At 34.8% G+C, this 57,307-nt stretch overlaps 2 long non-coding RNA genes across 2 annotated transcripts; one reads left to right on the top strand and one right to left on the bottom strand.

Moving 5' to 3' along the window:
- The first annotated feature begins 36,949 nt into the window (after window positions 1-36,949).
- On the top strand, window positions 36,950-41,636 carry LOC125494067 (uncharacterized). The gene is made up of 4 exons (XR_007270467.2): window positions 36,950-37,220; window positions 38,791-38,868; window positions 39,399-39,944; window positions 41,399-41,636. It is a non-coding gene; the product is annotated as an uncharacterized LOC125494067 (long non-coding RNA).
- On the bottom strand, window positions 37,743-38,264 carry LOC125494068 (uncharacterized). The gene is made up of 2 exons (XR_007270468.2): window positions 38,154-38,264; window positions 37,743-38,029 (listed from the first exon to the last, which is right to left on the bottom strand). It is a non-coding gene; the product is annotated as an uncharacterized LOC125494068 (long non-coding RNA).
- Window positions 41,637-57,307: the final 15,671 nt, after the last annotated feature.

Raw genomic sequence — 57,307 nt, 5'->3', positions numbered from 1 at the left:
CCACCATGTACTCCAACCCTTAGTGTCCAACTCTAGACGTGCACCAGTCTAAAGTCTATAACCTATTCTCGTTTCACTTTACGTTGAATATATTTTATTACTTGTTTGACACCAACCAAGCAAATAACACATAACTAATAATCACACAATCATAGAATTCCTTTTTTCTTTGGATTAACAAGTGTTACAACTTATCAATCAAGACTCTTTTAACTTCTTTTTATACTTTACAACTTACTTGTTTAACTCAGCAACAATAATTTACCTTATATAGGTATAACTTGTACTTACCAAATAAGATCCACGGTTCTTATAAGATAATAATAATAATAATACTCAAGAATCCATGTAAAACATGATTCAATCTTACTTACATTAATTCACTCACGAATTAATACATAAACTGACTTATCTGCTTGCATCAAACTTCCATACAAACATTTATACTCATAAATACTTCTAGTTTACATGTAGCACACAGGCAAATAACATGTAAAACAATTCCAGTAAATCATATATATGAACAAATAGAGTCCTATACATGATACTAATAAATAAAACATTCTTAGATGTTTAAATCATATAGCACGTAGACAATGTACGTACCTTGTATAAACAAATCTGTAGGCCACTTTTACGCTCTAAAAGTCTCCTATACGAAATCTCCGCCTAGAAATAAAATAATGAAATAAATATCTCGTACTAAAAATTTACAGCAACTTTAAAACGATCAAAACCCCTTAAACGTGTTTTAAAATCGTTTTTACGTACCAAACTTTCGTTATTTTTAATCCCTAGTATAGTACAACTATTCTAGTGATTAAAAATCATTTAAAACCTTCAAAATACGTATTTTCTGAAATTACAGCATTTATAAATTTTAATAAATCTTCTGAAAATATATTTAATACATATAAAATTATGTTCTAACCAAATCTCATGATTTATACTTTATAAATATAGTTTCTAGTGATTAAAAATCCTAAAAACTATAAATTTCATAATAAAAACTAAAATAATCTTAACATATAAAATCTGGAATTTTATTTATAATAATAATGGCCGAAATATTTTAGGCATGTATAAACAGTAATTTAAATCATAAACATGCTAATAATAATAAAATAATATAAAAACTATTACTTTAATGGAATCTTGAAGAGAAAGAAAGAAAAACAACCACAACAATGGAGAAGGAAGGAAGGAAGGTCGGCGGCGGCGGTTTCTTGGCTCAATCAAAGTTTTGTGACGTTTCTTGTTCAACAAGAAACGTTACTTGAAGAAGAAGAAACAATTTTTGAGAGAAAATCAAAGATGGCGCACAAAGGAGAAGAGAGAGGAAGAAAAGCGCCGGGTGAGAGAGAAAGAAAAGAGAGTCACGTGGAAGAGGAGAGAGAAATAAAGTGTGTAGGGTAAAATTTGGGTTTTTTGGATATTTAAATAGGGGCTTTTCCTTTTGGGCTTAGGAAAAGAGATTTTAATAAATAAAACTTTGATGACTAATAAGATGGGCTCATTAGGACTTTAGTCATCAAATAACCCTTTCCCTTTTATCACTTTTGGGCTTTGATTCCATTAAGCTTCCTTTTCAAATATGCTTTTAATAATTAAACTCTTATTAAAACATGCTTAATTAAAACATTACAAATTTTATTAAGCTATGAAAATATTTTTAGTTGACTTTTAAAATAGTCAACCCTTTTTAAAAGTCAAATCATTTTCCAAACTCATTTGGATTTAAATAAAACTACATAAATACTTTAATATATTTAAGAAAATTCTTTAAAATTGTGGAAAATTACAGTCTAAGTATTTAGATGTTCGAGTTTAAAAATATAAGTTACATCACATAGTTGATTTTTACAATAAACATAACGCAGCGGCAAAACATATAACACGAACATTCCAGACTAAGCTAATCTTTGACCTTCAGTTAAATCCTGCAAAACAGCTGAATCTGCCCCACCAGGACAGGTTCAAAAGAATAAAACAGTTAGCTTACGTTGGTACACAAGTCCCACCAGTTCATAAATGTTAAGGTGGCTGCAAATAGATTTCCGTATTGAAGTAGTATCATAATCAATGAATCTCAAACATTCTATTTGCTTAAATATCATACTACTCCTCCTTTGAAAATAAAGTAGCATAATAGCATCCACACCATATAACAAATAACTTTTCATGAACAAGGCTTATACTCTTTCCAATACTCACTTACATATATGAGTACAAAACTCAAAATATTTCTGCTTTGGGAAGAAACACGAATGAAGGCCAAAGCCAATCTCCAAACTTTTTGAGGGACGTCTCCCTACCTTTCTTAACTTCTGGTTGCAAGACTTTCTAGGTCATGACCCTATATAACAGAGCAATACCCGCTCCGGAGCAATACCCGCTCTAATGACTCAAAGAGCAAACCCGCTCTACGAATGTTGTTCATCACTGCTAATGCAACTACTTCCCTTCTAAAAATAGTCTTTAACTTATACTCAAATATATCCACAAACTTTATTTTCCAATACTTGATCAACCAACTTAATAATCAACTTAACTTATCAAAACAAGTTTCGAAAAACACGCTTGCTATGTCAAGTTCCACTATATTTGGAAAGGTGACTTAACAACCATGTTTCGAAAGAGTGCGATGATTAATAAAGGTGATTAAAGGCTGGGTTAACAAGATATGGTAGTAGGTAAAGGGTTCATAGAGTGGACTTAACATATAGAAGATTACTTCACACAAAGAGAGCATAGGTCAATTTAGATAGTTCTCGGTTTGGTGTTAAAGACAATGGTTTTATGCAATGATTACTAGTACTTCTTTGGTTTAGCCAAAGTTTAGGTTTCAAACTTAATATATATATAAAGGACAGTAGGTATTCATCATGAGAAAAACATTGAAAGGATCAAAGGCACAAAGGTTTACAAGTTCAGAAGTAATTAAGTGAAAAGTCGAGTTTTTAGGTGTTGTTTACTTCTCAAATAGAGGTTATATTTAATCTAAGAGGAAGATGTGATACAAGGTTGATCAACAACAATATAATTACTTTACAGTAGTTTATCATAAAAGGCAACAACAATGAAGGCATTCAATACCAAAGCACAATCGAAGTAAAAGGATGGTTTGATTGGTTTTAGAGGAACTTGACATGCAACGATTTTTAATTCGAAAATCATCAACCACGAATCATAATTAACACATTGAAATCACATACTTATAACTTATTAACAAAACATTAAGTTTCCCCACACAAAACATATTCGTAGCTTTCATAAATTTTATAAACAAGTGTTATTATAAAAATTAAGAAAGTAAAGCTTCAAAAGGTGATTTTTGTGTACCTTAACTTGGTGTCTAGAAAATCAAATCTTACTTAGTTAATTTTACCACTTCTCCAGCAACCTCTTAGGAACTTAGGCAAACATTCATCACCTTAAAGTTAGTTATTAACCCAAAGAAATCAAGTTTCAAACTAATATACCTCATGCATGCTGAAATTCAGCCACAACTCACCTTCCTTGGTTTTTCTTAGGGTTAATAAAACTTCAAAATTAACGCTTGCCCAGTATATAGTACACCTTGGTGAACCTAGGGAAGTGTTTGCATGCAAGAATCAAAGCAAGGAGCAAAGAGGAGCAAGCTGCCAAAAACAGTTCTGCTGCTCGCCAGAACAGGCGTGAGAAAGAGAAGAGGAGAGATGTGTGTTTCTTGTGTTTCTTGTGAAATGATTCTGGTGAAAATGAATGAGGACCTTCCTCTCACATATATGGAGAATGGGTAAGGATGAAATCGTAATTTTTTGTTTAGTATTAGGGGTAGAATCGTCATTTCCCATGCTTATGTGTTAACTAGAATTTCCAAGGCTTCAACTTGGATTCTCTTCTCAATTCCTTCCTAATCCTTAATTATTCTTAACTAAATTTCTCCCAAGTATACCATATACCTCAATGAAGGTATCTTGACCTAATCAATCCTTAATCTCACTTCCTCGAATAACAAAACGATATCAATAACTAATACAAATCCCATAACACTGAGACGATACTCAACGTTCTTAACATAATTCATGAATTACTCAATTATCACATAGCTCATGTTATTAGTTAGCTAATAACACATAATATCCACGCCAGCAACAAATTTCACATAACATTCGTTTACACTTTTAGATTTTGGAGCATAACGATCACAATTTAAATTAATCGTCATTAGCATAATTGATTGTGGATTATCAATTCTAATCTTAGCTTAATAAGTCAGGCTATTACAACAATAATGCAATCTTCAAAAAGCTGATTCAGTACAAGTGTACATGTCTTCTATGGCAAGAACACATGCTGGAGATGGGATTTCCAATGCCCTTGAATGAAGATTATTCGGATGATGATGATCCTGATGTGGATGAACATAAAGAACCACAAATCATCATTAGCTTTGCTCATCTTAAGATGAATTAAATGTTAGGATGAGTTGCGTAGTATCATTTATTAATTGTCATGTTTATCATATGTAGTATCCCTTTAGGAGACTATGTAGTGACTTTTGATAATTAATAAAATTATGTGTTATAGATATTATGTTTACTAAAATTTATTTTCATAAAATAAATATGTTCAGATTATTACTCCTATCAATGTACCGAATTACGTATATAAGTTCAAATGTTCAATTATAAACCCAAATGTTTAAAAGTGAATGATGAACCAAGGAAGTAAAAATCTAGGCCTTAAGGTCTAAAACATGATATCATCATGCGGCTTGCGATCAAATTGGTAAAAAGTCTTCTAAACTTCTCGAGGTCCAAATACTTAATTATTTACTGACACTATCAGTTATAATAAAAGTGATCGTTAAGAAAATAAACCTGTTATATATTTAAAGAAGTCGTTTCAACAAAGCCTTCTCCACCATTTCATTCTCATCTTACAAAACACTCAAAAAAGATGGATTTTGATGCATATGGAAATCGGGCGGCTGAATTTGATGATGATTGTTTTAATCATCATCATGCGCTTAATGTCATTAATGCAGACAAGGAAGCCTTCATAATGATCAAAACACAACAATGGGGGGAAAAGATGGAAAGGATCTTTGGCGCTAACCCCATAGTAAAGCCTGAAGATTTAGTGCTGGCAGAATCAAGCGCCACCAAGATCGGTGCCAGTATGGATTTATTGACCACTTACATATGGCCAAAATTAGCAGAGAGATCATAAGATCAACTGCTCACGATCTGCAAGAAATGGGGGAAAGAGGGAACAAATACCTTTGCTTTTCCAAGACCCCAGACTTTGAATTGGGCATATGCAAAATGCCTAGTTCTTACTTGTACCCGAACATCTATTGAAGTGGTAAGGGTGGAAGAATGTCAAGATGAAATCAAAGGAAGAACAGTACATTTAATGTGTATGCCAACTTTGGGAGCTATGTGCCTCAGCGGGTTTCTTCCCATGGATGTACTTGGTCCTGCTCAATAGGAGATACGCCTGGGATAACATCTATCATGGGATGATCTTCAAGGCTAGATTCAATTACTCTCCTGAAGATGGCCATTATTTCGCGGTCATAAGATATGCAGCAGGACGAGAAATTGAAGATGAAGACTATCATGCTATGGTAGGACTTGTTTGTAGGGAGCATGTCCAGATGTAATCCATTAATGCATTCAATTAAAAATGTAATTTGTCGACAAATATATAAACTTCAATTTTAATGTTTATGAAATTACTTCTAAAAGTAATTTTCTTGAATGTGTTGTTAGATTTAGAATTACTACTAAACGATTAAATTTTATTTCATCAAAATGAAATAAGTTATTACGTGTCTATTAATGCTTATCTTTCTCTATAAAAAAAATGCACCCATAACTAAGCAGTTAATAAAATAAGTGGATGAAAAACTCGAATCCTTATATATAGATATATATACATAATATATTTACTCAGTCTCTAAAAGATTTGAAATTTAAGGATGGATTTTACTCGCCTATCCATGATTTGCCAAACTACTGCTCCAGCATATGTATCATATCCCTTAAAATGCCCAAATAATCATAAGGTATTGGATATCATATCTGGAGATAAGGATGAATTCATGAAGAACGAATCCATTAAATGGAATGCCTCTATCAATAAATGTTTTGGCAATAATTCTATTATACAAAAGGATCCGAAACATATAGATAGATCTAAGGCCTTTCAAATAGGGTCAGACTTAGATTTAATGCAAGAATGGATATTTCCAAAACCTAATAAAAATGATCAAGTCACTTCCTTATTGGTATGCAAAGCATGGGGTAAAACCTTAATGGAAGAAATTTGGCAACCTGATATGCCTTGGAAATATCTAAAAAGGGTTTTTGTTAAAGGAAGTACAAAAAGCATAAAAGTATTTAGAATGGTGGATGGATCATCTTCAAGAGATTTGGTACAATATACTTGTGCATGTAAAATAGGCATAATCTCATGATTCATGATGTAGATCCTCATTGGATATTACGCAATAATTCTATAGGAGCACGTCCTAAACAAACCTTCTTGATGGACTTTACAATGGCTAGAAGAAAAGGGGAAGGAATACAGGATATGTTGTTCTTTTCAACTAAATTTAGTCATCCTAAAGAAAGGTATGTTGATCACCTTAGAATAATGAAAGAAGCCACCTTCAAAATATTATTAAATAATATTGGTTATGACCATTAAGCGTGACTTTTTTAATTTTTGGGCTATGAGCACATCACCTCACAAATCAGGGGGGCAACTTGTTACTACCATTTTTAGATGATGGTTAACATTTATTATGGTACATTGCTTTATGCCCCAAAAGGGTTTAATGTTTAAGTTAAAATGGCAGCCCAATCACATTAGGAGGCCCATGAAACAAAGTCAACATAAGTCAAAGACCAGAATTCCATAAAAGATAGTCAACAAAAGTCAAGAATCCAATGGAAGGTTCAGGATATGGAGGTCAAACCACTACAAAGAGGTGGGGAATAAACAATCAGATCATGGGGTTACGTGGGCATAAGGGCATGGCCATTTTCAGTGCCAAAAAAGGCAGTTATGATTTGAATCATAGATGATTCAAATCATTTCCCTCCAAAGATGCATGAAAGTTACGTATAATGATGAAATATAAATACAAGTAGAAGGATCAATTGAACGACAACAAACACAACACACAACAACGTGCAATTTACTTTCTTCCTAGCGTAGCCTTAGCCTAGCCTTGCCAACCCCCTTCTGGGGTTATAGTTTAGTCTTAGACCTAGAGCATGTACTAAGTGACAAAGTTTGTTCATCTCCAGTTTTAGCAGGATCTCATGGAGGTAATTATCTTCGATTTTTCCTTTAATTGTCCAGCCTAGTTTATCTTCATGTGTATTATAAAAAGTCTTTCTAGAAGTTTGTGATTTAAGTGGGAATGTTCAGCTTTAATTAATAAATTAATTATTGCGTCTTTTGTTCTATATAATACTTATCGCCTAAATTCATTAGGCATTGTAATCTAATTAATTAGATTATATTACAACAAAGTATGTTAGCAAGGTTTTATCAAATTAAAACCGGTAACCCCTAGGGACTAAGACTCCTGTGGCGCTCAGTATCTAACTATTGGGTGTGCATTGACTTGTTTGCAAAGTCAACAAATTGATTTTGCACGAACAACAACTTTACTTGAATTTTTTATGAAAATATTTTTTGGTGATGAATAACAACTTCATTAAAGAAAATCATATAATCACATTGTTTCCTAAGAGTCACTCCATTAGAGGTGGCTATTCTAGGTGGGGTGATTTAAGATTGAGAACCTATTAGGACTTCCTCATACCTAAATCACTCCAAAAGAAACAAGAAGAAAGTTAGTAGATGGTCGAGGAGATATTAAATAAATAAAAAAACCTTCAACTTTACCTTGCTAGCTCAATGATGCACTTCCTTTTGTAAATTTTTCTACCTTTTTTGTGATTTTCTTAATTTTTCAGTGAGTTTCTAAGTTTACTTAATTAATGACTTAAACTCTTTTTTGTGCTTTTTTTCTTTTGTTGAACTTCTTTGCTTACTAATGACTTTCCTACGTTTTTCTTTCTTTTTCTTAAGTGTGATTTTTAGAGGAGATGAGTTAAGAAGATGAGAGAAGTATTAAGTTGATTTTTGTTCAACTTGGTTTTGAAGTGAAAGAAGGAGGGTATTTCTAGAGAAATGAAGGGGATGAACTAGGATTTCAAAGAGGTAGAAAATCATATTTTAGGACCCAAAAGAAATATGATTTTCTTTATCCTTAATCACCCTAATGACATCACTCTAATGACCTCATCACATCTCTTTGAAAACACAAATATTCTTATTCTTTATTGGATTTTCTCATCAATGAGGCAAAATCAGATTTTCAGAAAATATTCTCCTCTAAACATCCCAATACGCAAGAAAAAAGCATCGAAAAACATGCAAAACAAAACTGATTAAGACGCTGCACCAAACGCAGGAGCCTGCGCTAGGCACTTCCTTTTGTAAATTTTTCTACCTTTTTTGTGATTTTCTTAATTTTTCAGTGAGTTTCTAAGTTTACTTAATTAATGACTTAAACTCTTTTTTGTGTTTTTTTTTCTTTTGTTGAACTTCTTTACTTACTAATGACTTTCCTACGTTTTTCTTTCTTTTTCTTAAGTGTGATTTTTAGAGAAGATGAGTTAAGAAGATGAGAGAAGTATTAAGTTGATTTTTGTTCAACTTGGTTTTGAAGTGAAAGAAGGAGGGTATTTCTAGAGAAATGAAGGGGATGAACTAGGATTTCAAAGAGGTAGAAAATCAGATTTTAAGACCCAAAAGAAATATGATTTTCTTTATCCTTAATCACCCTAATGACATCACTCTAATGACCTCACTCTAAGGACATCATCACATCTCTTTGAAAACACAAATATTCTTATTCTTTTTTGGATTTTCTCATCAATGAGGCAAAATCAGATTTTCAGAAAATATTCTCCTCTATACATCCCAATACGCAAGAAAAAAGCATCGAAAAACATGCAAAACAAAACTGATTAAGACGCTGCACCAAATGCAAGAGCCTGTGCTAGGCACAGCATCGTGCACTAGGTGCAAGGCACTACGTCTGGCGCGGGGCATGGTTGTGCGTTTGGCGCACACTCGATTTTTACGGAAAAAATCTGAATTCCCCCCCCCCCCATCTTACACATGGGATTTGATTCTTATTGTCACATCTTTTCATGATTCTTATTCTCAAACTAATGGATAAAGAATGTGATTAGTGGATAAAGAATATATTTTTATTCTTATTCAATGAATAATGACTTGACCATCAAGAAAACTGATCACTTGGTTTTGGAAATAAGACGATTAAAATTTCGACGCCCAATCACGACTCGTTTTTCAGATTTTCGCAAAACTAACTTCAAATAATTGACGAATATTTATCAGATTATTAATGACGAACATGATTCGTCAACAAATCATTTTATTAAAATTGGTGGTGGTAGTCGTTGACTACAATTTTTGAAAAATATATTTCTAAACCAGGATCGTGTGATGAACACGTAAAAAATGGAAAAGCACACGACGGAAAGAAACTCATGTTTCGAGACATAACGTGCATTTGACGAGGCGGACTCCATGATGTATGGCGATTTTCGTTATTTTTTATTTCTTTTAAAAATATTTATTTATCCGAAAAGGGGTTCAAAATTTGGTGTCTACAAAATGCCCCACATTGATCGAATTTCGGAGGAAATGATGGCCAATGTTTGAAAAGACAAAAAAATTTGACAGAAAATTTATTTTGATATTAACATATTCTCCATAGAACATAGTTATCATTAGTGTTATAATTCGCGTTGCTTTATGTAGAAAATCCCAATCAATTTTCTAAAACTAAAAATGCGACTTTATCGTCGTCTTAGATAGAAAATCCCAATTAATTTTCTAAACATTTGAAAATGTGACTTTATCCTCATCTTAAATAGAAAGTAATAATTTTCTAAACATTTGAAAATGCGACTTTATCGTCGTCTTAAATAGAAAATTCCAATTAATTTTCTAAGATTTTGAAAATGCGACTTTATTATCTTCTTATATAGACAATCCCAATTAATTTTTTGAATTTTGAAAATGCAACTTTAACGTTGTCTTAGATAGAAAATCGCAATTAATTTTATGAATTTTGAAAATGCGACTTCAACGTCGTCTTTTGTTAATGTAAGAAACTTCCACAATTAAAAGGTTAACTCTAGTTTAATAGTTTTTCATGGCCTTGATGACAAGCAAATTGTCAAATCACCATCACTCACTTTTTATGACTCCATGAGTTATCATTTCACCTTAAATTAGGACATTATCAGGTCATGTCATATTAAAGTGATGCATGGTTAAATCATATCACCTAAAAGGGTTGACCGAAGGTTAGTACCCTCGAGATGAGCCATGGTGGACCAACCATCATATGACAAGATTTTATTTGTTTTTTTTCGAAAATCTTTTAGGTAATTTTTCATGCATAATGCTTATTTGCTTTATCGGAAAAATGATGATCACTAAATAGATTGATCAAGGTCATTATTTTGGATGATCATTAGGAAAAGGGGTTGTATCAATGTTCTTGATCCATTATTGACACGGTCTTTTTTATGTTCGGCTTCACCAAAAATTGCCATACCAATAATGTTTGGTCATTAGCCATGGTGAAGGATGCTCCTTATTACCCCATGGACAATACTCAAACTTATTATCCATGGCATGAATCATGGATGATAATTTTCCCTTCTATAAAAAAGGGATGATTTTTCATTTTCAAGTGCACCATCTTCACTACTCCAATCTTCTCTCTAATGTTCTTCTTTCACAAAATGACTCTTAATGTTGTATTCACTGTCTTCATGATGACAAATAATATATTATTAAGTCTAGAATTAACTATTTTACTTAGGATTATTATAGACTTAGATTATCTTTATGTTTTCATCTTTCCATATAAATTAGTTTATTTTCTTTTGTAAATAATTAATTTAATCATAACTTGTGAAGAAATGGTTATGAGCTTATTCTAGTCAAGTTATTTAAATTAATTATTGCATGCACTCGAATTTTATATGTAATATATTACTTTGAAATAACCTAATAACATGGAATATTGTTTTGAATAAAATTAAACTCCGTGATATTAGTTGGAATATGTGTTTGTTATTGGTATATAGGTTGAACGGTTTAAATTGAGGAAACAACAAGCAATAACAAATCAAGCTATCATGAAGGAAGCTGATGAATTGTAATAGCGGTTCCTATATTCTAGGGAGACTAGAAACTGGCTGGTAGTCAGTTCCTAGAATCTAGGAGAATTAACTAACCACCTAAGAAAATAGCACTCAACAAAACTCCACGCTGAATCTATGGAGTGATGGGTGATTGTACGTGGACTTAGTGGGAGAACTTCATGGAGATAATTGCTACATCAACGGATTGATCATGGGCCACTTCTAACACCCATGTCTATGTAATGGAGCAAAAATAGGAGTCACTGAAGTCTTCTATATATAGCTCAACCAAAAACAGAATAAACTAACAACTTTCCAGATTTACATATCTTATTTATTAAAAAGTTTATTTCGGTTTTTATGCTCTCTAATGTCGGGGTGTTACATCTAAAGCAATAATTATTGTATTATTTCTGAGTGTTGGGTGAGTGAGATTTAGTGAACAAAATCTTTGTAATCAGAGTGAGAAAGAGAAAGAGAAGACTTTGAGTAAAGTCGAGTGAAGAAAGTCACGTGTTCAGTGGGAACAAGGTGAATAGGAAATGGTTCTTTGAGGAACAGAGTGAGGATTGATTTATAATAAGTTGTAATAATTTTTTTAAATAAAAGAGCAAGGTTTCTTTCTAAAGAATTGTGGAAGAAAATCTTGTTAAAAGTATCCTCTTGTGATCTCCTTTACTATCTATTCTCTTTATTAGCTTTCAAGTTTTTATTATCCGCAAAAAGTTAGAAAATCTCCACAACAACAATTCACACCCCTCTTGTAGTTGATCTAGTGTTTGTACTAGACTAACAATTGGTATCGGAGCCCGATTCCTCCAAGATCAGTTAACAATTAGGAGCTAGTACCTGGTAGATAGGAACACTATGGGAGAAAAGTTGGACGAAGGTTACTCAACCCAATGCCCACCCATGTTCAATGCGAAGCCCTATCCACACTGGAAAAATCGTATGGAGATTTTTATAAAAGCATAAAACAATCAAGTATGGAGAGTAATCGAGATTGGTGATTTCAAAGTTACTAAGAATATTGATAAAGGGGAGCTACTCCCAAAACACCTAGAAGAATTTGATAAAAAAGACTTCGACAAAATAGAGATAAACAACTTAGCTAAAAAGCTACTCCGATGTGGCCTTGGTCCTTAAGACCACAACATAATCATGGGGCAAGATTGTAAGGCAGATGTGAAACTTCTTCAAATTATGCATGAAGGAACAAGTGAGGTGAAAAGATCCAAGATCGACATGCTCATGCATAAGTATGAATTGTTTCAAATGAAACAAAAAGAGCCTATTCAAGAAATGTTAACTCGCTTCTCCAACATCATAAATGAACTTGAGTCTCTTGGAAAAATCATTACTTCTGAGGAACATGTTCGAAAGGTTCTAAGGAGTCTTCCCCAAGATGAGAAGTGAATGGCAAAAGTAACAGCTTTGTTAGAAACCAAAGATTTCACTACATTTAATGTTAAGCAGTTGCCAGGTTCCTTGATGACCCATGAATTGCATCTAAGAACTCATGAAACAGATGCGGTAAGACCAAACACTCAGGCTCTCAAAATAGATGATCAAGAAGAGTTAGAGATAGATGACGAAGAAACTCCTATGATAGTACGAAGATTTAAGAAGTTCTTTAACAAGAACTATAAAGGGAAGGTCACAAGGAAGCGTACCAAATTAAGTTGTCACAAATGTGGAAGTTCAGACTACTTTATCAAAGAGTGTCCTCAATGGGATACCGAGTAGGGTAAAGGCAAATTCAAAGAAAGGAGTAACGATCAGCCAAAAAAGAGAAATGAAGAGAGCCATGGTTGCAGCACAGGGAAAATCTGATTTTGAGGGGGAACAAGAACAGGCAGAAGAAGCTGCTCAACTACATCTCATGGCCAAAACTGACGATGAAGGAGAGTCATCTAACACCAAGGTATGTCCTAACAATATAGAAGAAGAGCTTAGAGAACATAACAAAAGCCAACTTATGAAACTACTTCTCGAAAGCTTAGATGATTTTAAGGCTATGTGTGTTAAAAAGGATCAAGTAGAGAATGCCCAAAAAGTCACCAAGAAACATTCAAATTGGCTTTATTCTTTAAAAACCGGTACTGAAAGCCGGTTCTTTGACCATTTTGATAAAAATCGAATTATACAACAAGCTTTCGAAAAGGTTAATAATGAGAATTATTTTTTAAACATGGAACTGGAAGAATTGAGACTCTTTGTTCCTGAAGGATTAGTTCCTTCAACTAATACCAGGACAACAGATTTTGAAAAACTAAAGTCTTATTATGAAAATGTTTCGAGTGAAAATCTGGTACTAAAAAAGGAACTGGGTTTCTCTAGGAACAAATTGCCTGATCATGTAAGTTGGATACAAAAGTATCAGAACAAAGGACGGGATGGACTAGGCTTTAATCACAAGAAGAAAAAATATGTTGATTTGCCTAGTAGCAAGATATGTTCCTATTATGAGAATAGTGGACACATAGTTTCTGATTGTTCCACCAGGGAGGAATGTATAGAGAAAAATACATTACTAGTGAAACAGGTATGGAAAGCAAAGGATGATTTGAGTCCACAAAAGGAACCCAAGAAAGACTAGGTTCCTACCATTGACTAGTTTCTCTAGGTACAGGCTGAAGTAAGGAGGGAACAACCTGTGGTTCTTCGATATCAGGTGTTCCAAGCATATGACTGATGATCACTCCAAGTTTCTCTCACTTTCAGCATACCATGGAGGAACGTATTTTTGGTCGAGGGCGTTTACTTAGTATTTCATAGTTTTGTGATAAAGGGAATATAGTGAAGTTCACTAATGAGTCTTGTGTTGTTAGCAATAAAAGTACAGGAACCAAGATACTTGAAGGAACAAGGAAAGGTAACACCTACATTGTTGATCTCAACCATGTTCCTAGGAACAATCTCACATGTCTAAGCGTGATTGAAGAACATCCCCTATTGTGGCACAAGCGTTGCTCCCAAGCCAGCTTGTCCCTACTGAACAAACTAAATGGGAAAGACTTAGTGGTTGATTTACCAACGATTAAGTTCACTATCCATGGTGTTTGTGATCCATGTGCAAAAGGACAAAACTCAAGATCCTCGTTCAAATCAAAGAAAATTGTAAGCACACAAAGTCCACTTGAATTGATTCATATGGACTTATGTAACCCTGTACATGTCCAAAGCAGATCAGGTAAGAGATATGTTTTACTCGTAGTTGATGATTTTTCAAGATACACTTGGGTTATTTTCTTCATAGCAAAGACGAAACATTTGATGAATTTGTGACCTTTGCTAAGAGAATTCAAAGGATAAGTGGTTTTAAATTAAAGCATTTAAGATATGACCATGGTAAGGAGTTTGAAAACTCCAAGTTTGATGATTTTTGCAGCAATGAAGGACTATATCACAACTTCTCTACTCCTAGGACCCAACAACATAATGTTGTGGTGGAGAGGAAAAATTGAACTCTAGAGGAAATGGCTAGACAATGCTTATAGCCAGTAATCTTCCAAAGAATTTTTGGGCAGAGGCAGCAAATTGCTAGATCATCAATAGGGTCATGTTGAGACCTATTACCTTGAAAACCCCTTATGAGCTTCTGAAAGGAAGAAAACCCAACATCTCTTACTTTCGAGTCTTTGTGTGTAGATGTTTTGTACACAACAATGGTAAAGATAACTTAGGAAAATTTGATGCTAGAAGTGATGAAGCTGTTTTCATTGAATATGCTACAAACAGTAAAGCTTATAGAGTGTATAACAAAAGGCCAATGTGTGTTAAGGAAAGTGTCCATATTATCTTTGACGAAACTAACTTTGATGAGGAACTAACTCCTACAAGTACTAATAGAAAGCATATTCTTGAAGATGAGATGACTGTTCCTGATCCTGATCCTTAGGGGGAACAGGTAGATGAAGGAACTCCTGATGGAGGAACACATGAAGAAGAATTGCATCCGGAGAACGAAACAACAGAAGAACCTCAAACAGAAGGAACAAGAACAAGGAGATTTGAACCAAGGCCTTGGAAGCACCAAAACTTCCATCCATTGGAGTTGATCATAAGTGACACTGAGAATGGAACTCAGACAAGATCCCAGCTCAAAAACTTCTGTGCATTCCAAGCTTTTCTGTCCATGACAAAACCTCGAGATTATAATGAAGCCTTACCAAAGTCTGACTGGATAAATGTCATGCAAGAGGAACTGAATGAGTTCCAGAAGAACAAGGTCTGGCATATTGAGGCCAAGCCTAAGAACCAAAAGGTATTGGGATGAAATGGGTCTTCAGGAACAAATTAGATGAACATGGAACAATCATAAGGAACAAAGCCAAACTTGTGGAAAAAAGGTATAATCAACAAGAAGGTATTGATTTCGATGAAACCTCTGCTCCTGTTGCTAGAATAGAAGCCATTAGTACTTTGGTTGCATTTGCTGCATTTATGGGTTTTAGGTTATACCAAATGGACGTCAAATGTGCTTTATTAAATGGATATTTAGTGGAAGACATCTATGTGGAACAACCTTCTAGATTTAAAAATCCTGATCTTCCAAACTAAGTTTATAAGCTAGATAAAGCTCTTTATGGACTGAAACAAGCTCCGAGATCTTGGTATGAAAGACTTTCAAAATTCTTACTTTCACATGAATTTATTAGAGGTAAAGTCGATAGGACCCTGTTCCTTCGATCTAAAGGAACATACATTCTTGTAGTACAAATTTATGTTGATGACATAATATTTGGTGCTACTAATGAATCTATATGTAAGGAATTTGCTGATCTAATGAGTAGTGAAATTGAAATGAGCATGATGGGAGAATTGCACTTCTTTGTTGGAGTGCAAATCAAGCAAACTGAAAGAGGAATAATGATCCATCAACAAAATATATGTAACGGAACTATTGAAGAAGTATGGACTGGAACACGCAAAGACCAACCACACTCCAATAGGAGCAGAAACAAGGTTGGACGAGGATCCAAGTGAAAATTTGTAGATCAGAAAAAATACAGATAGAGGTATGATTGGATCTTTACTTTATCTAACTGCTAGTAGACCTGACATTTCTTTTAGTGTTGGATTATGTGCTATATTCCAGTAACATTCGAAGGAATCTCATTTGACAACAGTCAAAAGAATTCTTAGGTATTTGAAAGGAAGTGATGATCTTTGATTGTTCTATCCTCGAAGTGACATCTTTGACCTAGTTAGTTATTCTAATGCTGACTATGTTGGGGACTTGGTAAACCGCAAAAACACTTTTGAAATTGCTTATTTTCCTAGGAACAAGCTTAGTTTCTCGGAGTTTAAAGAAACAAAACATTGTTGCTTTATCAATAGTTTAAGTTAAGTATGTAGCAGCTGCTTATTGTTCCCGGGTATTGTGGATCAAACAACAGGTTCGTGACTTTGGTAATAAGTACAAATGCATTCCTATTCTCTGTGATAATACAAGTGCTATATGTATTTCCAAGGATCCAGTGCATCATTCCAGGGTCAAGCATATTCATACTAGACATCATTTCTTGAAGAACTATGTTGAGAAAGGCTTAGTTAAAGTTGAGTTTGTCCTACTGGAAATCAAATTGCAGATATCTTGACCGAACATCTCTCTAGAGAAAGATTTGAAAATATTCGCTTGGAACTAGGGATGATCAGAATAATATGATAATGTCTTTATAATCAACCCCCTTAGGAAAATTCATTACTAAGTATGCCCTGCAACTTTCATGAATTTTTTCATACACCTTAGTCAAGTATAAGGACTCACATTTGTCTTATAATATTCCCCTTATTGTCCTCACTAGTATAATGAGTAAATAAAAATGGTAGTTGTACAACTTAGCTTAAAGTGTATCATATACATGAGTAAAAATATTTTTTCCCTCTTTCTTTTATCTTCCTTTGTATTTTTTATTTCTTTATTTTTCCGACTTCTTATTTTCATTCACTTCATTCGTTGCATTGGTTCAAAATATTTTAAATGCATGCCCATTGAAATTGAATATTAAATGTCTAAGAAAAGGGGAAAGCATCACATTTAACGAAAATAAACTGAGTGACTGGTTCAATGTACCTGTTGTTGGGTACAAAGAATATGTAAAGGCAAAGGCGAAATTAAATGCGGAAGGGGTAACAAATGGTAAAATTCTACATTTTTTTGGTGGCCATCCCTCTGATCTTTCCATGGATCAAAAAGACTCTCAACCCATTTCACAAGTTCCTCTTTCAGTTGGTTTAGCGGTTCCTTGTTCCCCATATTTCCAAAAGAACCCAAGCAAATCTTCTTGATCTCTCTCTCATGTATTATCTCGCACACAACATTCACATCAACCTTCCTGCTTTAATCATAACTCACCTGACCCACTGCATTATTACACACAAAAACCAAATTGGCTATGGAAATCTCATTTCCATAATGCTAAGAAAATGCAAGATTGAACTCCCTCCTCAACCATCCTTTGAAATGGAACCCGAGAATTATTTAACAAAGGATACACTCTCAAGACTTAACTTGAGAGTCCAAGGGGGTGTGCTAGGTTATGATGTTGAGGAAGTAAAAGTGAAGGTAGAGAAGGATGTGGAAACTGTTGGAAAAAGGAAAAGAAAAGAGGAACTAGGTTATGGGGTCAAGCAAACTGTAAGGAAGAGTCAAAGACCGATAGAGCCCAGGAGGAACCAGGTTAGTGGCATTATGATTGACCTGGATGAGGATCCGGTTCCTCAAGGAGCAGCTTCTCAAGCTGTAGATTTTCCTCTCCTATCCATTATGGTCTTCATGGACTATTGAAGGAGATACACGCTTCCATTACACTGCTGGGAACAAGGGTGCAAAACTTAGAGGCTTAGATTGCTCATCAAGATGTTCAACATGATCAGCTTCTCCAAGCTATTAACAAGGGAGCCTCCAACATCTGCACCAAATTTAATTTTGTTGTTTCCTCCTTTCCAATCCATGAACTTCCCTGATCCTAGTCCCTCTTATTAAGACTATAATATTTCAGTTTATTTTGGGCTTGTATAAACATTTTTTGAATAATTGCATCTATCTTTATTTTGCTTCTTCTTGTGGTATCACAAGAAATTCTGAACAATCTATGATCTTCTTTTATCAAATTCATCATCTTATCTTTTGCTCATTTGAACTCTGTTTCCTAATAGACTTATGCTTTGGTTCTTTTCTTACTCTTAGAATGTTTGGATGGCTCATATTATGAGATAACATGTTAGAGCTACTTGCCTTGATTTTAAGAATGTTGACTCTACTAGTGCTACAGGTTCACTACTTAGTTTTGATGATGACAATAGCGGAAAGATTTAAATTGACAGGCTTAGAAATTTTCTGAACTTTCCTTAGTCCATCCATATCTTCTTTCTTGATAATCTTGTCTCTGTCCCCAGTCATAGTTTAGATTCTTAGTTTTAGAGTCTTAGAGTCTTAGTCTTAGTTTTAGAGCCTTAGAGTCTTTTAAATAAATTTCATATTTCTTTATTTTCTTTTTTATTATTTTCTTTAATTTATTTGCCAAATTTGTTGCCATCATCAAAAAGGGGAAATATTGTAGTATTCACTGTTTTAATGATGACAAATAATATATTATTGAGTCTAGAATTAATTGTATTACTTAGGATTTATTAATAGACTTAGATGATCTTTATGTTTTAATCTTTGCATATAAATTAGTTTATATTCTTTTGTAAATAATTAATTTAATTATAACTTGTGGAGAAATGGTTATAAGCTTAACCTAATCAAGTTATTTAAATTAATTATTGCATGCACTCGAATTTTATATGTTATATATTGCTTTGAATTAACCTAATAACATGAAATATTATTTTAAATAAAAATAAACTCCATGCTATTAGTTGGAGTATGTGTTTGTTATTGGTATATAGGTTGAACGATTTAAATTGAGGAAACAACGAGCAATAACAAACCAAGCTATTATGAAGGAAGCTGAATTATAACGGCAATTCCTATATTCTAGGGAGACTAGAAACTGATTGGTAGTCAGTTCCTATAATCTAGGAGAAGTAACTAACCACCTAAGCAAACAGTGCTCAACAAACTCCACGCTGAATTTATGGAGTGATGGCTGATTGTATGTGGACTTAGTGGGAGAACTTCATGGAGATAACGGCTACATCAACAGATTGATCATGGGCCACTTCTAACACTCATGTCTATGTAGTGGAGCAAAAATAAGAGATATTGAATTCTTCTATATATAGCTCAACCAAAACTAGAATAAACTAACAACTTTTCAGATTTACATGTCTTATTTATTAGAAAGTTTATTTCGGTTTTTATGCTCTTTAAAGCAATAATTATTGTATTATTTCGAGTGTTGGGTAAGTGAGATTTAGAGAACAAAATCTTTGTAATCAGAGTGAGAAAGAGAAAGAGAAAACTTTAAGTAAATTCAAGTGAGGAAAGTCACGTATTCAGGGAGAAAAAGGTGACTGGGAACTGGTTCCTTGAGGAACAGTATGAGGATTGATTTATAATAAGTTGTAATAACTTTTATAAATAAAAGAGCAAGGTTTTTTCCTAAAGAATTGTGGAAGAGAATCTTGTTAAAAGTATCTTCTTGTGTTTTCCTTTACTATCTATTCTCTTTATTAGCTTTCAAGTTTTTATTATCCGTAAAAAGTTCGAAAATCCCCATAACTATAATTCACCCCTCCTCCCTCTTGTAGTTGATCTAGTGTTTGTACTAGACTAACACTTACCTATGAAGAAGCTAACAAAATGGGGATTCCTGAGTAAAAACAACTCTCGGGAGTCACAAAAATTTCGAGCAACTAAGGCATTCTTCTTCTTCTTCTTCCCGCTTCACTAAGGCTCTTGTGCCTTTGCTTTCACTTTCTATTTGTTATGACATGATTCATGCTGCTTTCCGATTTCGAGATGAAACTCGCGATGTTTTCCGCTTTGGAGATCGGGAGATTGTGCCTCTTGTGGAAGAGGTTGGGGGTTTTTTAGGCTTACCATCCAACGATCTAGTTATTACACCTACAAGAATTTCGGGAAATTTATCAACAATTTTATATCTTCCTGAAAATCTTCATGGCAATTACCTAAAATATGGTGAGGTATTTATTATTAACTTGTTGTTGACTTTCCAATTTGGCACTTGGCAAGTCTCTAATAATGCCAATTATAGGATTGCTAGAGAAAATGCTTGCATTCTTATGATTTTGGGAAGTACCTTCATTAAATGGTCTTTAAATGCATGCCATGTTCGGTCTTTTTCACTTATTCCTCAAATAACAGTGGGTCGTTTTGGACCACTTATTTTGAGGGAAAGTTCCTTGGCTTAGAAGAACTTAAAAGGAACCCTGAAAGTTTTGTGAAGGGATGCCCATTAGCCCTTCACTTATGGATATTGGAAAAATATCTCTTATGAAACCCCATAAGAGTCTTACTTACAAAACTAATCATGTCTGAGAGAGAGAGGTCTTCTTCCTTTTTTCTACCAACTTTGCAAAAATGGTGGGTGGGAGGATTTTTTTTTCTACACCAAGACATCAAGTGGGTTTCAAGCCACTTGGCATTAGTGCAATTGTATATTGCAATTCTGGTCACAAAGGTGTACAATTACCTGAGCTTTGTCAAGTCACCTTTTACCTTCCATGGAGATGTCTAAGGCAAATTGGTTAGAGGCAACAACACATTACTGCCCTCCAGACTCTTCTAACATGTACCACTTATGAGGTTGATATGAGTGGTATTCAGAGAATGCCTACTATATGGTAGGGGTTGAAACTATATCAGCACTACCGAAACCTCTCTTTACGACAGTTAATGATGATTACCTTCAGGGACTCCTGCATGATATTGGTCAAGGCAATGGTTCAAACGGACCTACCATGAAGAGGAATAGAGTTTGAAAGAAATGTCATGTTTATTTTTCATGTTGTTGCTTTTTTTAAAGTTTTTTTTTTTAAGTTTGTAGGAAATGGAGGCTTTATATCTTTTATGTATAAAATGAAGTACCCCATTTGGGATGAAAAAAAATTTATTTGTGAGAATTATCTGCTTGTGAGAAATTCAATGTGAACACAATTCTAAACACATGCACACTTTAACATTAAAATGACATGCAAATCATAATTAATCAATCATATGCCACATAAAAGCATAACATCTAAAACCTTAACAATCAAAAACATGTTACATCCCCATAAATAAAAAATATTTTACATCATTTTTTCCTTTTTTTCGCTTTTCTCGTTTTTTTTCTCTTTTTTTGTTTCATTTTTTTTCCATACATTCATGAATATCTAGAGACACATGAGACGTTTATTAAGAATAACCAGATAGGATACAAAATCCACAAACTCTTTGGTTACTTGACCACGACAATTACAATTACTTTGATACCTAAGCGTAATATATCTTCAATTGATCAAGATTAGTGAAATCGGTAAATTCATTCCCATCAAAATCCATAAGCTTTACTGCTCCAGCCGTGGTGACATGGTTGACTAGGAATGGTCCAGACCAATTAGGCTTGAATTTTCCCCGAGGATCATGCAATGGAGCTCTATTTTCCTTTAAAACCATATCACCTTCTTGAATGTCTATATCTCGAACCTTTTTGTTAAATGCACGAACAATTCTCCGTTGATAGAGTTGAATATTATGCAAAGCTTGTAGTCGGCATTCATCTATAAATGCAAGTCATCATAACAAGTTTTGTACCATTGGCCTTCTGAAATTTCACTTTCTGCTAGCTATGACCCTTAGGGATTGTATCTCCACCTCAACTAAAAGAACTGGCTCCATCCCATAAACCAAATAGTACGGGGTTGTTCCTGTTGGAGTTCTGATTGATATCCTATATCCCCAAAAGGTATATGGTAGTTTGTCATGCCATTCCCTAGTCTTCTCATTCATCTTGGCAACAATAGTCTTGATTGTCTTATTGGCTGCTTCCACCGCTCCATCGGTTTGGGGATGATAGGATGAGGAATAACGATGCTTAATTGCATATTTAGCCAGAGTTGTCTTCAGATGACCTTCAAATTATGATACATTATCAGAAACTGTTGTATTCCATGTTTTGATGATTCCAAATATCTTCCTATTGAGCTTAGGAAGTTTTCCTTGTAAAAATTCGTGTGTCTTTTCTCTTAAGTGTTAAAGTTATTTCTATTCCGTGTTATAAATTCTAAAATCCCGTCAACTACAATTCACCCAACCTCTTGTAGTTGGCATATTGTTCATACTAGAACAACAATTGGTATCAGAGCCTAGTACCTCCAAAACTAGTTAACCCTGAGGAGCTAGTACCTGGCACCATGAACACTACCAGTGAAAAACTTAATTAAGGATATTCTAGTCAGCGTCCTCCCGTGTTCAATGGGAAGCCCTATCCACACTAGCCAAAATCGTATGGATATTTTCATAAAAGCAAAAAACTATCAAGTATGGAGGGTAATTGAGATTGGTTACTTGAAAGCTACTAAGAAGAATGATAAAGGGGAGCTGATCCCAAAACCCCTAGAAGAATTTGATAAAGAAGACTTCAAAAAAATGGAATGAACAACTTAGCTAAAAAGCTACTTCATTGTGGCCTTAGTCCTCATGAGCACAATAGAATCATGGGGTGCAAGACTCCAAGGCTGATGTGGAACTTCTTCAAATTACGCATGAAGAAACAAGTGAGGTGAAAAGATCCAAGATCGACATGCTCATGCATAAGTATGAATTGCTTCAAATGAAACAAAAAGAGCCTGTTCAAGAAATGTTAACTCGCTTCTCCAACATCTAAATGAACTTGAGTCCCTTGGAAAAATCATTACTTCAGAGGAACAAGTTCGAAAGGTTCTAAGGAGTCTTCCCCAAGATGAGAAGTGAATGGCTAAAGTAACACTTTTATTAGAAGCCAAAGATTTCACTACATTCAATGTAGAGCAGTTGGCAGATTCCTTGATGACCCATGAATTGCATCTAAGAACTAGTGAAACAGATACGGTAAGACCAAAGACTCTGGCTCTCAATATAGATGATCAAGAAGAGTTAGAGACAGATGACGAAGAAGCTTCTATGATAGTATGAAGATTCAAGAAGTTCTTTAACAAGAACAATAAAGGGAAGGTCACAAGAAAGCCTGCCAAATTAAGTTGTGACAAATGTGAAAGTTCAGACCACTTTATCAAAGAGTGTCCTCAATGCGATGGAGAGAAGGGTAAAGGCAAATTCAAAGAAAGGAGCAAGGATTAGAGATGGCGATGGGTAGGATCTGGGCAGGGTCCTCTAGGATCCACATCCGGATCCCTTTTTAGGCAAGGATCCATATCCTACCCGGATCCACTAGGTAATAAGAATGAGGATCCAGATCCGGATCCTACGGATTCGGGTCCTAAACGGATCCTTAACTATTGTCTTCAAATTACCCTAATTTTCACAATAATTAAAGATTTTAAACAATAAAGTCATCTAATATCAACCAAAAAATACATTTAATTTTTGAAAAATAACCATTGCAACCGCTTACAATTATTCAATTATCAAACTGTAGAATAGTTATCAACCCAATTTTCGAATTTAATTATCTAGTAAATTCGCACAAAAATCACACATTAATTAGAACGATAATCCGAAATTCAAACGAAAATCTGTTTGACGTGTAATAACTAATATTATAATATTATCAAATATAATATTAAATTATAATAATATTAAAAACGGGTAAACGGGTCTAGATCTAGGTAATAATTTAGGATCCGGTCCAGATCCGTTTTTCATGGAGGATCCAGTTCCTACCCGGATTCATAGGGTCCAAAATTTGAGGATCCAGATCTGTCAAAATTGGATCTGAATCCACAGATTCGGGAGGGTCCATTACCCACTGCCATCTCTAGCAAGGATCAGCCAAAAAAGAGAAATGAAGAGAGCCATGGTTGCAGCATGGGGAAAATCTGATTTTGAGGGGGAACAGGAACATGCAGAAGAAGCTGCTCAACTACATCTCATGGCCAAAATTGACGATGAAGGAGAATCATCTAACACCAAGGTATGTCGTAACAGTATAGAAGAAGAGCTTACAAAACTTAACAAAAGCCAACTTATGAAATTACTTCTCGAAAGCTTAGATGATTTTAAGGCTATGTGTGTTAAAAAGAATCAACTAGAGAATGCTCAAAAAGTCACTAAGAAACATTTAAATTGGCTTTCTTTAAAAACCGATACTGAAAGGCGGTTCTTTGACCATTTTGATAAAAATCAAAGTATACAACAAGCTTTCGAAAAGGTTAATAATGAGAATTATTTTTTAAACATGTAACTGGCAGAGTTGAGACTCTTTGTTCCTAAAGGATCAGTTCCTTCAACTTCAGGACAACAGATTTTGAAAAACTAAATCTAATTATGAAAATGTTTCGAGTGAAAATCTGGTACTAAAAAAGGAACTCGGTTTCTCTAGGAACAAATTGCCTGATCCTGTAAGTTGGATACAAAAGTATCAGAACAAAGAAAGGGATGGACTAGGCTTTAATCACAAGAAGAAAAATAAAAAGAAAAAAATGTTGATTTGCCTATTAGCAAGATATGTTCCTATTATGGGAATAGTGGACACATAGTTTCTGACTGTTCCACCAGGGAGGAATGTATAGAGAAAAATACATTACTAGTGAAACGAGTATGGAAAGCAAAGGATGATTTTAGTCCACAAAAGGAACCCAAGAAAGACTAGGTTCCTACCATTGACTAGATTCTTTGGATACAGGCTGAAGTAAGGGGGAACAACATGTGGTTCTTCGATATCAGTTGTTCCAAGCATATGACTGATGATCAATCCAAGTTTCTCTCACTTTCAGCATACCATAGAGGAATGATAAGAGGTTTTTAGTGTGTCTTTAAGGCACCAAAAACCGCTTTTCAAATAATCACTAGTACAGAATAGGCGATTTGCATCGGATGTGAGGCGCCTATTTGCGTCGGACATGGGTCCGACGCCACAGCCCTCGACGCGAATCGCGTATCAATGGTCTGCGTTGAATGCAGATCCGACGCACATTTTCACCTATTTGCGTCGCACCTCGTATACGGTGCGACGCAGATGGCTATCCCATCCCAATTCAGAGTAATGCGAGGGTAATGTGCGTCGCACATTGCCTAGAGTGCGACGCACATTAGTGATTTGCGTCGCACCTCGGGATATGTGCGACGCAAATTACTATTTTAATAAAAAAAATTATTTTTGGAACTAGGTTGTACTGCACATACAATTCTCGAACAGTAGAAGATTGAGAGAAAAATACCAACTGAAATCGAAGTAGAATAGAACACAACAAAATATACAAACAAAATTCAATAATTTTATAATTTACAACTCCAACACAAAACATTAAACCACCAAGATTCTATAATCTACAACTCGAACACAAAATAATACTTCCGACCTTGTACTATAGTAGTCCGACGAAGCAAACTTCCAGAGATCTCTAAAAACAGATCTGCAAATGAAAGTAACAAAAAAAATCAATAAAAAATCAGATTTAAAAAGTAAAAAAAACAGAAGAAAATAATTTCAGATGAGTAAAACTCGAAGACAATGAAAAAATGAAAAAATTACATCTAAACAATTTAAAAATGAAAAAACGAAGGAAAAAATTGTAGATCTGAAAACATGAAAAAATGAAAAAACAAAATTGTAGATCTAAACAATGAAAAAACGAAAAACCAAAATTGTAGATTGAAAAATTGAAAAAAAAAAACGAACCCGTGAGAGAGACGCCGGAGACGAAGTCGATTGTACGCCGGAGAAAGATTGAGTTCGTCGGTTGAGTTTGTCGGTTGAGTTCGTCGATGGAGTTCGTCGTTGTTCAGAGTTCGTCGTTGTTCAAAGTGGCTGCGACAAAAATGTTGATGGGCGCGGAAAGATCAGACGCAAAAGGAACAGCTCGTCGTTGTTGTTCAGAAGTCGCCGGAGAGAGACGTCGTTCTAGTGTGAGGAGAGAGACGCACGCGAGAGGAAGAGGGAGTTTTAGGGTTTGAGAGAATGAGGTTGTTCTAGTGTGAGGATAGAGACGCGAGAGGAAGAGGGAGTTTTAGGGTTTGAGAGAATGAGGCTCCGTGCTAGTGTGAGGAGTGTTTAAGAGTATGGGGCTTTTGGGCTGATCTGCGTCGGATGGGCCAAGGGTCCGACGCAAATTACTTTGTTATGTGCGTCGCACTATGGGCTTCATGCGACGCACATAAATGATTTGCATCGCACGTTAATTACATACGACGCACATCGTTCGTCTTGTGCGTCGATTCATTGTTGCATGCGACGCAAATGGCATTTTTGCGTCGTTTCCGTGTTTGTGCGACGCAAATGGGGCGACGCAAATTGACCTTTTTCTACTAGTGAATACTTAGAAAATCTAACAAGCAATATTACTAAGAAAATAGTAAGGGCAAGTCAAGGGTCGATCCACAGGGAAAATGGGATTAATTAAAGTCTATCAAGTCTAGAGTACCTAATTGAATGGTATTTGGGGGTTTGAAAAGGTTTGGTAACAATTATGACTAGCTAAAAACTAGAACTAGCAAATACCAAGAGTTTAAATATCAAATAGGAAAACACTAGAGTTAAGGTTACTAGTATGAATAAGAACGGACAATGAATATTGATGCGATTGTGAAGATTATGGAGATGATCATGCAAGGTTTAGTTTCCCTCTAAAATACTCGAGTCCTGATCTCTCGAATGGTCCTCAAGAATAAGCACTTAATCAATCAACTAAATCCTCTCTCGAATGGTCTTTAGTTAATTGATTAAGAGATTCAATAAATTCGGAAAACCCCTAATAAAGGATCCCCATAATTTCTACTCAATATCTTGGCATAGAAATTAAGTTGATTCTTGGGGATGATAAAAGAGTTCAAATTTCGATTTAAGAATATTTGAGTTCAAAATACCAAAGTATAAATATGATCAATATCTATTCTAAGATTTCAAAACACCAGATCAATGCATAACTTCTTTAGAACATCACAATCTCATCAACAAACAGTTAAAACCCTAATTCATACTTTTACCCTAACCCTAGATATGAAACTACTCACTAATCATGGATTCTAAGCAATTAAACATAAAATCTATGACTAAACTAAGGCTAAACATGATTAAAAGATAGTTAAACTAATAGAAATCACAATTATATGAATATGAGAATGAAGATCTAAAATAAACTAAAAGCAAGAACAAACACTAACACTAGTAGAATAAATGCTATTTGCTGCGGTTAAAAAGTGCCCTATTGCTGCAGTTTTGGGCGCGCAGCAATTAAGGGGGCGGCAATAGGTATTAATAATATTATTGCGGTTTTAAACCGCAGCAATATCTACAAATATTGTTGCGGTTTTTAGTACAAACCGCAGCAATATTATTATGTGTTATCAATTTAAAAGAGTATATTGCTGCGGTTTTTAAGCCAAAACCGCAGCAATAAACTCAGGGCAAGTAAAAAAAAAAATATTTCAATTTCTCGAGCTGTCATTTTTTGTATAGTTATAGTACTACTATAATATGTAACATAACTACAACAATACACTATTACAAAATACCCAATATACATTAAATTCATATATTCAAAAAAATGATAATATCTTACAATAATTACCAAAAATATAACACATAAACTGGGAAAAAAAATCAGCTATACTAAAAAAAACGAAAAATACAAAAACTTGAAAAAAAATTAAAAATAAAACAAAACTAAGAAATCTCTAAAAAAAAATTCGAAGAGGGGAGAATTCTCGACGAGCACAGGCGTATGCGAAGTGGTGGTTGGCGAAATCTCGAAATCGTTGGTCGAAGATGGTGGTTGGCGAAATCTTCATAGAAACACTATAACACAAAATAATCTGTAAAAATCGAACAAAACATGAATCGCGAAGCAGTTACTGGAAATTATTATATTTTACGAGTGAATTTAATCTGTAAAAAGAATGAATTAACAAGAGAAGATGATAGAGACCTGATGAGCGTGGAGATTGAGACAGCGAAGCTGCTGTTGCTGCCATTTTCCGCCGTATGAGAGAGATTTCGACACCAGATTCTTTAGTGATTCTCTCACCATTTCTCATAGATCGACGCCGAATTCAATAATGAAGGAATGGCGAGCACAGGCGGACGTGGTGGCTGACGACTCGTTGAACCGTGAGAGTTGAGGGTGAAGGGTGAGGATGAGGGTGAGGTTGAACCATGAGAGTGAGGGTGAGGATGGGAGTGAAGGACTGAAAGGTGAGGAGGGAGAGGATGAAAGAAACGGCGGGTGGAGTGAGGAAATGAAGTGAGGAAACAAAACCCTAAGTCACTCCGCGTTTTATATTTTTTTGGTATGATATTGCTGCGGTTTTTATTATAAAAACCGCAGCAATATATTAAAATATTATTTTTTAATATTATTTTAATATATTGCTGCGGTTTTTGACAAAAACCGCAGCAATATGTCTGGTCAAATAGTCAACTTGTTTTAAAAAAAATTCGGTTGACACTATATTGCTGCGGTTTTAAGCAAAACCCGCAGCAATATATTTATTTTATTTTTTATTTTTTCTTGTTATGTGATATATTGCTGCGTATGGGTAAAACCTCAACAATATCACTGCAGCAATAAGCAATTATTCTACTAGTGTAAGAGAATGAAATAAAAACTGAAAATTCAAATTAAATTCAATGAAAAGTACCTTCAATGTTAACGGAATCACAAACTATGATTAATGATCTCAATTCTCAATCAAACTCAAGTGTTTTCTCTCTAGTATAAAACCCTAAAAATACTCTCTAAAAACTAAATAAAGCATAAGTCCTTAACAACATCCAAAGTATCTTTTAAATGAGGCTGCATTCTCTTTTTTTCCGGAAACGCATGGTGCGGGCGCACCTGGCCTGTCTACCTCAATTGGGATGTCTCGTCTACTGGTGCGGGCGCACCATACACAGGTGCGGGCTTACCTATGTGTTCTATGATTTATCTCCAAATCTGCTGAAGGTGCGGGCTCACCAGTGGCGTGTGCGGGCGCACTAGTGTGTGCGGGGGCCTTAAGTCGTATCTTGCAATACTCGGCCCTGAAAAGGGTCATACCTGCAACAAAAACATGAGAAAACCTGGTGAAAGCATATGTACTAGAATTCGATCAAAATAGATCGAAAATCTAGCAAAATGTCACTATGATCAATTAATGATCGAGTGAGGAAGTAGAAAGGGAAATGAGGAGAAAAGAGAATAAGGGAGACCAAAATAAACCAAAAGGAGGTGATAAAGTGCATTAGAAACGCACTTATCAAGGAACAGTGACCTTCGAAGACAACCTAACTGGTAATATTGTAGTTTTTGGTAAGATTGGTAAGTCTCTATCACACTACATGGATAACGTATTTTTGGTCGAGGGCTTAAAGCATAGTTTACTTAGTATTTCATAGTTTTGTGATAAAGGGAATATAGTGAAGTTCACTAATGAGTCTTGTGTTGTTAGCAATAAAAGTACAGGAACCAAGATACTTGAAGGAACAAGGAAAGGTAACACCTACATGGTTGATCTCAACCTTGTTCCCAGGAACAATCTCACATGTCTAAGCGTGATTGAAGAAGATCCCCTATTGTGGCACAAGCGTTGCGGACATGCCAGATTGTCCCTACTAAACAAACTAAATGAAATTAAAAAAACTTAGTAGTTAGATTACCAACGATTAAGTTCAAATACCATGGTGTTTGTGATCCTTGTACAAAAGGAAAGCAAGTGAGATCCTCATTCAAATCAAAGAAAATGGTAAGCACAGAAAGTCCATTGGAACTCATTCATATGGACTTATGTGGCCCTGTACGCATTCAAAGTCGATCAGGTAAGAGATATGTATTAGTGATTGTAGATGATTACTCGATATATACATGGGTTATATTTCTTCATAGCAAAGATGAAACATTTAATGAATTCTTAACATTTGCTAAAAACAATTCAACGAACTAGTGGTTACAAATTAAAATATCTAACATCTGCCCAGGGAAAGGAGCTTAAAAACTCCAAGTTTGATGAATTTTGCAACAATGAGGGTCTAGATCACAACTTCACAGCCCCAAGAACGCCACAACAAAATGGTGTAGTAGAGAGGAAGAACCGGACCCTAAAAGATATGGCAAGGACAATGTTGATTGCAAGCAGTCTTCCAAAAAAAATTTGGGCGGAAGCAGTAAACACATCATGCTACATCATCAATAGAGTCATGCTGAGACCAATTACATTGAAGACTCCTTATGAGCTACTCAAAGGAAGAAAACCAAATATTTCTTACTTTCGAGTTTTCAAATGTAAATGATTTGTACATAATAATGGAAAGGACAATTTAGAAAAGTTTGATGCTAGAAGTGATGAGACTATATTTCTAGGATATACCTCAAGTAGTAAGGCTTATCGTGTTTACAATAAGCGTAGAATGTGTGTTAAGGAAAGTGTCCATATTATATTTGATGAAAATAACTCTATGCAGGAATAGAGTAATGACAATGACTTTGAAATTGGATTAACTCGTCCAGAAGAGTCTAATCATAATGACGAGGAACCAACCCCTGCCGGGAAAGAGAAGAAGTTAGTTCCTGATCCAGAGAACTCAGTGCTTGAGCCTCCCAAGGAACAAGCAACAAGAGGAGATCAAGATACTTTAGTGACTCCTAAAACTGAAGAAAATCACATAAATCAACCGCCTTAAGAAGTAACAAGGAGCTTTGATCCAAAACCTTGGAAGCACCTAAATTCTCATCCCTTAGAATTAATTATAAGTGAGATTGAAAAGGGAACTCAAACAAGATCCCAAATAAAGAATGTTTGTGTTGTTCATACTTTCTTATCTATGACAGAACCTAAGGATCATATGAAAGCACTCAAGGAAGCTGATTAGATAAATGTCATGCAAGAGGAACTAAATAAGTTCCAGAGGAACAAGGTCTGGCACCTGTAGAGCAAACCAAAGACCCAGAAAGTTATTGGACTTAAATGGGTCTATAGGAACAAGCTTGATAAGCATGGAACAATGGTAAGGAACAAGGCCAGATTTGTAGCCAAAGGGTACAACCAACAAGAAGGTATCGATTTCGATGAAACCTTTGCTCCTGTTGCTAAAATAGAAGCAATAAGAATCTTAATTGCATTTGTTGCATTTATGGGATTCAAGTTGTACCAAATGGACGTAAAATGTGCATCTTTAAATGGATTGTTACTTGAAGACGTCTATGTGGAACTGCCTCCTGGGTTTGAAAATCCAGACCTTCCAAATCAGGTCTATAAGCTTGACAAGGCCCTTTATGAGTTGAAACAAGCTCCTAGATCTTGGTATGAAAAATTGTCAAAATTCTTACTTTCTCATGATTTCATTAGAGGCAAGGTTGATATAACATTGTTCCTTAGATCAAAAGGAACAAACATACTAGTAGTTCAAATTTATGTTGATGATATAATATTCGGTGCTACTAATGATCTTCTATGTAAGGAGTTTGTTGATCGTATGAGTAGTGAGTTCGAGATGAGTATGATGAGAGAATTGAACTTCTTTCTGGGATTGCAAATCAAGTAAACAGAAAGAGAACACAATGATCCATCAACAAAAATATGTCAAGGAACTGCTGAAGAAATATGGACTGGAGCAATAAAAAACCAACCACAATCCCATAGGACCAGGAACAAGGTTAGACGAAGACACAAATGGTAAGTGTGTAAATGAGAAGCAATACAGAGGTATGATTGGTTATTTACTCTACTTAACTGCAAGTAGACCTAATATTGCTTTTAGTGTTGGTTTATGTGCAAGATTCCAATCAAATCCTAAAGAATCTGACTTAACGGCAGTCCAGTGAATTCTTAAATATTTGAAAGGAAGTGATGACTTATATTTGTTCTATCCTCGAAGTGAAGTTTTTGATCTTATAAGTTATTCAAATGCGGATTAAGCTGGAGATTCAGTAAACCGCAAAAACACATCCGACATTGTTCAATATCTAGGAACAAGCTTGGTCTCGTGAAGCTCAAAGAAACATAACAAATTTGGCCTATCCACTGTAGAAGCAGAGTATGTGGCAGTTGCTGCATGTTGTTCCCATTTCCTCTGGATCAAGCAATAGGTTTGAGACTTTGACATTAAGTTTAAGTGTGTTCCTATCTATTGTGCTAATACAAGTGCCATTTTCATTTTCAAGGATTCAGTTCATCATTCAAGAGTCAAACACATACACATTAGGCATCACTTTCTTAAAGATAATGTCCAAAAAGGTCTTGTCAAAGTTAACTTTTGTCCTACTGAAAATCAAATTGATGACATCTTGACCAAACCACTTCCTAGAGACAAATTTGAGAAAATTCGCCCAGAACTAGGAATGATTAGAAATCATTGTGTGCTACACAAAATAAAACTCTTAGTCTAATTGACATTCAATAAGTGACTAGCATTATGGTATGATTTATGTTTCACACTTTATGGTAAAGGACTCGCATCTTGTCTTCATAATACTCCCCTTATTGTCCATGCATATACTTGAGCATATAATAGTTAGGACAACGTACATCTAGCCTAGAAGTGTAACATGCATGAGATTACACCTTTTTCATTTTTATTTGTTTTCCCCTCTTAATTTTCTTTTCAGTTTTTAGTTTCTTTTTCTCTTTTTCATCCACGCTCTCAAAATTAATTATCTTTCTTCATTAATCCCCCACAAAAATTTACATAAATTAAATCAAGCACCGCTTCACGAGTGTGCATGTACAAACCCAATAAATGATAAATTCAAAGGATGGTATTGAGATTCGGGGATGGTAAAGCGAATCTCTCTCCCAAAGTTCCCCTAGGATGGTATACATTTTGAGATTCGGGGATGGTAAAGCGAATCTCTCTCCCAAAGTTCCCCTAGTGGAGATCACACCCCCAACTTCAAGGTTACTACTAGAGCAATTTTAGTTTGGTAAATAGTACTCACATTATAGTGCGCGATTCTAATTTTGCACGGGTGTTAAGTTCAACAAAATCTAAGAGGAAAGTAAAGAGTGTTTGTGTTTGAAAATTAAAATTATGGGGGAAAAGTGGTGAAAGAACATTAAATGCATGACTAATTCAACACTTGGGTTGAATAAACAAAGAAAAAAATCATTTTCAATAAGCAAATAAATAATGGTGGTACAATTTTTCCAGGAAAATCATGAAAAGGTGTACATAGAATAAAAAAAGGAAACAAGAATTACATTTTAGGATACTTTATGTTGACTTATAAAGGAACACTATAAGAGGGGGGGTGAATTATAGTGTGACAAATATATGTTAGTTTTTGCGGAATTATAAAACAACGAAAGGAACAAGAGAAATACACAAGAGATTTTAGCGAGGAAAAACTTTCTAGGTCCAATTGGAAGAAACAACCTCGACACAAGGGATCTTAACTCAAACTTTCCACTATAATAGGCCAAAACAACTCTGTTTACAATCCTATTACTTTTCGCTCGAGCCACAACTTAAGTTACTAAACTCAAGTTCCCAACGACAGTTCCTACAACTGTTGTTTCTCTCAAACTTCACTCGAAGTTCCTTTCTCTTTCTCTTTCTCTTGCTTCACTCAAAGCTTCTCACACTTACGATGAAACTCACTCAAGTTTCTTCCCTTTCTCTTGCTTTTCTCAATACAGGATTTCACTCAAAATCCCCTTACCCCAAAAAACAAGATTACAGACGATAAAAACAATAAGGAAATAAGTAGGAAATATGTAAGGAACACAAGAGTATATTGAAGGAATGACGGTACTGACTTTATCTTAGTTAAACCCAATTAAAATCGAAGTCAGGCACACTATGGAAGGACTACTAAAGTTTGACACTTTATGTAAGAATAACTTAAAGTCCGACACATTAAAATTTAGATTAAGCGCCTATTTATAACATAAGTAGTCATGAAATAACTTACCACTAATTAACCCACTAACCCCATGATATCCTGAACTTAATTAATTAATTAGTTTTTGTTTAACTTTAATTTACTTGAGAATTAAATAACCACTAACCCACTACTTAACTTAATAGGAGAAGCAGTAAAGTATAACGTGGTTTATAAAACTTGAAGCCTAATTAAACTAATTAAAATCAATTAAGGCTTTAATAAAATAATCAAGCCCATTACTCCACAAACAGTAAACGTGTAGCAGTAAGCTTAAACTGATATTAGTTTGCTTAGGGAGTAATTAAACCATATAAATTAATTAATACTTGGAAAATAATAAGCAAGCCCACTAAACTCACTAAAACAAATAAAACGTTTAACAGTAAACATTATGTGGTTAGTGGTTGCTTGGAGAACAATTAAACCATTTTTAAATAAATGATTTAAGAAAAAATATATTTTTAAAATATTTAAATAAAAACTGAAAATCAGATTTTATTTAAAAAGAAAATCCTTTGATTTACTTAGAATAAAAAGATAAGATTTTAAAATAAGATATTATCCTTTTCAAAACAGAAAGTCATTTTAAAATCTTTTCCTAGCAAACTCCTAACTAATCTCTAAATTAGTGGATCTAGTCAAACTAAGTTAGGACTCCTAAACAAATCAGTTAAGCGCTTCATATATGTTAGGCACACAACATAGGACGTTTTAGGTATGTTCCCAACCTGTACCAACGTCTGTTCCCAACATAGGAACGGAACTCAATTCCCAATTCTCAAACTTTGGAAACATTGCTTAACATTTAACTCAAGGAACTCGTAGACTTAATTAATAGAAACCGACACAATCTTTTTACCATTTAGACTCATTAAACCTAGGAACTTAACTAGAGACTCTAAACCTTCATTCCAACTTTATAACTCAAGTTTCCTTACCTTTCCGGATCTTGTTCCCTTTTTACATTTAGGAACTTAAATACAAACTCATGCATTCTAAGCTTCCTTCATGTTAGGATAGTTGTTCCTTTGAATATCTTCACTTCAATCTTCAAGTTAAGCCTCTTCACTTCAACCTTGATTGTAGTATTCTCTTTATCCATAGGAACAATGCACCTTGCACACCTTTCATAACAAGCATTCTAAATGCTATAGGCACAACCTTTTACAATGATTCTTGCACACATAAAACTCATAAACTTTGTTAGTTAAATTACTTTAGTTTGTCATCATCAAAACCATATTGGGTCAACAATTTTCCCCATTTTGGTGATGACAAACTAAGGCAAAGTAATATAAAAACTAACATAATTAGAATATAATATTATAATGCAAGATCATATTAAGTAGAGAATATACCATAGTAAGAATAATAAATAAGTTACTTTGCCATAATCTTCCCTCTTTTGACATCATCAAAAAGCGAATTACTTTTAAAGAATTCATGATCAACCTTTCTAACTTATAGTGACAGCACACCACCATAAACATAAAATTAATGGTCAAACATGAGTTAAAAATTTCAATTAGCTCAAACATCAATCTAGTAATATTAGCCATCCTCATGCACATGATGATCAATTAGTCAAAGAAGCTAAAGCATCATATTACCAAAGTGCAATCCATATAGAAGCAAACAAACGAAATGTCCAATAGAATTAAAAGAGAGGATCAAAGGCTCATTTTGTGAAGAATGGTTGGTATAGGCTAAGTGGCAAAGATATATATGTATGAATTGGTCACTTGTTCCTCCACCATTACCTTTCCTAAACTTCTAGTTTTCTTGTGATTTGCCTTTGAAGCACACACTCGTTCCTTTCAAATAACATCTATTTCGTTACTTCTTTTTCAATACTTTAAATATAATTATGCTGTCTGTTCCTTATTTTGAGATTCAAGGAAATAACTGATTCCTTTTGTTTACTTTAGATTTGATACGAAAGGAACACACTTAGGACTACTAGAACCCTTTTTTTTCTTTTCTTTTTTTTTTACAGCTTTGTAGAAGTAGGAACTTCAACATTTTTGGAACCTTTTCTCTTCTATTACTCCCTTTCACAAATCTCTACTTTTATTCTCCTATTTTTCTCCCATATTTCTTTGTCTCCCTCAAACTCTCCTTTTTCTTCTCCATATCACCTTATTCTCCCTCAAGCTTTTCCTTTTCTTTTCTTTTCTTTTCTTTGTTCCCCCTCAATTGTTGCATCATCATCAATATTCAAAGTGATAGTGGAGGAACACAAACCGAAAGATTTGGAATTATGGTGAATTGGTTAGAAAAGAAAAAGTATATATATAAATGTGAGATGAAATTATTTAGGAGGAATTTTTGAGATTTTTAAAAATATATGGTATAATAAAAGATATGAGAATTTAGGGAATGATATAACTCATGTGAAAACAGAATTGGACATTCATACGTAATGCACTTGATTCATGTGGAATGTATAACATATGAGTTCCTTAGATGAAAGGAACTACACACTACTACAAAAAAGGGCAAAGATAACACCCCTAAATTAACTCATATTCTAGCAACTGTTATGTAAAACCTAAAGTTAACAATTTAACCGAAGAACTGTTATCTTAGCTTGTATTGATAATATATCACTTAACACTAACCTTAATATGTGTTATCTTTGCTATGAAATTAGTATGTGGTGCTTTATTATTATTTTTTATGAGAATGTGCTGCTTTATTATTAATAATAAAAATTATGCTAATAATTATCTTGAAAATAAAAACCGTTTATTTGGCTAGAAATTAGGAACAAAACTTTCTACCCTTTGTAAACCCTTTTCTTTTATTTTCAATTTACTGTAACTGAACCACAAGTGTGCGTCTGTTCTTCGCTCGCTCAACGCCTCCAATTTCAGTTCCCACTTCGGTTGTCACCTCTGGATCTCATCCTCGGTTCCCTTCCCTTTTATCGGTTATAGCAGACTCATGGAACATTGAAATTCACAAGTTCATGCTACCTAGCAAGTCGTTTTGGGAGAAATCGACAACCATAATCGTCATTCTTACAAACAATTTAAGGTAATTCTTAATTTTCAAGCCCTTGTTTATTCCTAATACATAAAAAAACTGATTTTGGCATATTTATTGTTTAAATTTTTTAATTTAATCAATTTTTTGGTTTCTTGGATTGGTAAATTTACTATATTGTTTTTCTGGAATTCCCAAAATTGGGTGTGTGATGAGTAAACATAGTACTTGTGGTTGCCGCACATCAGAGCGCTTGCTGATGCTCTTGTGAATCGGCTCCAATACCCATCTTCAAGAAGTGAACCCGAACATGGGTTACTTTAACTGTTCAATGATAGAAAAGGGTATATAGAGCCATAAAAGTTTGTTTTTCTACATCTCTGATTTGATAAAGTATGTTCTAGAATTAAAAGGCTGCTACTGAATTGAGGCGATGCTACCTGCTTCTAATGGCATACGGAAAACACATAACAACAGTATACATATATGATTACCTGCAAAGTATGTCTAGGGAGTTTCTCCCGCAGTCCCACACCAATAACAAATCTGATGTGGTACAAGTGCAACTATGAGTTACAAGCAACATAAAGTTTCATTTGGCATTTCTCTATTTAATCTTACAAAATGCCAGTTCTAATGTGTAGTAGTAGTTAAACATCCCAATAGTTTCATAGCTGTGACATGTGGAGAAGAAGTTCATCTCTGCCTAAATTGGTGACACTGCTAGTCATGATCCATGGGGGATGTTGCTTGTAGTTCTCTCTGATTAATCCCTGAAAACTTCTGATGTTTTCTTCAGGTCGTGCGCCTTTTCCTCCTTTCATCTTATCACACTTGGTAAAGACAAAGGTGATAGGTATCTGAAAGGCACAAACCCAAACAACAAGATATTAAATACTTCCTATAAGAGCTGCAGCCAAAGATGATAGAAATTAGAAACAATAATATAAAGGCAAAGGCCAGCATAATTGTTGAAGAGTATACATTATTGCGTCCGAGCCAATTAGCACAATCAAGATCTATCTTCTGTGTGGGAACACTAGCATCAACTAAGAGTAGTACCGCAACAAGCGAAGTACATATTTAAATCTTACCATCGTCCTGTCTGATTATAGCATTAAGTAATTGATGAATCCTTTTCACTAATGAGTGGTGCTACTTTAGTATTAAAACTGAATTAACTATTTTCTATGCATATAAGTTCTAGTTATGTATTTATGTAAGCTTCATTAAATTACAGAATTAAACATGCAGATGCACAGAAGAACACATAAATACACGATCTAGAATCAACAATATTTATGTAAGCTTCAGGATACTGTATTGCACTCAATAAATTGATTTTTGATTTGTTATATATATTTATAGTAAATTGCCCTTCAGTGGCCAGACACATTAGTTTTTGAACCTTTTTCGTAGTTGGGAGGAGGGAAGGAGTCTAAATCTATAACGCAGTTTATCGACTTGGATCATCTAAATGTTCTAGTTTATTTGTCTTGCTTGGAAATTGGCAAGCTCTGCATGTTAAAGTGTTGGTATTAATAATGTTTTAAGGTGTGAAACCTGTGTCGGATATGCTACTCATGCTAATCTATTTCTGTTTTTAATTGTTCCTTTGTAGTATCATAGGTGGGACTCATCAGAATAATACTATATGTATCATTGTCATGTTCATCTTGACGAAAGCTATTGTTTCAAGGTATATTTTTTCCAACTACTATTGAAAGTCTGTACAGCTTGTAATTTTCCTTTCAATGTTTCTATTGCATGTATAAGTTTAAGTGGTCTAGTAACAATATTTGGTAGACTTTTGAGCTGGAGCTTTCTATCAATAGTTTGTTTAAATTTCTTAAATATTCTCATCTTCAATTCAAAATGTACATTAGAGTCTAGATGATGCGAAAGGATATCTTTGCACTCAAGGTTTATTTTCATTTCCTTGCTTAAAATAGTTTCTTTGTTTATACAGCCTGAACTTGCACTTTCAAAAACAATAACTTTACCTATAAATCTGGATGCTTCAGATATACATGTTCAAGTCATCAGTGCATGCATACTTTTATTTTGGTCTCAATAGTTAATAACTACTTCAACTTCAAACTTCAGGAAAAAATAAACATTCATCTTCTTATTTGTTTCCTTCTAATTTGTGCATGATTAATTATAAAGTTTAATTACTTTTCAAGTTTTTATATATGAATACTTATTTTGTAGTTACCTTTATTGTAGTACTATCAAGGCATGGGTCCAACCTATTCTCAGGAGAAAATTGATGAACTTAGAGAGTTGTGGATTACATTTGCCGGAGATCAACACGAAGCACAAATGACGAATGAGTTCTAACTTTCCGCCTAAATTTTTTTACCTTCATCCACTTTTGGACATAAATTATATTTTTGGATTTGGATATTGATATCATGTGGATGTGGCTATAGGCTAGATTTGATCTTGTTTATGATTTAGATTAATATTGATATGTATATATAGTAGTTTTTTTAGAAGTTTAGAATTATGAATATTAGTTGAATTATTTTGTGATATAAAGAATTTTGGAAATTTGGAATATCATATGCAATTTATTGGTTGTAAGATCTTATGGGTTGAGTATTAATTATACAACAGATACATGTATTATATTGTCCTGTAAAAAAATTTGAATTGTACTGACGACATTGTTGTGCTGCATGCTGCAACGCCTACTGTCAATATATATGTGAAATGATAATTTGATTATTTTAAAAAATATATCATAGATAACAGTTATAGGTAATAACAGTTATCACTAGTAGAATAAATGCTATTTGCTGCGGTTAAAAAGTGGCATATTGCTGCGGAATTGGGCGCGCAGCAATTAAGGGCGCAGCAATAGGTAATTATTATATTGCTGCGGTTTTAAACCGCAGCAATATTTGAACATATTGCTGCGGTTTCGGCTCGAAACCGCAGCAATATATTTTTTTTAATTAAAAATGTACAACCTATTGCTGCGGTTTTTTTGCCAAAACCGCATCAATATGTTCTTGCCAGGTAAAAAAAAATTTTTTTTTTTTTTTGGAATTTTACAATTAAATTTGAAAGATTAAAACCATGCCACTAACTCATCCATTATCCAACAAATTCGCAAACAAACTGGAAATAAAATGACATGAATCTTATTAATATTTAGATATAAAAAACTATTACAACTTAGACTAATTACAAAAATTATAATAAAAAACTGATATTAAAAAACGAAAAATATAAGAAAAAAACTACAAACTGATATTCCATAATAACTCTTAACGAGATTGCACTGCTAATCATCTCCACCGCTGGGTTGGAGTTACAATAAAAAAGGAAAAAAATTAAAAAAAATCCTAAAACCAAAAATCACAAACAGATCTAAAAAGAATGAAAAAAACGAAAACAAAAATCATGGCTCCAACGAACCAAATGGATTTCGAAAGAAAAAAAAAATTGTATCTTAAACGTGGCTCGCGTCTCAACCGAGAACCAGATCTCGACGATGCGATGCGAGTAGAACGACGGACGAGTTTGAGAACGACGGACGAGTTTGAGAACGACGGACGAGTTTGAGAACGACGGACGAGCAGAACGACGAATGATTGCGAGTAGAACGACGAATGAACGCGAGTAGAACGAACGCCGCACGAACGACGAAGGACTGGACCGACGAACGACGCAGATCTGGTTTCGCCGGAACGGAACAACGACGGGAGGCGTGAAACTGATGTGGTGGGTGGTTAAATCTGAGAGGAGAAAGAGAGATGCGTGAGAGAAGAGAGAGAGGAGGGAGTGATGCGTGAGAGGAGAGGAGGGAGATACGTGAGTTTGAGAAGAGAGAGAGGAGAGAGGGAGGCGTGAGAGGAGAGTGAGAGGTGAGCGGTTTCTTTAGGCCTTAGGGTTTAGTGAGAGAGCTGCCATCTTAACTACCATTAAATAATATGGGGAGCCTAATATTGCTGCGGTTTCCACGTAGGACCGCAGCAATATATTAAAAAAATATTTTTTTAATATATTGCTGCGGTCCTACATGGAAACCGCAGCAATATTAGCTGTTCAAAGCCCCACTTTATTTTAAAAACTATCCGTTAAACAATATTGCTGCGGTTTTGGGCGGGAACCGCAGCAATATTGTCAATTTCTGTTTTTTTTTTTGCGTGTTATATTGCTGCGTATAGGTAAAACCGCAGCAATATTACCGCAGCAAATAGCATTTATTCTACTAGTGTATATAGATTATAGGAAAACATAACAGTTATTCAAGATAAGTGTTAAATTTTCCTTCTTTCAATTTGTCATATAAATAGCAAACATAACACTTATTTACAAAATGTGTTATCTAGCTGTATAACGTGTATTATAAATAATTGTTATGTTTTCTCTGGCAAACATAACACTTTCGTCAGGTGTTATGTTTACTTTACATTACATTGACTTGGATAACACCTCAAAACTGTTATGTAAAGCCTTATTTAACAGTTATCTTTGCCCTTTTTTGTTGTAGTGACACTTTTTACTCCTTCCTCTTGACTAACAATTAGCAATATGGACAATAAGGGAAATATTACAAAGACATCAGTGAGTCATCTTATCAATTTAACTCATGACTATGCATAAAACATAGAAGCAATTGTGGTGACACATTTTCATATGGAAGATATTTCACAAAAACTCTACATAAAAGCGCTAGATGACTTTTACATTTAGGGAAAGACAAGACAACTTAACTCATTTAACAAAATCACCTCTACTATTTTCATAAACCTTTTTAAGTGAGCGAAATTAAAAAAAAAATCAACCAAAGAAGCGCAAGGAACAACGAGTGCCATATGTTGTTCCCCCTCACTAAGGCATCCATAAAGTCTAGCAATTAGAATTAGGAAACCAGCTTTGTTTAGGTTTTATAGTATGACACATATTAAACTTTTTAACATGTAACTCAGTTTTAGACTTAACATCAAATTTGGCCATTAAACATAACTGAGAAGTTCCTTCCTCTGAAAGTTCCTCTTCGGATTCAGACTCTTGTTCCCATGAGGGACACTCTTTAATGTAGTGATCTAATCTACCACATTTGAAACAACCAGATTCATACTTTGAAGTAGAAGACTTTTTACCTTTGGTTTTGCTCGATTTGAGATGTCTGTACATCTTCTAGAATTTTCGAACAAGTTTCACAGTTTCTTCGGCATCAAATCTTCGTCCTCTTCTTCCTCTTCATAGGCCTTTAGAGCAAGTGCCCGATTTGTACAAATTTCACCATATTGAGTTCCTAACTGAAGTTCATGTGTCAACAATGAACCTGCTAGCTGCTCTAGATTGAACTTGGTGAAATCTTTCGTTTCTTGGAGAGTAGTTACTTTGGTCATCCACTTCTCCTTTGGTAAGCTCCTTAAAATTTTGCGAACTTGTTCCTCAGACGAAATATACTTTCCAAGAGAATCTAACTCGTTAATAATGTTAGAAAATCGATTAAACATATTACGAATTGTCTCATATGGTTTCATTGAAAAGAGCTCATATTTACTCATTAGAAGATCAATCTTAGACCTTTTTACCTTGTTCCTTCGTGAGTGACTACAAGTAAATCCCATATTTGTTTAGCAGTTTTGCACCCCATGACACGATTGTATTCATGAGGTCCAAGACCACAATACAACAGTTGAATAGCTTGAGCATTCATTTCTAACTTCTTATAGTCAAAAGCATCAAAATCACATATAGGTTTAGGAACTACCTCGTTTTTTTGTTTTTGGTTGTGACTTTGAAATCGCCAACCTCTATGACTTTCCATACCTGATAGTTTTGTGCTTTGATGTAGATCTCCATTATGTTCTTCCAGTAGGTGAAGAATTTCCCGTTGAATATTGGAGGTCGTAAGGTTGAATAACCTTCTTCGAGCTTTTCAGTAAGTAGTGTTCCCATCAGGATCTTTTCTCAATAGGGTTTCCTATGTTTTAGAGTTCCCGCTCTGATACCAATTATTGACTTCCAAGGGAACACTATAAGAGGGGGTGAATTATAGTATGACAAATATACGTTATTTTTTGCGGAATTATAAAATAACGAAAGGAACAAGATAAATATACAAGAGATTTTAGCGAGGAAAAACTTCCTAGGCCCAATAGGAAGAAACAACCTCGACCACAAGGGATTTTAACTCAAACTTTCCACTATAATAGGCCAAAAAATAACGTATATTTGTCACACTATAATTCACCCCCCTCTTATAGTGTTCCCTTAGAAGTCAACACTTTAGAAGGAATGAAGCATTATAATATGGGACAGAGGAGTATTAAGTATACGATAATTACACAAAATTTGTCCATTGTACTCCCTGCGTCTCATAATATAGTGCTCATTTCTCACGGGAATTAAAGAAAATGGAATGAGTGGTAGGAATTCCAGAAAAATGTATTTTTTTAGGGAAAATTTAAAACAACATTAACTCATCACCAAATTGTCTACAAGAACATAGGGAGCCACCTCCAAAGGATAGTGGTTCTCCCATCCTTGCTCAACTCCAAAAGGAATTAGTTGAGGTAAATTATGAGCCACAAAATTACCATCTTTCTTACCATGGACCAAGAAAGAGAATTAAAATACACACTACAAGATAAAATATCATGAAGCATGAGATCCAAATCCGAAAGGAAGAGAGCATGCTTTGAGAGCCGGTTAATAACTACTTGACAATCTACAAAAAATGTATTTTATGAAGTGCTTTTTTGATATTTTTGTCTTGAAACTAGTTCTTTATTTTTTTTTCCTTTAAACAAAATCAAAAGGTAATAAATGTTCTTTAAAATGGTGTAAAGCAATAAAGGGGTTACATATTTTGAGAAGTTTGTTTAGAAATTAAGGATAATTTAGTTTAAACAAATTTATAAAAGGATTTTTTAATGGGAATAATCCCACCTTTGTGCGATCCTCCCAAAAGAATCCCACCTTTCATAAATTTGGGAATAATCCCACGTTTGTGGGACATTTATTAAAACGGGCCTTTTTACTGGTCACTGATTCAAAAGATGATGATGACCCATACTTTATGTTTTTTTTTTCACAAAAAAAAATCCTCCGACTACCCCTCTCCCACCCCCACTCACAGTAAACCCCCACCCCACCCCCCGCAGACAAGCATCCATCGCCCACCACAATCTTCGTCTCCAACCACCCCCTTCTCTCATGTCCCCGTCACCCCTCCCACCGAAGGAATTTGTTTTTTGAATTTCCGTAGTAGAGAGAAAGAGAAAGAAAGGAGAAAGAGGAAGAAGAAGGGGTGGGGGTCTACCGTGGAAGCGTGCGAGCGCGGGCGAGGGGAGGTTTCGCCGGGAAAGCGCTGGGGGTTCACGGGGGAGGGGGTGCGGAGGGGGTTTGCGAGGGAGGGGGTTTTGCGATGAAAAGGGTTTTGCGGGGGGAGGGGGTTTGCGGCGGAGGGGGTGGGGACCTGGTAGGCATGGCAAATGGACGGGGCGGATGCGGATACCCCTAAATCCACACCCACCTCCACCTAAATTTTCCATACCCGCCACCTTCCCGCCAACCATGGCGGGTACAAGTTTCCATATCCACCTCCGCCCACGTGGGTGTAAGGTTATACCCACACCCGCTCCACCACCAAGTGGATATCCATTACCCATTATACCCCCATCACCCAGGTGGATTTTCCACCCGTCTACCTAATTTATTTTCTATATATAACCTATTATATAAATTAATTATTAGAAACACCCATTTCAAAGAAAAAAAAAATATACATTCTTTGTCATACATAAAGTGCACTAGTTCAACCTCAAGAACAGTTGAAAATCGTTCCAAATGATAATACAAAGTTCACAAAACACTAACAAACAAAACATAAAGTGCAGTATTCATATTTCTTAATTTTATTTTTTACAATTTTTTAGATCTATGAACATAATTTTTTATTTTATAAAGGGTAAATTAGTAAATATTATACGGGACGGATGGATATGGGGCGGGGCGGGAGGATTTGGGGCGGATGTGACCTCATATCTACCACCTACCCACTACCCATGGTGGATTGACTTTTCGTATCCATACCCACCCACTACCCACCAAAGTCATATCCATACTCGCCCCAACTGGGGCGAATGCTGTAACACCCCGATAATTCTCTCTTTCTAGAAAATACTTATAATATAAAACTTAGAGAATTACCCAGGCATTATCGCCCGTGTGATAACGTTTCGGCTTACTCAGAATTTTGCAGCGGAAAACTTACTAAAACAAAACCAACTTTATTAAACTTACGAAATAAGAGTCAAACAATGTTTGAACTGAAACACACCAACTCAAAGCTAAAGTTTGAAAATATAAACCCCTCGAAACAACTTAAATACTACTATCACAAAAGCCTCTCCATTCCAGATTCCCCAATGGTATGCATCTTCGAACCTGTAATGTCAATGCTTTCTTGACTCTGCTCCCCCGAAGGATCACCACAGGATCAATAGGCAAAGCCATGATCACAAACACAGACAAGCACGTAATCAGCAAAGCTGAGTACTACATATCAGACAACAATAATCCTAAACATGATACTACAACACAACTTGTAGAATAAAATAATAATAACATAACAACTGCAGATGACTCTTACTGAACTAGACTCTAACTTTTATTTCTTCTTTAAATGGAATAGTTATTGGGACGAGTTGACTTTTCTGAAATAGGAAATACGGTCATGACTCCGTAAACCAGAATGACCTACGATATCGAGGAACCTTTAGACTAAAGAGGAATGGTGATCAACCCAACCTCGAGAATACATATCACGGCGGACTATGTACTCCAACCCTTAGTGTCCAACTCTAGACGTGCACCAGTCTAAAGTCTATAACCTATTCTCGTTTCACTTTACGTTGCATTCATTTTATACTTGTGTTGACACCAACCAAGCACATAATACTCACACTACTAATCACATAACATCACAAAACTCCTTTTTAATCTTAGAATTAATAAGTGTTCACAACTTAGCATCCAAGACTCTTTTAACTTCTTTTATTCTTTACTAACTTGCCTGTTGAACCTAGCCAACAGTAACTGTACCTTTATATAGGTATAACTCAAAATTACCAAATAAGATCCTCGGTTCTTATAAGATAAATAGATAAACTCAAAGAATCCATGATTCCAATTTACTTACATTAATTCACTCACGAATTAATACCAAACTAAACTTAGTTGCTTGCATCAAACTTCCATACAAACAAGTCATACTTAAACATATTCTTAGTTTACATGTAGCATACAAGCAAATAACATGTAAAGCCATCTCAGTAAATCATATATATGAACTACAAGGTCCTATACATGATACTACAAATTAAAAACATCCCTAGATGTTTCTAACCATTTAGCACGTAGACTATGTACGTACCTTTATATACTAGCCTGTAGGCCACTTTTAAAACGTTAAAAGTCTCCTACGAAAGATTCTCCGCCTAAAAATTAATAAAACTAAAATCAATACTCTTAATTAAAAATACAGCAACTTTAAAATATTTAAAATCCCCTTTAAATATATTCAAAAGCTTATTTTAATATCAAAACTTCAATAACTTTTAATTCCTAGCATAGTACTACCATACTAGTAATTAAAAATCTTAAAACTCCATTAATAAAACTCTTTCTAAAATTCCAGCAACTTTTAAAATCATAAAACCTTCTTTAAACGTATATAAACATGTTTAAAATCATAATCTAAATCAATCTCATAGTATCTAGTATGCTACTATGGTTTTATAGTAATTAAAACTCTAAAAATCCATGCTTTAATGATTAGAACTTCAATCTAAAAATAATAACAAATCGAAAATATTAATATTCTATATAATATATATGAAGTCAATATATAAGAAAACGAGGAAAAGAATCAAAAGAAAAAGGAAGAAAAAGAGTAATATACCGAAATCGCGAGGGAAATATGGCAGCAGAATTGCGAAACTTGCAGAGGCCATAACTAATAGAATAAGAATCGGAATTGAGCGATTCTTGAGCCTAACTTCAATAACTTTTCGAGATCTACAACTTTCAAGAAGGAAGTTTTGGCTAAAAATAAACGGAACTATGAGAAATATGGCCAATCAGATTCGGGTGAGAGAAAAAAAACGAGTGAAGGGAAGAAAAGAAAAGTCACGTGGAAAGAGGAGAGAGAAAATGTCGAGTGAGGGAGAAGTATGAAGGACGTGATTTTTGAAGAAAATAATTGGGTTGGATAAAATAATTGAGTTTTAGGATATTTACAAAAAGACTAATCCTTTTTGGTTTAGGAAAAGAGATAAGATTAGAATTTAGGAAAAGAGATAAGATTTAAAATTTATTTGATGACTAAAAAGATGATCAACTTAGGACTTTAATCATCAATAGGACTCTTTTCCTTTTTATCCTTTTAGGAGTTTCGATTCCATTAAACTTCTTTTTAAATAACTATTTTTAATGCTTAAAGCTTTTATTAAGACATGCTTAATTAAAACATTTTCAATTTTATTAAGTCATGCAAAATATTTTTAGTTGACTTTTAAAATAGTCAACCCTTTTTAAAAGTCAAACCATTTCCAAACTCATTTGGATTTAAATATAACTACATAAATAACTTAATATATTTATGAAAATCCTTTAAAAATGTGGGGGATTACAGTCTACCCCCCTTAAAAGAAGTTTCGTCCCGAAACTTAACACAAAACCCTCGTGCTTTCGAAAGTTTGAACTCATCATTTCGAAAATCTTTGAAGAAGGGTAGTGCAACTCGTGCACTTTCCCACTTTTCTTATGCGGAGACTCTACTTGTTTTGCACTACATGTGCAAATTGCCCAATATAGGCATACATATACATGAAAATCTCGTAAAAAATAGACAAAAAGCGCGAAATTTATCGCATTCTACCCCCCTTAAAGAAAACGAGTTACGCCCTCGTAACTCACCTCAAGGAATAGGTCTGGATACTTTTTCTTCATATCCTCTTCGGCTTCCCACGTTGCCTCTTCTGACTCGTGGTTAGACCAAAGAACTTTGACAATATGAACATCCTTGTTACGCGTACTACGCACTTTCCTGTCGAGAATCTTGACAGGTCTTTCCTCATAAGTGAGGCTACTATCTATCTGACTCGTTCAGGCTCTAACACATGCGCTCATCAGGGATATAGCGCTTCAATTGGGATATATGAAACACATCATGCATCTTTTCAAACTCCATTGGCAATGCCAATCTATAAGCTACTTTCCCAATGCGCTCCAAAATCTCATATGGGCCTACATATTTAGCACTCAGCTTGCCCTTTTTCCCAAATCTCATAACGCCTTTGGTGGGTGATACTTTCAGGAATACTTTATCACCTACAGCGAACTCATCTTCGCGCCGTTTTAAGTCTGCATAACTCTTCTGCCTATCTTGCGCAGCTTGAATTCGAGCCTGAATCAATCTAATTCTTGACGGTCTCCTCAATAATTCGTCCCCAAAACTATATTCTCACTAAGTCATTCCAGCAAATGGGACTTCTACACTTCCGTCCATATAACGCCTCAAAAGGTGCCATCTTTATACTCGCATGGTAAATATTGTTAAGAAAACTCAATCAAATCTAATTGGTCCTCCCAACTTCCTTGAAAATCTATAGCACAAGCTGCAACATATCTTCCATAGTTTGGTTAGTCCTCTCAGTCTGACCATCGGTCGCAGGGTGAAAGGCGGTACTCATCTTTAATGTTGTCCCAAGGTTTGATTGAACCTTCTTCCAAAACTTAGATAGAAATCTAGAGTCACGGTCTGAAATAATGTCCTTTGGGACTCCGTGCAATCTCACTACATGCTTGATATAGGTTGTAGCGAGTTGCTTCTTCTTCCATGTCTCCTTAATAGGTATGAAAACAGCGGACTTGGTCAGTCTATCCACTATAACCCAAATGGTATCATTTCCACTCCTCGACTTGGGTAAGGCAGTCACAAAGTCCATAGAAATCGAATCCCACTTCCATCCAGGAACCTCTAGTGGTTGGACTTTCCCCATGGGCCTCTTATGGTCTATCTTCACTTTTTGACAGGTTAGACACTTAGACACATACTCAGCTACCTCTCGTTTCATGTTCGGCCACCAATATATCACCTTAAGATCCTTATACACTTGTCACCCCCAGGGTGCACAGAATATGGAGTATTATCCCTCATCCATAAGACGTCTCTTTAGTCGTTACACTTCTGTGGTACACACCACCTCCCTTAAACCTTAGACTCCCATCTCATGAATCTTGAAGTCTACTTCCTTACCTTGCTTCATTTTCTCTTTTATCTTATCTAGATGCTCATCCCCAACTTGACCCTCAATGATCTCATCGAAAATGACACTCCCAAAGAAAGATTACTGAGTCTGCCTCACTTTCCCCAGGATTTAAAATTTCTAGGTTCAACCTTTGCATATCTCTACACAACTCCTCAGGACTATCAAAGTACTCAGCTATGACTCGATTTCCTACTCAAGGCGTCAGCCACCACATTGGCTTTCCCTTCATGATACTGGATGTCTAGATCGTAATCCTTAATCAACTCTAGCCATCTCCTTTGTCTCATATTCAAGTCTTTTTGGGTAAATATGTATTTCAAGCTCTTATGGTCTGTGAATATCTTGCAAGTTGCCCCATAAAGATAATGTCTCCAAATTTCAATGCAAATACTATGGCAGCTAACTCTAGATCATGGGTAGGGTAATTAGCCTCATAGGTTTCAGTTGACGCGATGCATAAGCTATTACCTTCCCATTCTGTTGCAACACACAACCCAAACCATTCTTCGAAGCATCACTATAGACCTCAAATCCCTCATTCCATCAGGTAGGGTTAAGACAGGTGCAGTGGTTAAACGATCTTTCAAGATCTGGAAGCTTCCTCACACTTCTCATTCCACTCAAACTTGGTCTCCTTTTTCATTAAATTCGTCATAGGTCTCGCTATCTTCGAGAAATCCCTCACAAATCTCCTATAATAGCCAGCTAAACCCAAGAAACTTCTAATGTCAGTCACACTCTTTGGAGTTGGCCACTCACTCACAGCTTGAATCTTAGCAGGATCTACAGATACTCCTTCCTTAGACACAAAATGACCCAAGAATGCTACTTTCTCCAAACGAAACTCACACTTAGAGAACTTGGCATATAATTGGTTCTTCCTCAAGGTTTCTAAGATAATCCTCAAATGTTCATCATGTTCGGTTTCATTCCTCGAAATAAATAAAATGTCATCATGAAAACCACTACGAACTTATCTAAAAACTCATGAAAGATTCTATTCATCAAATCCATAAATATAGCAGGAGCATTGGTTAACCCAAATGGCATTACAGTGAACTCGTAGTGACCATAACGCGTTCTAAAGGCAGTCTTAGGTACATCCTTATCAGCTACCCTCAATGGTGATATCCTGAACGTAAGTCAATCTTCGAGAACACACTAGCTCCGTTAGTTGATCGAATAGGTCATCTATTCTAGGCAAAGGGTACTTGTTCTTGATGGTAACATTATTCAACTCCCTATAGTCTATACATAATCTCATACTCCCATCCTTTTTCTTCACGAACAAAACAGGAGCTCCCCAAGGCGATGCACTAGGTCTGATATAACCCTTATCCAAAAGTTCTTGCAATTGTGTCTTTAACTCACTCATCTCAGGAGGTGCCATTCTATAAGGTGCCTTAGATATAGGTGCAGTTCCAGGAACTAAGTCTATGGTAAACTCAACAGCTCTTGCAGGCGGCATACCTGAAATTTCACTCGGAAATACGTCCATAAACTCATTCACTATTGGAACATCCTCAAGTTTTAACTCAGCTTCTTTACTCACATCTTGCACTACAGAAAAACAGCTCACACCCCTTTCTCATCAACTTCTGCACTTGCAGAGCAGAGATCACCCAAAGTTTTTAGGTTTCCCAAATCGTCTATATGAGGTAAATTTTCCCGAAGGGTTTCTCAACACTACTTTCTGGACTTCACAATCGATGTTAGCCTTGTAAAGACTTAACTAGTTCATCCCAAGAATCACATCTAGGTCTCCCAAATTAAATTCTATTAAGTCAGACGGAAAGACACAACCTCCTATCTTCAAAGGCAGGTTTTTAAACAACTTGGCACACCTTATGATTTCTCCAATAGGTATGCTAATAGGCAAATCAATCACTTCAAAATCTACTAAACCCAATTGAATTTCCTCAATCAAACTTTGCTCAAATCACTGAGCCTTTAACTCCTCAGTGGCTATTACCTCAAATGCAAATCTAGACAACGCTATGAACTTGCTATAATACTTAGAGATGTCATCTTCCATCTAAATTGATAAACTCTTAGGCCTTTAGTTTCCTCATAAAAGCAGGGTAAAACTTTTCTCTTAAAGCAGCAATAAAGGATTCCCAAATAAACTCTTTCATAATACTGAGTCTAGTCTCATTCTCTTCTTACTATAAGTCAGTCTCATCTTTCAGATACAATATAACTTGACCTACTTTCACACTCTCAGGACAGTTCACAGCCCCAAAAATCTTTTCAAACGCCCTAATCCGACTCTCTAAGAGATAGGGTCAGCTTACCCCTTAAGGTACGAAGTTTAATCTTAGCTATCGTCTCCAAACATGTCCCAGCAGAATCGGGACACTCAACTTTTTCGAGTCAAATTCTTTGCCAAAGGCGAATAGCAAAGCTAAGGCATCATTATTGTTTGACGCTCTACTTCGCGACTGAAATCAACGTAACTCTACTTTGGTTCCAGCATAACTTACTATCCATCTAATAAGGCAACATTTGATTTGATCATTAAAGATCGCATCAACAAACAATTTCACTAAGTTTCAATATGAAGTGTTCTCTAATAATCACATAATCATTCATGTAAAATATATTCACATCAACGTGCAAGTAGAAACAAGCAAGCAAGAATATAATCACATGATAAAAAGAATAATAAAAAAAATATTCCCATCACGTGCCCAGAATAAATTTTTACTCACTCATATAAAAAAAATAATAACTTCTATTCCTCAATCGATAATAAGAATATTTACCCAATCCAAAATAACCAACTCATTTCTCAATAATATAAAGAATACTCAATAAGGAAATTTAAACCATTATAGCTTGACTACTTTCCAACAACTAATCTTAAAGCATAAATAAATACTCTATGATTACATTATCATTCATACCTTATTTCCTTTATACGGAGTAAACATTTCATCTCCAAAGTCTCCAAAGTCTTCACTATAATAATGTATAACAATAATAACTTGAGTTCCTAGATCTAGTAGATCTTCAAATACTTTTGGATTGATGTCCATTTCATCCATCTCTAAAAACTCACATCGCTCAGATAAAGTCTCCAAATAACATTTAGATGTCCTTTCAAGTTTGCACTCTAGTACAATCAAACTCTTGAATTACTTCATATATCGCTAACAGGGTACCTACTTTTAACCCATAATGCATAATGTGCTCTAAGCTAGTGTAACTATAACTTCCAGGCTCATGACATCGAACATTCTCATCATCACTCAATATAATTGGGTTGTAGTAACTTCCTACTCTAGTATCTTCTCTATCTGACATGGCTAGGGATCTATAACAAATAAACCATAATGGTTTAGCACTCTTTCTAACGTGTTCCCACAAATAACAAGGGGTAAGAAAACAAAGGCATGTAAAATATAACACCTTAATAGGCAAGAAGGATATAACAATTAGCAGGAAAGAAAACATTCATGCATCGTTAGTAGGGAAGAAAATAATAATGCACTTATTTGCAGGGAAGAAAATTATGATGATGCTGAACTAAATTTTTCAATGCAGGCATATAATATTTCTATCCTATATGCCCTTCTTATACTACCCATTCTCACAATGTCATGCTATAAACCTTTAAAGGTATGAAAATAATGCAGGCACTTTTTATAATAACATTACTTTTGTGCCTAAATAAATTTTCTAAAAAAAATTTGAACTCAAGACATTCGAAAAAAAAAATTTTACTCGACACAAATTTTTTTTTTTTTTTTTTATTCGGCTCTAAAAAAATTTTCGAAAAAAAACGAAAACGAAAAATTTCGAACTCCTCAAATTTCGGAAAACGAGATTTTCGAACCTATTTCCGAAAAAATTTCGGTTCTAAAAAAAAATTTTGATCCTCAAAATATTTGTGTTCATCTTTTCGAAATGAAACGTAGGAGCAATACTAAGGTTTCCTTCAAATAACAATAAGCTAGGTAACTTAAGAAGCTAAAGTCACTTAATAAGCTAGTTAGTTAGGCGCCTATAAGTCTTAAACTAACCTAAAGCTCGATACCACTTTGTAACACCCCGATAATTCTCTCTTTCTAGAAAATACTTTATAATATAAACTTAGAGAATTACCCAGGCATTATCGCCCGTGTGATAACGTTTCGGCTTACTCAGAATTTTGCAGCGGAAAACTTACTAAAACAAAACCAACTTTATTAAACTTATGAAATAAGAGTCAAACAATGTTTGAACTGAAACACACCAACTCAAAGCTAAAGTCTGAAAATATAAACTCCTGAAACAACTTAAATACTACTATCACAAAAGCCTCTCCATTCCAGATTCCCCAATGGTATGCATCTTCGAACCTGTAATGTCAATGCTTTCTTGACTCTGCTCCCCCGAAGGATCACCACAGGATCAATAGGCAAAGCCATGATCACAAACACAGACAAGCACGTAATCAGCAAAGCTGAGTACTACATATCAGACAACAATAATCCTAAACATGATACTACATACAACTCAAACTTGTAGAATAAAATAATAATAACATAACAAACTGCAGATGACTCTTACTGAACTAGACTCTAACTTTTATTTCTTCTTTAAATGGAATAGTTATTGGGACGAGTTGACTTTTCTGAAATAGGAAATACGGTCATGACTCCGTAAACCAGAATGACCTACGATATCGAGGAACCTTTAGACTAAAGAGGAATGGTGATCATACCAACCTCGAGAATACATATCACGGCGGACTATGTACTCCAACCCTTAGTGTCCAACTCTAGACGTGCACCAGTCTAAAGTCTATAACCTATTCTCGTTTCACTTTACGTTGCATTCATTTTATACTTGTGTTGACCCAACCAAGCACATAATACTCACAACTACTAATCACATAACATCACAAAACTCCTTTTTAATCTTAGAATTAATAAGTGTTCACAACTTAGCATCCAAGACTCTTTAACTTCTTTTATTCTTTACTAACTTGCCTGTTGAACCTAGCCAACAGTAAACTGTACCTTTATATAGGTATAACTCAAAATTACCAAATAAGATCCTCGGTTCTTATAAGATAAATAGATAAACTCAAAGAATCCATGATTCCAATTACTTACATTAATTCACTCACGAATTAATACCAAACTAAACTTATTGCTTGCATCAAACTTCCATACAAACAAGTCATACTTAACATATTCTTAGTTTACATGTAGCATACAAGCAATAACATGTAAAGCATCTCAGTAAATCATATATATGAACACAAGGTCCTATACATGATACTACAATAAAAACATCCCTAGAGCATGTTTCTAACCATTTAGCACGTAGACTATGTACGTACCTTTATATATAGCCTGTAGGCCACTTTTAAAACGTTAAAAGTCTCCTACGAAAGATTCTCCGCCTAAAAATTAATATAAACTAAAATCAATACTCTTAATTAAAAATACAGCAACTTTAAAATATTTAAAATCCCTTTAAATATATTCAAAAGCTTATTTTAATATCAAAACTTCAATAACTTTTAATTCCTAGCATAGTACTACCATACTAGTAATTAAAAATCTTAAAACTCCATTAATAAAACTCTTTCTAAAATTCCAGCAACTTTTAAAATCATAAAACCTTCTTTAAACGTATATAAACATGTTTAAAATCATAATCTAAATCAATCTCATAGTATCTAGTATGCTACTATGGTTTTATAGTAATTAAAACTCTAAAAATCCATGCTTTAATGATTAGAACTTCAATCTAAAAATAATAACAAATCGAAAATATTAATATTCAATATATAATATATATGAAGTCAATATATAAGAAAACGAGGAAAAGAATCAAAAGAAAAAGGAAGAAAAAGAGTAATATACCGAAATCGCGAGGGAAATATGGCAGCAGAATTGCGAAACTTGCAGAGGCCATAACTAATAGAATAAGAATCGGAATTGAGCGATTCTTGAGCCTAACTTCAATAACTTTTCGAGATCTACAACTTTCAAGAAGGAAGTTTTGGCTAAAAATAAACGGAACTATGAGAAATATGGCCAATCAGATTCGGGTGAGAGAAAAAAAACGAGTGAAGAGAGAAAAGAAAAGTCACGTGGAAAGAGGAGAGAGAAAATGTCGAGTGAGGGAGAAGTATGAAGGACGTGATTTTTGAAGAAAATAATTGGGTTGGATAAAATAATTGAGTTTTAGGATATTTACAAAAAGACTAATCCTTTTTGGTTTAGGAAAAGAGATAAGATTAGAATTTAGGAAAAGAGATAAGATTTAAAATTTATTTGATGACTAAAAAGATGATCAACTTAGGACTTTAATCATCAATAGGACTCTTTTCCTTTTTATCCTTTTAGGAGTTTCGATTCCATTAAACTTCTTTTTAAATAACTATTTTTAATGCTTAAAGCTTTTATTAAGACATGCTTAATTAAAACATTTTCAATTTTATTAAGTCATGCAAAATATTTTTAGTTGACTTTTAAAATAGTCAACCCTTTTTAAAAGTCAAACCATTTCCAAACTCATTTGGATTTAAATATAACTACATAAATAACTTAATATATTTATGAAAATCCTTTAAAAATGTGGGGGATTACAAATGCAGTGCGAAACCAGCCAAATTATACCCACCTGCCATCCCTAGGACCTGGTGGCGGTGGGGGCTGGGTGGGGCTGCAAGATAGGGGCTGCAGGGGTGGGGTGGGGCTGCAAGATGGGGGCTGCAGGGGTGGGGTTGACAAGGGGTAGGGGGACTGGGGTTTGCTGTGGGGGTGAGGATTGCAGGGGTATAGGGTGGCTAGGTGGTGTAGTTGTGGAGGAAAAGAAGTAGAGGTCCGAGAAAAGAGAAAACCTATAGTTGTAGGTTACCAACATGTAAGGATCCATTTTGAACAAACACATTTTAAAAGTGGGATTATTTTCAAATTTAAGAAGGGTAATGTTATATGTAGCCCTAAGGGCTACATATAAGCTGTAAATACATGTCTTAAAATGGAAACAATTTATGCATTCATGATAAAATTTCACATCATTTGAGGTAATAAATGTTTGATTCAAATTTTTATTTATATTTTAAGCTTGTTATACATAGCCCTAATGACTATGTATATCATTTTCCATTTAAGAAAGTAAAACTGTTTTACAAAGATCGTTCAAAGATAAAATTATTATCATCAAAAAATCCTTTAAAAAAGTTTGCTAAAAAGGTTTTTGATAAGATTAAAGAGTCTCTCTCCTGGCCTGATATTCCCAGCTTAGTTAGAAGATCTAGGATGGGAGATAATATTGCGGCCATGCGAGATAAGTATAGCCAAGATGAAATTTGTAAAATTTTTATTTCGTGGTGGTTCATCTGGTATGCTCGTAATAAAGTTATTTTTGCTCAAGAGTCGTTGCTACCCTCCGGGATTTCAGCCCTTATCAAAAAATTTGTGGAGAACTGGAGGCATGCCCAAGGTCTGGATAATTGTGTTTAAATCCCTTCTAGCAGCAAGGCCTCTGTTCAGCCTAAGGAAGTGTGGTTGGTAAAACCCCCCCATAATTTTGCAAAACTTAATTTTGATGGTTCTAAAGTTGCGGATAGTGGGGCCTCCTATGGTTTTGTGATTCGAGACCACGAAGGGAAAGTTGTTATGATGGGGGCTGGGAAGCTTCATCCTAACTTGTCTATCCTCGCAGCGGAAGCTTGGGGAATGAGAGAGGGGGTTCGAGCAGCTATTTCGCTAGGCATTTCTCACCTAATTATTGAGGGCGATAATCTGGTTGTGATTAATTCCCTTAAGAATATTTGGAAGATCCCTTGGGAAATTAATAATGTTATTTTGGATGCAGGTGCGG

This window comes from Beta vulgaris, chromosome 5 (assembly GCF_026745355.1).
Source record: "Beta vulgaris subsp. vulgaris cultivar EL10 chromosome 5, EL10.2, whole genome shotgun sequence".
NCBI lineage: Eukaryota > Viridiplantae > Streptophyta > Magnoliopsida > Caryophyllales > Amaranthaceae > Beta > Beta vulgaris.
This window is presented reverse-complemented; position numbering and strand designations above follow the sequence as displayed.